Source organism: Mangifera indica, chromosome 20, assembly GCF_011075055.1.
Source record: "Mangifera indica cultivar Alphonso chromosome 20, CATAS_Mindica_2.1, whole genome shotgun sequence".
In the NCBI taxonomy this organism is placed as follows: domain Eukaryota; kingdom Viridiplantae; phylum Streptophyta; class Magnoliopsida; order Sapindales; family Anacardiaceae; genus Mangifera; species Mangifera indica.
The window spans coordinates 7,331,644-7,402,558 of NC_058156.1; the positions used below are offsets into that span (position 1 = coordinate 7,331,644).

The 70,915-nt window shown below is 31.1% G+C and overlaps 8 protein-coding genes and 1 long non-coding RNA gene across 13 annotated transcripts in view; 4 read left to right on the forward strand and 5 right to left on the reverse strand.

Annotated features, from left to right (window-relative positions):
• The window catches only part of LOC123204705 (histone deacetylase complex subunit SAP18-like), a 2,161-nt gene extending 1,025 nt beyond the window's left edge, over window positions 1-1,136 (reverse strand). Inside the window, exons 1-4 of one of the 2 annotated variants that reach the window (XM_044621497.1) lie at window positions 894-1,128; window positions 685-717; window positions 263-373; window positions 83-178 (exon numbers count right to left, since the gene is read on the reverse strand). In XM_044621497.1, the coding sequence (XP_044477432.1) occupies window positions 83-178; window positions 263-373; window positions 685-717; window positions 894-1,013 (360 nt within the window). In that variant the 5' untranslated portion in view covers window positions 1,014-1,128. Of the gene's footprint in view, window positions 1-82; window positions 179-262; window positions 374-684; window positions 718-893 lie in introns of both variants that reach the window. The other variant, XM_044621498.1, reaches the window with a different exon arrangement.
• Window positions 1,137-11,477: 10,341 nt separating this feature from the next.
• On the forward strand, window positions 11,478-12,449 carry LOC123204282 (expansin-A7). The gene is made up of 2 exons (XM_044620893.1): window positions 11,478-11,631; window positions 11,821-12,449. The coding sequence occupies exons 1-2, from the start codon at window positions 11,478-11,480 to the stop codon at window positions 12,447-12,449; spliced, it is 783 nt and encodes a 260-aa protein (XP_044476828.1).
• Window positions 12,450-18,135: 5,686 nt separating this feature from the next.
• Window positions 18,136-22,879, forward strand: LOC123204562 (protein FIZZY-RELATED 2-like). Its single transcript, XM_044621291.1, has 10 exons — window positions 18,136-18,925; window positions 19,013-19,135; window positions 19,227-19,331; window positions 19,862-20,041; window positions 20,284-20,346; window positions 20,446-20,640; window positions 21,336-21,437; window positions 21,523-21,585; window positions 21,913-21,981; window positions 22,393-22,879. The coding sequence occupies exons 1-10, from the start codon at window positions 18,461-18,463 to the stop codon at window positions 22,444-22,446; spliced, it is 1,419 nt and encodes a 472-aa protein (XP_044477226.1). The 5' UTR covers window positions 18,136-18,460; the 3' UTR covers window positions 22,447-22,879.
• A 15-nt stretch (window positions 22,880-22,894) lies between these two features.
• On the reverse strand, window positions 22,895-24,557 carry LOC123204564 (protein STAY-GREEN 1, chloroplastic-like). The gene is made up of 4 exons (XM_044621292.1): window positions 24,210-24,557; window positions 23,939-24,112; window positions 23,556-23,723; window positions 22,895-23,467 (listed from the first exon to the last, which is right to left on the reverse strand). The coding sequence occupies exons 1-4, from the start codon at window positions 24,309-24,311 to the stop codon at window positions 23,138-23,140; spliced, it is 774 nt and encodes a 257-aa protein (XP_044477227.1). The 5' UTR covers window positions 24,312-24,557; the 3' UTR covers window positions 22,895-23,137.
• A 7,730-nt stretch (window positions 24,558-32,287) lies between these two features.
• On the reverse strand, window positions 32,288-33,109 carry LOC123204283 (protein INAPERTURATE POLLEN1). The gene has a single exon (XM_044620894.1). The coding sequence runs from the start codon at window positions 33,107-33,109 to the stop codon at window positions 32,288-32,290; it is 822 nt and encodes a 273-aa protein (XP_044476829.1).
• Window positions 33,110-39,532: 6,423 nt separating this feature from the next.
• Window positions 39,533-46,285, reverse strand: LOC123204677 (3-oxoacyl-[acyl-carrier-protein] synthase 3 A, chloroplastic-like). The gene is made up of 8 exons (XM_044621461.1): window positions 45,610-46,285; window positions 43,636-43,784; window positions 43,087-43,223; window positions 41,507-41,612; window positions 41,300-41,418; window positions 40,690-40,754; window positions 40,385-40,607; window positions 39,533-40,069 (listed from the first exon to the last, which is right to left on the reverse strand). Exons 1-8 carry the CDS (start codon window positions 45,780-45,782, stop codon window positions 39,848-39,850), a joined length of 1,194 nt encoding a protein of 397 aa, XP_044477396.1. The 5' UTR covers window positions 45,783-46,285; the 3' UTR covers window positions 39,533-39,847.
• On the reverse strand, window positions 43,873-45,599 carry LOC123204678. The gene is made up of 2 exons (XR_006499600.1): window positions 44,816-45,599; window positions 43,873-44,781 (listed from the first exon to the last, which is right to left on the reverse strand). It is a non-coding gene; the product is annotated as an uncharacterized LOC123204678 (long non-coding RNA).
• A 6,748-nt stretch (window positions 46,286-53,033) lies between the features above and the next one.
• Window positions 53,034-57,432, forward strand: LOC123203979 (probable trehalose-phosphate phosphatase F). 4 transcript variants are annotated; one of them, XM_044620483.1, is made up of 12 exons: window positions 53,034-53,230; window positions 53,935-54,049; window positions 54,136-54,616; window positions 54,711-54,851; window positions 54,954-55,025; window positions 55,111-55,236; window positions 55,373-55,531; window positions 55,606-55,683; window positions 55,801-55,870; window positions 55,954-56,024; window positions 56,113-56,205; window positions 57,214-57,432. In XM_044620483.1, exons 3-12 carry the CDS (start codon window positions 54,326-54,328, stop codon window positions 57,280-57,282), a joined length of 1,170 nt encoding a protein of 389 aa, XP_044476418.1. In that variant the 5' UTR covers window positions 53,034-53,230; window positions 53,935-54,049; window positions 54,136-54,325; the 3' UTR covers window positions 57,283-57,432. The 4 variants fall into 4 exon arrangements, with proteins under 4 accessions (XP_044476418.1, XP_044476420.1, XP_044476419.1 ...); XM_044620485.1 differs by having other exon boundaries at window positions 54,143-54,616; XM_044620484.1 differs by having other exon boundaries at window positions 54,010-54,049.
• A 9,573-nt stretch (window positions 57,433-67,005) lies between these two features.
• Window positions 67,006-70,520, forward strand: LOC123204115 (acid beta-fructofuranosidase-like). Its single transcript, XM_044620674.1, has 7 exons — window positions 67,006-67,652; window positions 68,019-68,027; window positions 68,254-69,110; window positions 69,393-69,554; window positions 69,632-69,867; window positions 69,963-70,050; window positions 70,130-70,520. The coding sequence occupies exons 1-7, from the start codon at window positions 67,271-67,273 to the stop codon at window positions 70,328-70,330; spliced, it is 1,935 nt and encodes a 644-aa protein (XP_044476609.1). The 5' UTR covers window positions 67,006-67,270; the 3' UTR covers window positions 70,331-70,520.
• Window positions 70,521-70,915: the final 395 nt, after the last annotated feature.

Below are 70,915 nucleotides of genomic sequence, written 5' to 3' on the forward strand. Positions count from 1 at the left end.
TTGGACTGTCAATACTATATTCTAGCATTGTTCCAATTGCCTGAACAAATATATAATTCTGAAGAGAAATTTTCATGGGCACCTGTCTCAGCACAAATCGACCACGTTTATCAGGATATACAAAAGCAAATGACAACTTTGCATTTCTTCTCCTTGCCTCTGGAGCAACCTCTTTAACCTAACCAGGAGCCAGGGATGTGTAATTAAACACAAAACATGGAGAATAATTTATTTGATACCATGCAGAAAAAGCATGACTTACTAGATCAGTTAATTCCCGAAGAGTCGCATCTTTCCATGTATAAATTTGAACCTCATCTTTGGGTTCCTTGCCTCTAACTGCAAAGTCTTCCACGCTATGATGACTTCCTATCTGCAAGAAGATCAAAACATAAAATTACCAGCAAACTAAGTTCATTGTATCAAAAATATTCTGACGTTCTACACATTACACATGTAGACCACATGTCTTTTCCAATGTAACCGGCCACCTCAAAATGTAGATGAGGTCAATTAATTTAAACCAAATAAAAATTTTAGCAAGATCCCTAATTCCTTTCACTTCAGTCTTTAAGTTACATCGTTCCTTGCTCACTGCAAATCCAATTATATACCCTCGAACGAATGATACTAAACATAAAGCAGAGAAATTATAGAAAATTTACTTAAAAAACATGTGCATACCTTAGTGAAAACTCGAAGCAACAAAGGGCAAGTCTGCAAATCAGTAGCAGGAAAAGTAATCACCGTAAAAGTTTTTGCAACAAATATAAGCGGGATCTATTCATCACTTTAAAAGGAACTGATTATAATTTTCCAACACATTTTTATGAATCCCAAATTAGGCCTAGTCAAAGTGGGAGTGGTTTAAACATATAAAAAATGAAAAATACCTTTTCGCGGTCGACGGGTTCGAAGCGGGGGCGAGGAGGTTGGTTTTGTGGGCGAGACTGAGAAGGGTGGGGTCTGCCAGAGCCTGAACCCGCTCTATTATGGGTTGAAGGTGCAGCCATGGTTTCTTCTCCGCTATTTTTCTCTGTTTTACTTGATTGTGTGAGAGATGGGAGAGCTTTTCGCTTAGAGAAGTAAAACCAGGATGATAGGCCTTTAAGCCCTACGGCTTCACTGCAAAGAAAGCCCAATATCTTGATTTTTAAACACCATCATCCTCCATTGATGAATAATAAATCTTTGTCTCCTTAAACCCTATTTAATTACTTTGAATTAATTCTTTTTTTTTGGTTAATACCTCTTTTATATAATTTTAACTTAATTAATAGTTTTTGTTTACATAATTTTTGCCTAATTTTAATTTAATTAAGAATGAATTTAATAAGTTTTGTGGATAAGAATGTTTTACAATTGACTGTTGATTGCATATTCTTGAAATAGAAGTTACGATAGATATCTCAAAGTTAATTTTTCGTATTTGTAATACCCTCAAGTATGTTTCAGGGGTATTTATATCTTTTGACCATGTTTTGAGATATTTTTAATTTTAAATATATATATATATATATATATTCATATGTGTGTGTGTGTTTATATATATATATATATATATATATATATATATATATATATATATATATATCATATGTATGTGTGTGTTTATATATATATATAAAGAAATACAAAAAAAAAGAAGATAAAGATAAAGAGATAAATACGTATATATAAAGAGAGAAAAGTTAAAAAAAGGTAATTCTACCTTTTTCTATTATCTTTTCCGCCTCTTCTAGAAAAGCAGTCTCCTTCATGCTTGTTTTCTTTGTTTTTAGAAGGAAAGTGGATGAGTTGAAAGGTTTGAAAGAAAAGTAAGGAAAGAAAAGAAGAAAAAACACTTTTGGAGCTTTGGTAATCAAAAAATCTCTTTCTTTTTCCCTTTTCCTATATTTATATATATTGGATGCATGTTATATAAAGATGTTAGTGTGTTTTGGTGTTGATTTAAGATGGGTTTGGTGATCAAAGAAGGAAGGCAAAAAGGAGAGAGCCAATTTAGCAAAGATTGACTTGAAATAAGGTAAGGGGTATTATCTTTGATATGTTTCATGTTTTATGCTTTTGGTTTCTTGTATCTATGTTATAAATGACTATTTTGAAGTTGAAAAATATTGTTTTACCATTTGGGGTATCTATGTGTATGATTTTGTTGATAGCAGAGAGTTGGATAATATTTACAGTTTTGCCATTGCTTTCGTCTCACGTTTTGACTATCTTATCTGATGAATCATGAATGCTATTATAGCTTGTTAGAAATATCTTTGAATCCTCTTTTCAATTATATATAGCTTGTATGAATTAGAGGCCATTTGAAGAATTAAATAGCATGAACAAAAAAACTATCTTACCAAATAAACAGTGAAGACAATTTTTTGCTACTGATTTCATCCTACGTTTTGGTTGCCTTATCTGATGAATCATGAGTGCTATTATAACTTTTTGGCAAGATCTTTGAATCTTATTTTCAATGATATATAACTTGTATGAATTGAAGACTGTTTGGACTGTTAAATATTGTATGAACCAAAAAGACTGTTTTACCCAAATAAACAGGAAATACAAGTTTTTGCCACTAAATTCATCCCACGTTTTAACTACCTTATTGGATGAATCATGAGGTCTATTATAGCTTTCTGAAAAGCTCTTTGAATCCTTGTTTCAACGATATATATCTTGTATGAATTAGAGACTATTTGGATTATTAAATTGTATAAACAAAAAGACTGCCCTATTAAATGAACAATCATATGAACAATATTTCATAGTTTTTGGAAAGAAAGAAAGAAAGAAGAGGAGAAAAAGGAAAGGAAGAAAGAAAGAAAGGAAAGGAAAGAAAGGAGAGAAAAAGAAAAGAAAGAAAAACAAGCAAAGGAATTTAGGACTCAAGATTTTAGGGTTGTCCCAAGATTATAGTCTGGTGAGTTATGGATAGTTTTAGATGGAAGCAAAATTAGTAAGATATAATGCACACATGCATGCTATAAACTATAAGGGGACACTTTACACTATACTGTCTGTAGTAGGACATAGACTTACAGTAGAGTCTACTCACAGTAGAACATACTCGTAGTAGAGCACAATTTGGATTAAAAAATGGTGTAGTGAGAGAAAGGAAGAGAGCTCGAGCTTAGAAAAGTGTCAAATCCCTATAGTCAACTTCCAGAAAGTATCAAATAGATACCAGATGGGACAAAGTATGACCCAAATAGTAAAAAATGAACTAGATTATCCCCTCGATTTCTTATGGAGATTATGATGTAGGGTTGAGTCCCGAGAACGAGTTAGAACGGGAAAAAAGATAGTTTATTTAATTTTTTCCCCTTACTGAGTGTTCTTATCTCTCACTTCCTTTTCTTTCATGATTGTAGGTACGGGTAATCGAGGTAGCTGTGAGGTAGGGTTAGGTCAACGAAGATAGACCCAAATTGGGGCTAGTCACCTATGGTTTCTGTTTCATGCATATGATACTATTGATTTTTGACTCTATTCAGATAGTTGTATAATTGTATCTAGGGGCATATATATGATTACTCCATGATCTTAAATGTTTCATTTGAGTTTTCATATAAGATATATACATCTTTTGTTCGCTTCCAAATTTTCAGTTTTCTTAGAATAATTTCTAAGTACTTTTATTGGTGCGTTTATTTTAAAGTATTTAAAAAAAAAATAGACGCTTCGGATATAAATTCGTAATATTTCTCCTTCGCTAGGTAGTACTTCTGGGGAGGGATGTTACAATATTGCTCTAAGAAAAAATTACTCAATATCATTGTCCCTACAAGGGTTTGATTTTTTTTTTATGCAATGTTATATGAATATAGTTTTGAGTATTAAAATTGGGTATTAAAATAATATGTCATCATATAATTAGGTGCACCCAAATTTCAAGCATATATACTCTTGTGTATACAAGACATTTAAGTTTTTTGATCTTTCATTTAATCAATATACGAAACAATGGGTACCCATTATATATGCATGATGGTACACTCGATTAATATGAGTGAAAAATCGACCGTTGGGGGTGATGATTGAAGTTGACTTACTCTAAAAAGCAGATTTTATTGTCAAGCAAGACAGTGCACACAAGATGCACGTTCATACATGTGTATTATAAAAGAAAAATGTCATTTTCAAATGTCAACAACTACTTAATTTGATCCAATGGCTATTTCACCATTTCTAATCATGAAGCATAGAAAAACTAAGTCAATTTGAGTTAAAAACTTTTAGAGAGCATACTCATTCTGCATACTTTGCTCATATATATAAAGCCTTCAATATCCTCTCTCTAAGTTGTCATTCAATCATTTGAGAGAATTTCTTGTGCTTAAACTTAATTTGAAGAGGCATTTTTTCTAACATACTTTTTGTATTCAATCTTAGTTGAGTGAAATCTCCTATAACTATTGTTGAACACGATTCAAAATCAATTAGTATAATTGGGTGAAATCTCATAGAAGTATTGTAAAAGAGAGTTATTTTTACGAGTGGAATTTCAAATGGTTTGCTTGAAAAAGTAAATATTGGAAATTTGAGTCAAAAAACTTCAAACCACTATAAATTCTAAGCATCTCTAACTTATTCTCTTTACTTTGTGTTTATACTTGCATTCTTTGAATTCTATAACTTGATTTTCATTAAATTTTCGCCAAAAGACTTATTCCCACCCAAGGTTTAGTCTATTTTCGAAGCCCTACCCGCAAAGTTTTAAAAACCCAAATATCGACCCGTAAACTATTAATGTTAACAAAATTTAGTTTTATGGGTACAATTGTCATTTAACTGGTGAAACTAAAAAAAATAAACTTTTATCTAATTTTTCTTCCTAAATCTTAAAAAACTGAAAAGTTGCATTCCCCCCTAGGGTTTCAATTTTTCAAGGACAATTTTTTTATGAATGGTTAGCTTCTCTGACGCTTCCTATCCCTTTCAACTATGTCCATCCCTTTCTAGCAAATTGAAAGTCATTATTTCCTAGCATGATTCATCTAGACGAAGATGATTTGTCTTCATTCAGTCAAAAACAAGTTTGAAAGAAGGGAAAGAAAGGGCTAAAGGGTGTTGGTTGTGGAAAAGGAAGAGGTTTTGCTGAAAAATTGAAATCCTAGAAGAAAAATACAACTTTTCAAACCATATTATATGGATGAGGATGTTTTAAAGTTGACTGTTGATTGTTTATCCTTGAAATAAAAGTCAAGACAGATCTCTCAAAGTTAATTTTTCACATTGCTCTAAGAAAAAATTACTCAATACCATTGTCCCTTCGAGGGTTTCACACACACACACACACACACACACACACACATATATATATATATATATTATGCAATGTTATATGTATATAGTTTTGAACATCAAAATTAGGTATTAAAATAATAGGGCAAAAGACTATTTCTCACTCATTTTTTAGGCCATTCTCAAACCTATACCCACGGGAGATCAAAAACCCTTTTTCTTACTCGACCAAACTATCGTCTAATTTTTCAATTAGGGACAAAGATAAAATCGTTATTTTACTGTTTATACTAAAAAGTTATCAAGTTTATTACTTTTCAATTAACATTCACCTTTACCTAAAGTTTTTAAACTTTGAAAACTAACATTTTTACCCCTAAACCTAGGGCCATATTTTTCAAAATGTAGCCGCCCCCCATAACTTTCAAAACTAGCAGTTTCACCCTCATTCTTCAACTTTAGTTTTTGACGTTGTCTCTGACATCGTCACTGACCTCCTCCTTCTCTTAGTGCGACGAAGAGATCTCTGTCTCTTTGTTGCACGGTATGACGAAGAGACGAAGATCTTTTCGTCGCATGATGCGATGAAAAGACAAAGTCTCTTCGTCGCACCATCGTGCGATGAAGAGGTCTCTCTTTGTCGCTCCACCTAGACAATGAAGGATAATGTGCTTCATCGTCCTTCGTCGCTCGTCACGTTGTCCAGACGTGACAACGAAGCGTCATCCTTCATTTGTTCTTCTAGATTTGGACGACGTTTTATCGTCTAGATCTGGGTGACGAAGGGTCGTCCTTATTGTCCTTTGTAGTCAAAGATAAGAGATCGATCGAATGCGTTGATCGTCGGTGGTGGCCGAAGAAGGAAGCAAACCCTATGGGTGAAATCTAAACTTTTCAAACTTTGAGAATGGGTTAGTTGTTAGTTTTTAAAACCTGGAGGGGGGAAATGGTGAAATTTTAAAGTTTTAAGGTTTTAAACAGTAAAATAACAATTTTGCCCCTATCCCTAATTGAAAAATTGGACGACAGTTTGGTCATGAGTGGGAAAAAGGGTTTTTGATCTCCTGTGGGCATAGGTTTGAGATTGGCCTAAAAAATGGGTGGAAATAGTCCTTTGCCCTAAAATAATATGTTATCATGTAATTGGATGCACCCAAATTTCAAGCGTATATTCTCTCGCATATATAAGGCATTTAAGCTCTTAAATCTTTCACTCAATCAATATATGAGACAATGGGTACCCATAATATATGCATGATGGTACACTCGATTAACAAGAGTGAAAAGTTGACTGTTGGGGGTGATGACTGAAGTTGACTTACTCTAAAAAGTAGATTTTATGGTCAAACAAGACGGTGCACACAAGATGCATGTTCATATATATGTGTATTACAAGAGAGAAAAATGTCATTTTCAAATTCAACAACTACTTAATTTGATCCAATGGCTATTTCACCATTTCCAATCATGAAGCCTAAAAAAACTAAGTCAATTTGAGTTGGAAAATTTTAGAGAACTTACTCATTTAAGCCTTCATACTTTGCTCTTATATAAAGCCTTCAATATCCTCTTTCTAAGTTTTCATTCAATCATTTAAGAAAATTTTTTGTGCTTAAACTTAATTTAATTAGCCTTTGTAGAGGCATGTTTTTTAACATACTCTCGTATTCAATCTTAATTGAGTGAAATCTTTTATAACTATTGTTAGGCACAATCTAAAATCAATTAATGTAATTGAGTGAAATCTCATAGAAGTATTGTAAAGAGAGTTATCTTTAAGAGTGGAACTTCAAATGGTTTGCTTGAAAAAGTAGATATAAGAGGTTTGGGTCAAAAAACTCTAAACCACTATAAATCCTAAACATCTCTAACTCATTCTCTTTACTTTGTGTTTATACTTGCATTGTTTGAATTTTGTAACTTAGTTTTCATTAAATTTTGCCCAAATGACTTATTTCCACCCAAAATTTTGTTTATTCCTAAACTTCTACCTGCGAAATTTAAAAAACCCAAATACTAACCTACGAGCTGTTAAAGTTAACAAAATTCATTAATTCTTGGAAAATAATTGTCATTTAATCAGTAATACTAAAAAAAATAAAACTTTATCTCATTTCTCTCATAAACCTACAATTTTCTCCCATGATTAAACTTTCAAAAGTTCCCCCCTTATGGTTTCAATTTTTTGAGGAACAATCAATTTTTTCTATCCCTCTTGGTGATGTCTCTCTTTCTCTAACAACTTGAAAGTCACTCCCTCCTAGCATGACTCGTCTGAACGAAGATGATTTGTCTCCATTCAGACGAACACTTATCTTTTTTGACAAAGATGAGTTCAAAAGAAGGGAGAGAGGGGGCTAAAAGGTGTTGGTTACTAGAGAGGGAGAGGTTTTGCTGAAAAATTAAAACCCTAAGAGAAAAATACAACATCTCAAAACTTAATCATGGGGGAAATTGTTAATTTTCTAAATCAAAGGGGACACTTATATAAATTTTTATATTTTTAAATGTTACTAGTTAAATGATGATTTTACCTTTAAAACTAATGAATTTTATTAACTTTAACAACCTATAAGTTGGCATTTAGGTTTTTGAAACTTTACAGGCGGAAGTTTGAGAACAAACTAAACCTTGGGGGGAATAAGTATTTTGGCCTTAAATCTTTTATATTGTTATAATTTTTATAAATTCTATTCACCCCCTATAGGAATTGTTTGGCCATTAGAGTGTTTTAATAATCAGTTGGAAATCTCTAAACTAAGTACTATGGCAGATTCTATGACTAAAGTTGAGTACACTATATTATCATATATAACTAAAGAGGTAGTTTGGATTAAGAGATTCAGTTCAAAACTTGGACTAGTTTAAAGCATTGTTGCTCCAATTAAGTTGCAATGCTTACAACAATGGTACCATTACTCAAGTTAAGAAGTCTAAATAAATTTTCAAACAATCCATTATTATTTAGCATGATGATGTTACGTGTCTATCTATTAACTATCAAATGATGTTACGTGTTTATCTTACTAAAAATCCAGATACATTTTAAATAGTTTCACCTTATCAAAGAAATTATTTAGCATGGATATGTGTAGATATACAAACTTAATATTCATGACAATATAGTTGACTTAGTGACAAAACCTCTATTGTAGTAAAAGCATGATAGACACATAACATCATCTGATAGTTAATAGATGATTGATTGGCTTTAGTGCAAGTAGAAGAATGTTAGAGTAGGTGTTTTAGAGTCAAACATTAATATTAATATTGTAATTTTATTCAAACATTGTATCAGTCTTAATTAAGAAATGGAAAATCTTCATCTATTTCTAAATGTGTAGAATATATGTATGCGAGGAATTCCCCTAGATTTGTAGAATTGTGACAAGTATATCAACGCATGGCTTGATTATGAAGATCTTATGTACACATGTGATGGTCAATATAGAAATGTATGTAGCCATAATATTATATTGACCAAGGACAAAAAAAAAAAAAGTGATAAGACTATCATCATGTTGAACTACCCTACTAGAAGGTAGCAAAAGATCACATGTATAGAGGTTGTTTGTGATAACCTAGTATAACATATGAGTGCATGTTGATTGTATGTTCACTAGATTGGCCTATTGGATGATTCCACAAAGATTGTAACCCTAGTGTCCATGAAATTCCTTTAATGAAAGGTGGTACATGTGATCTTTAGTTTTGAGATGATCGAAGCATTTTGTGCACTAATAGGTCTAGTTTGACACTAGTCTAACATATCTTTCTTGTTAGTGCTACTAATACGTCAATCATTGACTATGTTGACAAGCGTATTTAGATAATGATAGATTAACATGAGATTCATCACTCATAGGTATAGGAGAAAATATCTCGTGGTGATATTTGATGGATAATTATGACCAATTATTTGTTGTCATAATGAGATTAGGTCGATGCCCAAGTCAAACAATAATCAATCATTGTTTTAAATATCAAAATATGAAGTAAAACAGATTTGAGGTAGACATTATTTTTTTTGCCTTAGTCTTAATGAGATATTAGTATGATGAAATAATTTGATTATATGGTAATTGTACCATTGAAAGGTAAAATTATTTTAAAATTGAATCTATATTATTTAGGTGGTAATAATTTCTTGTTAAAGGTAACTCTCGGGTTTGTGAATAAAGGGATGATTAATTGTAAATTAATCATAATTGTATTCATTGTCAACATAATAGAGAACTTATGTGTTATACATAATAAAAGGTCATTTGTTGAAATTAAGAAATATTGAATTCATTACATATAGAATGAATCACTTTAGGTTTACTCGAATATTATGAATTTATATCTCTATTAATGTGACTTGTCTTTAAGGATGGATACAAGACACATTATTGAACCTAAGTGAGAGAAATCAAAAGTTAAGGAGTCAATTTGTAAGGAGCCAAAAGTCAAGAGAGTGAAATGATATTTATTTCCATAATTAGGGTTATGTGTCCGGAATAAATTGAGACATTTTATCTCATAAAAAAAGCCCTAGTTGAGTCTATCAATTTGTGTGATGAAAATTTTCTATCAATTTCTTCACATACAAAAACACATAATCATTTACCAAATCATAAGCTAGCACTTGTGCATACCTCCTTGTCGATTCTCCATTGTTGTGGTGTCTTAGCCTCTCCATGTGGACGAGTGAGAGTTTTGCTATATTGAGAGGAAAGTGTAAACGAATTTGGGGTGAATCTCAAATTAGTGAAATGTCCAAATGCAAGTATTGACTCTAACATTGTATGTTATGCATGTATAGTATCCATTCTTGATCATAGGGTTTCATTAATCTGGAATTTGATGTTTTATACCTATAATTTTGCTACAAATTTTAATTCACGGTCGATAAAGATCTTTTAAAAACTATATTTTAATCCTTCATTTTCTTTGGGACTTATTTATGATTTTGAATTTAAATAAATAGAGATGTGTCTATATTGATGATATTTCATTTATATGAAAATTAACATTTTTATTATATGACCATTATAAAAAAGTTGTATTGTAAAATCCAGTATAAGACATTGTTTGATAATCACAAAAGAATCTTCTTAGATGTGAAATTGTCGGGTCGATGATTGTTGGTCTTGGTATCCAAAAGCTTCGAACCATATAAAGAATCAATTAGCTATTGTTTGTTGTTAACTCTATATCTAATTGTAATTTTTTACCGCATAACACTAAGACTAAGAAAATTATGAGCATTACAAACCCAAATTAATTTATTTTAGTGGATTTGTTCCATAGTTAAGAACGATTAAATATTGTGATGTTTTCAACTCAATTATAAAAGTTGTCGGTTGGAGACAATAATTTATCAAAACCCTTTGTAAGATTGACATGCTAATTCTTACTCTAGAAGATGTCAAAATTCAAAGAACAAGCCGTCCAAAAACTCTTCTTGTTAAATTATTAATAAAAACGGATTTGCTGGGGGTGTTCAAAACTGATTAATCAAATCCGTTTGACAATTTTTGGTTTTGAGAAAATTATAAATTGAAATCGAATATATTTAAAAATTAATTGATTTTGATTTAAATTGAAAATACTAATTAACTAAATTAAATTTTTAGTAAACCAATTTTGATCTAGATTTCAAAAGATTATCCTATTTAATTTTTTAAAATTATGTTTAGAAGTTTATTAATTTCTTTTTTAATTTTTTAAAAATTAGTTTAGTTCGATTTAAAAAAAAAACAAATTGATAACTAAATTGAAAATTAATTTTTCTATATTTTTAAGCCAATATTCATTTTTTAAATATCTTATTTTTTGATTGGGTTTCAATTTGAAAATCGGTTTGATTCGGGTACCCAAGAATTTTGACGACCCCTGGGAGGAAATGCAATTAAATCATCAAATTAAAATAATAATGAAGGGATGTTGGTTGTTCAATGTATTAGAGAAATACTGCAGAGTGCATCTAAACCTGCACGCACGTCTACTGTCAAGAAAAGCACAAACCGATTCAATAAAAATATACAAGTTTGAGTTGAGAAATGATCACCTTCGTGAGGGCCACGAAGGCGTTTTCTGTTGGAGAGATATAGCATGCATGCTTGCACATTTTATATATATATATATATATATATATATATATATATATATATATAGGAGAATCCAAGTCAATAGGCATCATCGATCCTTCATCCTTCCATCGCAGACTTAACTTGTAACTGCAAACAATGGCTTCTAAGACATTAAGCTTTAGCTGGTGCTTGGTGATATGTTTATTAGCGTTACTGGGCAGATCGAGCGGTGGTGGTCGTTTCAAACCAAGTGCATGGTCTCTTGCTCATGCCACCTTCTATGGTGATGATTCTGCATCTGAGACGATGGGTATGTCTTTCACATTCATTCACATTTATTTCAAATTTTTCAAATTAATTTTTCTTACAATCTTCAAGTTTACTAATTTCATTTTCAGTATAATCAATTAGAATTCATTTCAAAGTCTCGTGGATATTATCCAAAATGCTTCCACGTTTTTTCTTTTTTTTTGATATTACTTGTTATATTATTATACAGGGGGAGCTTGTGGGTACGGAAACTTGTTCAACAATGGCTACGGAACAGACACCGCTGCTTTGAGCACGACATTGTTCAATGATGGATATGCTTGTGGGACTTGTTACCAGATAAAATGTTACCAATCGACTGCATGTTATAAAGACGTGTCTTTCACAACAGTTACAGCCACAAACCTTTGCCCACCAAACTGGGCGGAGGACTCTAACAACGGTGGGTGGTGCAACCCTCCTCGTGCTCATTTCGACATGTCGAAGCCTGCTTTTGAGAAGATTGCGGAGTGGAAGGTCGGCATCATCCCCGTCCTCTACCGCCGCGTGCCGTGCATTCGGAGCGGTGGGCTTCGGTTCCAGTTCCAGGGAAATGCCTACTGGCTGTTGGTGTATGTGATGAATGTTGGAGGTGGTGGAGACATTGCCAGTATGTGGGTTAAGGGAAGCGGAACCGGATGGATTAGTATGAGCCACAACTGGGGGGCTTCGTATCAAGCTTTTGCAACTCTTGGAGGTCAATCGCTTTCTTTTAAGGTCACTTCGTATACAACCAAGCAGACTATTGTTGCTTATAATGTAGCTCCTTCTAACTGGAATGCAGGGTTGACATACCAGTCAAATGTCAACTTCCATTGATGGATCAAGAATTGCTTCACCAGGACTAGTTTTTTTTTTTCCTGTGTTTTCCAAGCCCAGATATTAGGCATGTGTCCATCCTTCAATCGCTTTCTTTTCGGAGATTTGGTTGAAAATAATCGTTTTGTACGTTCACATATGTTTATTAGAGCAGATTCACAATGCTCTGCGATGTATGTAAAATTAGATTTAAACCAAACCGAGCTAGCTCATGCTCAGTTTGACTTGAATAGAGCCAAGCTCGAGTTTGTTTCAAAATTATTCAAGTTTCGCTCATTTGAGGTAAATCAAGTTGAATTCGATTTAAGTTTAAGTTTGACTCGATATTGTAACTGAGTAAATAATATTAAAACAATAATGTTTTGATACATATTAATAAAAATAATATCATTTTAGTCGATTCGTATAAAAATTTTTCGGGTTCACAAATTTGATAGGTTGAACACTCTTAAATCTCAAGTTAAGAAATACTAAATTCTCATATTCGAGCTTGCACTCATGCACACTTGAGTTGAGCTTGAGCAATTACTTCAACTAAGCGTATTTTGGATTTGTTTGAGTTCAGTTCGAGTTTGAACAAATTTGATTTGAATCCAAACTCTAAATGTTAAGTTAGATAATTGCCTAAAATTCATATTTAGTTATTAAAAACAACACTGTTATGTACACAAAGTTAGAATCTCAAATTTGTGCTGAATTATGTGAATATATATTTATATGCCAACACCATATTGATTATGAAAGAATTAAATAAATAACTTGTTATAATCGATGCGATGTTGGCAGGTAAATTTAGACATAATTTTTATATTTATTTAAGTTGAAATCACAATTTTTTTTTATAATTAATATGATCCTAGTATATAAATTTTTTAATAATTTAAGCACAAGTTTGAAATCATAATTTTAAACATAGATGTTTTTTATTTATTTTTTTTTTCCTTGATGCATAGGAAGTAGATATGTCCATGGGTTGTGCTGGTTTTGGCTTGGCCCATTGGGCTCATGGGCTGGGCTTTAGGCCCTCATAGTGATAAGCCTTTAGGTTGGATCGATCCATGTAATTTTTAAAGCTTAAAGCTCGGCACTAAGCGAACTTATTTAAACAATTTTTTTAATTTTTAATTACAAATTTAAATACAAATTATTTTTTAATTATTAAAACAAAGAACAATGTCTTGAATATTTTATTTATAATTTTTTGCTTGTGACGAAAGAATATCGTAGTTACATGATGAAAAATATTATAAGTTTATAACATAATATAAATAAATTAATTTATATATAATATAATTACAAACATAAATAAAATATATATACCATGTCATTTATCTACTCGTCTTCAACATCCAAATTTCTGAATTTATTTGATATTGGATTTATTTGTAATACTTTGTAATGATAAAATTGAAATGAAAATAAAATTATAAACACAAATAATTATAATTTACAAATTCAAACAGTTTTTGAAAAAAGTTAATGAGAGAAAATAAGATTGAGGATATAATGAAAGAATATAAATTGAGAGATTTATAAATAAAATTAAAAATAGAAAATATTTGAATTTGTTTTTATAAAAAAATTAAAAAAAGAAAGAAAAACAATGGTAGTAGCCATTGAAGGCCACTATCACAAGTAAAAGTCATTGGCTTCTATTTGTGGCAGAAGCAACTAAAGCTTATGTCATTTTATTTAATTATTTTATTTTTTTAATTGTTAAACAATGTCAGGCAAGTTAAGGGTCTAATATTAAAGCTCACAGCTCGATTCAGAAGGCTTATGGGCTAAGCCTAACATGTTACAATGTCGAGTTAGGCCTGAATTCTAGGCTTCGAGTTAGGCCTCTATTTGGCTTGACCCAATTGATGTGTCTAATAAAAAGGGCAGAAATGAAACGCAAGAATAGTGTCTTGGTTTTTTTGTCATTGAAGTTACACTCAAGAGTTGTTTGGTTTGCGATAAAAAATATTACCATAGTAATTTATTTTTTATTTTTTTATATACTCTTATTTAATTTATCAGTGATAAAATGTTATGTTAATATTTATTATTAATAATGATATAAAAGATAATATAAATAGTAATTTGATTATTACATCTACCTAAAGTATTATTAAAGTAATTTTAATTTTATTATAATTTTATTTTTACTTATTAATTTTTTATGAAACTTTTAATTAATATAATAAATAATATAAAATATATTTTAAAATAATTATAATCAATTAAGTAATATAATATTTTAATATATTTTATTATTATTTTTAATATAACAATTATTTTTATTTATTAATTTTTATTTAATATTATAATAATAATTTATATTTATTAATCTTTAAAGAATTAATTTTTATAATAATTTTTTATATTTAATAATTAAATATAATCTCAGTCATTCGCACCGTGAAAAGATTATATCAAAAATTAATTAATGGGACTAGATTCTTCAAGTAATACCAAGAGCTATTATTTTAATTAATTATTGGCAACAGACATGGCGTGCACTTCATCATAAGAATCATAGGCGCTAAGGAACTTCGAAGAGGACAAAACTTTGTGGTTTGGCTGTTTTGGTCAACTGTTCTTCTTAACCAATGATTTAAAAGTTGGCTCGGACATATTGGTTGGACCGCTCAGATTCAGATTGAGAGCAAATCTTGTTTGACTCTACCCTAAGACAATTTCCCCTTCGCTTCATGCGAAATTACTCAGGTGAGGGTAGGGTTAGATTCGAGTTAAGTTAAGTTAAACTCTTAAATTTGAGTTAAACTTAATTTTTATATATAATAGAGTTTGAGTTTGAGCTCGAGCTTATGAAAATCAAGCTCAAATTTAGTTTAAATTTGATTTGATTCATTTCGAGTTCGAATTTTTAATTATTTTGTTATTAAAACGATATCGTTTTAATACATATTAATCAAAATGACGTCGTTTTGTATTAAAATTTTCAATTGAAAAATTTGGCCAGTAGAGCTTGAGCTCAAGCTCGCTCTAGCTTTTATAAGACTAGCTCGTTTTGGACTCTTTTGAATTGAACATGAACGGGCTCGATTCGAATTTAACCCTAAGTGAGGGGGTGGTGGAGAAATCCGGCGGGAGAATGTCGATAGATGAGAAATACATGTGTGCCAGAGAGGGGAAGAAAAAATTTTATGAAAAATTGATTATTTTTTAAATTTTAAATAAGAAAAATTATTAAATTTAAAAAAATATATATAATAAATTTTTAATTTTTGAAATATTTTTAGTTAAATAACATTTTTATCTTTAGTTTTATTAATAAAATTTAATAGATAGATGAGTATTTAAATTTTTGAAAAAAAAAGAGTAAAAACTTAGAAAAAGAGTAATATTTGAGGGGGAAATAAACAATGATTTTAAACCCATATCAAATCAATCAGTTTAATCGGTTGAACTGAAAACTGACTCCAAGTCCATTCAATTAACATGAAAAGACGGTTTAGTTATTAACTCAATCGAACCTAAGTTAGAATTTAAAAAATTTTTAATTATTTTTTAGTAATTTGATTATTTTTTAGTATATTGAATAAATTTTTAAAGGTTTGTAAAGAAAAATATGTTTGAAAATAAAAGAAAAAAGAAAAAAAAAACATTTTATTTCTATTAAAATGTCTTTTATAGGTAATAATTTGTAAAATTATGTTTTTTTTCGTATCATGAGATTGAAACTATTTTTATTTTAATTGTTTTATTAAAATCAAATGAATAATTGTTACTTCTTAAAAAATATATATTATAATCTTTTTAGGTATGAATATCTTAATTGATTTTATTTTTTTACAAAATTTTAAATAAAATTTATTCATTATAATTTGATAATAAATTAAACTGATCGATTTCTAATTGAATCAATCAAACTATAAAAAAGTGAGATAATTAATTTGATTGTTAATCTGATTTTAGAAACATTGGAAATAAATCCTTTTGACCAATGAAAAGATAATTAATGTATGCCTAAATAAGTATTTTATCCCTAGAGTAATATTAATTTTATTTTTATTTATTTCAACCACCCTAAGAAAACTACAAAATTTAAAAGTAATATTCCGGTCTACAATCTACTCAATACGAGTATTAATAATGAAACAAAACACTCTATATGTCACAAATCAACACAAAACATCTAGGATTACAATTATTTATAGTCATATCACATAAATCACTAATATAAAAAATATTATAGAGTTAACATTCAAAAGCAATCACTAAAAATATAATATTATTTGTTGATCATCTTTATGATTTCTTTTTAATCTTTATATTTTAAAAAAAGCTAAAAAAAATGCACAGTTTCTAATAAAGTTAGTGTTTCCATCGATATTTATATGTTTCAAGCTTATTCAAGATATTACAAAATGTACATATACAATTATCAAACTCAAGAGAAACATCAGTCTTGAAACACATGTTATATTATAAGCGTATGTATGCACATATTTTCATACAAATAAATATATAAATATAATCATAATAAAAAAAATATAAACTTAACCGTAAAAAAATTCTTATTATGTTAACAAAATACAATACTCCCATTAACCCTAAGTATCAAAAGATCTTATAACATTCTCATGTTTTTACATGACTTTAAGGTTAGATGTCTTAATCATTCGGTTAGGGACTTGACATATATCAATTGTGTATTTATATATTCAATCATAATACTTTCCTTCTTATTAGGTTTATGATCGTAAGATAATTTATTCTAAGTGTCTTGATATGCTTGTGGTATTGTTGTTTTTAGAGAAGAACACAGTTGCATGACTATTATAATAGATAATGTTATCTGTACATACTTTTGAGTATATAAATAAATATATACATAATATTTTATTATATAATTAAGTATTATTTTATCATTAATTTAAAATTAAATAACATTTAATCACATGATAACATATTATATGTATATCCGTTTATGTATTTAAAGTATATATACATAGTTTTATTATTATCACAATAAATTATAAATTGCCAAGAAACAAAATTGACAACTAGTAGTAAAAAAGTGATATTAATTAAAATAGTTGACTTTTTTAAGTTATTTATTTATGTATTCAAAGTATATATTCATTTTTTTTAAGTTGACTTTGCTTTGAAAGAAGAAGAGTATGAGATTTGGGGTCGGTCTAGTGGTTGGTTGGATGGGTCGGTCGGCCAACCAACCTATTTTTGAAAATAAATTGGTTGATCAATTGATTTTTTAAAAATAAATTGGTTGGTTGGGTGTTTGGTCGGTCGGCTAACCATGAGACCAACTTTTTCACTGTCAAAGTCATAAAAAATTTTCACATTTTTATTTCATTTTATCTCATAAACTCTAAAAATATTTTAAATATTTTATATTTTAGGTTATATATGTATAATTAAAATAAAAAGGCTATTTACATATAAAAAATAAATAAATTATTTTAATCAATATCTAAGTTTCCACGTAATAAACTACAAATTCAACATACATGACTAATAATTAAACCTAGATTTGAAAGATATCAACCAAGAACTTGTTCCTCCCCGTTGTCAGCTCTAATCAAAACTACTAAACTAACCTAAATGAAACGGCCGTTAAATTAGTCGAAACTGCCCGTTGAGCAACCTTTGACTAAAAATAAAAAGTGAAAAACACGAGATAGATGGATCCATCGTCATATATTTTATTAACTTCTTCTTTAAATCTAATCAAATTTGCATTGATTAATTGGATCAAATCGTTGTTAATTCAATAATTACTTTCTGAAAAACAAAATTCAAACTCCTTATAATTTTAATTGAGAAACAAAAGGGTTATAAGAAGTCATTAACCAAATGTCTAAGAGGGAACCGCTTTTTCTAATTTTCGCGCAAATTATCCCTTTCGCCTGAAGATTTCAGTTATGATTTCCCGGGAAAATGTAAAAGGGAAAATGGAAAACTAAGAAATAAGTGCAGCTCTCGATTATTTAATCTAACCACCAACTCGATCTAGGTATCCTTCTGAATAATCATCCTCCATGGACGATCACCATCTCAATCTCAATGTGCCACCAACAATGTCAGTCCAATCACTCACGCCGCCGTCGCATCACGTCAGCCAAATGATCAACTCCAATCACAAATGTTCGCCGTCGCGGACTATTTACTCTGATAGGTTTATCCCCAGCAGATCCACCTCGAATTTCGACCTGTTTAACATTTCTCAGCCGTATCCTAACTCCCCGGTGCCTGTGGATACCCACAAGGATGATAATTCTGGGACCTACACGGCCCTTCTCCGGGCCGCCCTCTTTGGGCCGGACACGCCAGCTAAGAAAGATGTCACTGGACCGCCTCTGGGTCGGAACATATTTAGGTTTAAATCGGAGACAAGGCGGTCTATGCAGTCGCTATCCCCGTTTGGGTTGGACGACGACGTGGCATCTGGGGTCAGTCAGAGCCCCGTGAAGGCCCCCAGGAAGGTCCCAAGGTCGCCGTATAAAGTGGGTTTTTTGAATCGATTTTATAGAATATTAGCTGGGTTTTCTTTTATTATTTTTTAAATTTAAACGTGTTTGTGTATTGGTTAGATTTTGGATGCGCCAGCTTTGCAAGATGATTTTTATTTGAACTTAGTGGACTGGTCGTCGCATAATATGTTGGCTGTGGGGTTGGGAAATTGTGTGTATTTGTGGAATGCTTGTAGTAGCAAGGTGAGCTTGTTTCTTCTGTTTTTCTTTTTAAATAATGTGGGTTAGATTTTTATTGGCTTCTGAGTGAAAACTGGGATGTTAATTACTGTAGGTGACAAAGTTATGTGATTTGGGGATGGATGATAGTGTGTGTTCAGTTGGGTGGGCTCAGCGTGGTACACACCTTGCTGTTGGAACTAGCCGTGGGAAACTTCAGGTTAGAGATGAATATTTTGTTAAATTTTATTGAACAGTACTAAACTAGACATGTTATTGTAAAGTCATGTTCCTTTGCTTGTTAATGCCTGGATAAAAGAAACTTGGTAACTAAAACGAAGCTTGTATTCTTCAACTAGAGTAATGCTTGAAAGTACTGACGAATGAGAGTGTATATAGTATAAAATAGCTTGAAAAAGGCTAGCTAAAAGTTAAACTTGTTAAAGGATGGAAAAACTAGGGTGCACCTTTGGAATTGATTCACAATTAATAACCATAGTTGCCATTGACATGCAGCCTTTTTAAGGGGTTTTCCGGTTATGCTTTATCTATACCTCATTTTCTTCGGAGGAAAGGATTGCTCTAGAACTGAAAGGTTACAATTTTAGTTGAACTGTTATAATTTTCGATTACTCTTCATCATTTATTTATCTTTTTGGAGGTTGTCGGGTGGGAGGTGGATAGCATAGAAGTTATTACCTGTATATATTTGGGATAGACTGATCCTTTAAGTGATTTGTTTAATGCTAGATATGGGATGCATCTCGTTGTAAGAGGGTGAGAACAATGGAGGGACATCGATTACGTGTGGGGGCTTTAGCATGGAGTTCATGTCTGCTGTCTTCTGGTAGTCGAGATAAGAGTATTCTGCAACGAGATATACGTGCTTCGGAGGATTTTGTCAGTAAATTATCTGGGCACAACTCAGAGGTTGGACTGTGATACACTTTTTTTTTCAGCTTGATTGAACCTTATGGTCAATTGAACTACTTGAAATTGTGAACTTCACTAAGCATTTATTTATTCTTTTAAGCATATTTTCTTCAATGCCTTGGATCTTGCTCTTCTCTCTTGTCTTAATAATGTGTTTTACTGCTGGTCATTTGTTTTTGACAGTATATGCGACTACTGTTTTCATATTTTCTTCAATGACTTGTATCTTTTTGATCTAGGTGTGTGGTCTGAAGTGGTCTTATGATAATCGTGAGCTAGCGTCAGGTGGAAATGATAACAGAGTATGTAATCTTATTTCATTTTTAATCTCTGACCCACCATGATGTATATTTTCCCGTAATTACTTTTCTAATCTCTGACTTACCATACATATTTTGCAGCTTTTTGTTTGGAATCAACATTCAACTCAGCCCGTGTTGAAATACTGTGAGCATACAGCTGCTGTAAAAGCAATTGCATGGTCTCCCCATCTTCATGGACTTCTTGCCTCTGGGGGTGGAACGGCTGACCGCTGTATTCGTTTCTGGAATACAACCACTAATACACATCTAAGCTGCATGGACACCGGCAGTCAGGTATTCTAACTGTTTTTCTTTGTCTATAATGATCTAGCGGATTAATTAAGGTTCTGTATGCGTTATACAATGGGAAACTAAAAACCTTTTAACCCATGTTAGTTTTCTTTTAATTTTAATTGTTGTCATTCAATCTTGAAGAAGATAGAAAAAGAGAACTGGGAGGTGGATTACTGTTGTTGAATCAATGCTACAGTGCAAGTATTAGAAAATAAGTTTATTTTTCTAAATATAATTCTATATGATGATTTCTCTGCTTCAACTCTTAGGGTATATTATGATAAATTTATCACTTTTTTTTGTATCAAATGGAACATCCCTGGTGATTGTGAGTTATGCAATATAATGAAAGGAGCAACTAATGTTAGCACAAAACATGGTCAAGTGGAAAGCATACAAGAAGCATGTTAAGTGTAACTTTTTAAGTGGGGTACAGTATTCGAGGATTGTTTGTCAAGCATTAAGAGGAAAAAGGAAAAGGATAACTTCTCTACTTCCTTGAGCTGAACATAGAAATGCTAGACATTTTGTGGGTTTTTGGTTTCTTAGGATGAGAAGATGTTATATTATTGTCTTCTATCCACAGATATGGCTCTACGACATTACCCAGTGGAATCTCTTATCTTTCTCTCCCTAATGTGCAAATGCACATTATGGATGCTAAGATGTAGTACTTTCTGTTTTATGCATGGCAGGTGTGCAATCTTGTGTGGTCTAAGAATGTCAATGAGCTTGTCAGCAGTCATGGATACTCCCAGAACCAGATAATCGTTTGGAGATACCCAACCATGTCAAAGGTACTGTAGTTAAAAGGTGTTTATTACAATTGTACCACTATTCTCTCTTACTAGTTCTTTAATCAGTTTGCTTCTGCCAATGCAGTTAGCAACTCTCATTGGCCATACATGCAGAGTTCTATACCTTTCTACTTCACCTGATGGACAGGTAGTTCCATTCTTATGAATTTTCCTTGTCCTTTGCTTACGGAAAACTAGGCAATCTGGTCCATGCAGTTTATGGATGGTTTAAAATATATATTGCATGTAATGGGAAATAGTTTGTGGAGAAACTATTGCAAGAATAACATTATGGCTTGCATTTGAAATTAGGTTGGAGAGGTCTCTAAAGTTTCTTTTTTCTATTAAACTTTGACATTTACCTCTATGGATACTGACTCATGATTTGACTTCATATATTAGTATAAATAAGCAACTGTGTTGATCAGTTTCTGTACAAATTCTTTATTTGATTAATCTTTAACTTTTGTTTCAGACTATAGTCACAGGAGCAGGAGATGAAACACTCAGATTTTGGAATGTATTCTCGTCCCCTAACTCACAGGTAATTATTCATTCTGAAGAATGTGATTGGAAAGTCTGAGCTCTTTTTCCCTTTTTATGACATCCGTTGGTAATATAGTACCATCAGAGCCTTTTCTTTATCCATGGTAATTTACTCTGATGTATCTCCATGGAAACTGATTCCTTGTTCATGGAAAGTTTTAATAAAAAAAATATTATTTAAAATGTCCTGTCAACATCTATAGGCCAGGTCACCAATGATGTCAGTAGGGGAAGGCAAGCTTAGCTTTGTAGCATTTGATATTTTTATTTTCAAGGAAAATTGTTTGATATGCCCATCTGGATATGTGTTTGCCAGATTTTCAACATTCATGATTTCTATGCATTTTTAGTTGAACCATTGTATTACAGAAGACCACTTATGTGTTTAACTTTGGATATCAAAATGCAGAATAGTGATAGTGAGATTGGGGCATCATTCTTTGGAAGGACCACAATAAGGTGACCTCTGCTGACCTTGGGCTTAGCACTCTTCAAATTCCTTTGCAATCTTTAGCTATTTATCCCACGAGATCAAAGAAACATTATGCTAAAATGTCCAGAAGGACGTTTTGTTTGAACCAAACCCTTGAACGGTAAATACTTGCACCGGGCTAAAGTTGCGAAGTTGTGAATACAATCATAGCTGCTTTCAAGATGATGGTTTTGATTTTCTTTTTACCCACTTAAATGATTTATCTGTTGATGTACAGAGGGAACTTAAGCAATTCTCCTTGACCCTTGAATTCTCCTTACGTTGTATATTTTAAGAGTAAAGTGAATCATGCTCTCTGATTTGGTATGAGAGTAGTATGACACTGAATCTTTTCTTTCTTACACCTATTTACGTACTATGTCACCCATTTGTTTCTTCTTTCTATGATAATTCTTGTTACACATATTTCTAGGAAGAATTTGTCAACAACATTTAACATATATATTTGATAATAGCGCTAGGTTGTTACTGTACATTCCACCGTAATCATAAGTATTCGAGTCCCCCTGAGAGTCAGTCGCATAGATCAAGCTTGGTAAAGAATTAAATTAGGCCACATTTTAGTTTCGGGAGTTTCGAGACTTTGGGCTTGTATATACTTTTTAGATTACAAATAACACATCACAAACACATGACAATAACCTAAACCATTTCATGTTGATCAGATTTGTTGTTGGAAGCTTTCTTGAGTCCCATGGTTTTCATTTTCATGGGGAAGCTTTTGTGACCATGGGATTGAGCTCATCGGTGGAAAGCAACAATTGCAGGTCCCTTGACACGGCTCTGGTAATTCCCAGTTGCTTATAGAACTTTCCCGGTTAGTCCCACCATCCGCACTAGATCGTCCGACAGCTTTCTGGAGAGGCCCCCAGCTTTCAACTCTATTGAATTCTGGAATGTTTGAATGAAAATAAACCCAAACCAAAGCCTCCTGCAACTCCGGATAGTTATTCAACAAATTACCATCCCCATGAACAAAAGCCTTCAGCACCTATTCATGTCATCAATAACCCCCATCAAGATTTGAACAGACATAACTACGAAAAATTAATCAGATGCTGCAATATAATAAAATTTACCACTGGGAGTTCTTTGTAGAAGATGAAGAATCTAAGTCTAGCACATAAGCCTAATAAAAAATGTCCTCCGCTTATGTGACAGTGAACCTGAAGAGTCATCTTCCCCTTCACTTTCCTCCACTCTGCCACTACTTCATCTCTTTGTAATCTGTTATACCAACCCTCCAGCTGCAACCGAATCCCAAATACTCTTTATTCAAATACTCTTTTCTTTCTGACTCAGGGACATAATAATATAATATAATATAAATCTAGAAGATGCCCTGTTTCCTCTGTTTTCTTTCAACATAAATAACAATATCAAGACACCCAACTCAAAAGCAATCAAAATCAATAGTATTTGACTTCAATAAAAGAGGCTATTCTTCTAGATCTGTAGTTACCTGAGAATTGTTTATGGTTTGTGAGATGGCCAAAGTAAGCTTTGAGGTTATATCACTGTGAGTAAGCGTGTAAGTTCTTGGCCAGGAACCAGGATGCCTCCTTTCATCCACACCCAGAGACAAAACCTTGAGCTTTGAAGCCTCAAAAACAGCTGGTCCAATTAATCTTGCCACCTAAACACAACCAACCCACAAATCAACACAAATAAAATAACATAAACCCAAACCAAAACACTTCTCTTTAAAAAAGATAAAAGGAAAGAAAAATTACAGGAGCAACAGATTTGTTTCTTTTCTTGGATGATGCTTTAGAAACAAAGACAGAAGGTTTAAGCTTTGATGGAAGAGCACAAGCAACAGGCAAACTAGCCATCTCTCCTATACCCTGACGAAAACTCTTCTCCAAGTTCCAGCGTTAACTGAACATAGAAACATTAAATACAACACAACAAAGTAAACAAACCTAACCCAACTGATCAAAAGTTCGTAACTTTAGCTTAGAAGTTAAAGATTGGCTGTCGGTTCGGCATTGCGCCTAAGGTTGCGGTTGCTTTATCGACAAGCTTCCACTTAGCAATATTGACACGTAGCAAAGTTGGGAGCTGGAAAAGTGCCAGCCGAAAATTTTGGAAGAAACTAGGCGGGTGGTCTTTCTCATGTTTGAGCCAGTGAAAACCTTGTTTTTAACTTTTTAAAAATTATTTATAGATAAATTAAAGTAAATAGAAACGTTAGACTACCCAAAAAACCATATTTTAATGATGTAAAAATTCGTAACAACAAAATATACATAGAATTCATGAAAAAATCTATGCAAGAAGATGAAGAAACAAAAAAAAAAAATATTACTTTTACCGTAATTCAACCAAAATTATTAAGAGTTTACATTCACAATAATGTTATCATCTGAGTATATACAAAGAGTATAAGGTCATAATGCTAAAACAATAATTGGATGTTCTCAATTGCCTTTCTTTCTCAGTGTGTTTGTATTTATGCGTCTTTATTTGTGTTTTTTTTTTTTTTTTTTTTTTCTATTTTTAACTTTTAAAAATTTATAGTAATGGAAGAAAGTTTTATAGATATAACTAGAAGTATTTAAAATTAGTTAACTGAATCAATTTGATAATTTTTTGAATCAAATCAAATTTTTGATTTGAAAAAAATCATAAACTGAAACTGAATCAATTTAATAACTAACTGATTTTGAATCGAATAAAAAATACTAATTAATTAAACTAAATTTTAAATGATTATTCTATTTTATTATTTTTTTTCAATTTTTTGAAAATAAGTTCAATATTTAATTAATTTCTTATTCAATTTTTTAAAAACCTGTTTTGTTCAATTAGTTGGTTTTAAAAATTAGATAAAACGATAATCAAATTGAAAAATCAATTTTTTAATATTTTTGAACCGGTATTTCAAATAACCTATTTTTTATTTGGTTTTTGATTTCAAAATCGGTTCGGTTACTGGATATTTTTTAACACCCCTATATGCAAAAGTTGTGACTTGATAAATGTAACACCTACGAGTATGTTTGAAGGTAAAATAGTCTTTCCCAATGCATAAATTGGATTAGATTTTGTTTGTGGCTTCAGATAGAGTTTAAATTAAATTAGTATTTAATTTTAGCCCAAAAGACTTGTTCCCACCCAAGATTTGATGTAATCCCAAGTCCCTACCTCCAACTTTTGAAAACTTAAACACCCACTTTTAAGTTAATTTTTGTTAAAAATATCAGTTAAAGTTAGGGGTAAAACTATTATTTAATAAAAAAAATTAAAAATTAAAGTTTCATCCTATTTCCCCTCTTAAGTTTAAAAATCTATCATCCCAACCCCTCCCCACCCAAAAACAAATGTTTGAAAAATAAACATTTCCTCCTAAGGGTTTGTAGTTTTGCCTTGATATTGCTCCTCCAATAATTGGAGCTAGCCAACCTCCATACCGACACTTTTTCCTCTTATAGATGATGACAAATCATTGGCGGGATGTTTAGTCTTCCCGCCGATGAATCATAGATTGACGATTTGTCATCATTCAGGAGAGGAGAAGCGTCGGTATGAAGGTTGGTTGGGTTCAATCACCAGAGGAGCAACAATAAGGTAAAACTACAAAGCTTAGGGGTGAAATGTTTATTTTTTAAATCATAGGTGGGGGAATGATAAATTTTTAAACCTAGAGAAGAAATATGATAAAATTTTAATTTTATAAATTTTTTTTATTAAATGATGATTTTATCGTTAACTCTAATTGAAATTTTTAATAAAATTTAATTCATAAATAGGTGTTTGAATTTTGAAAAATTTGAGGATGAGATTTTTAATTACATCAAACCTTGGGTGGGGATAAGTCTTTTGGCCTTAATTTTAAGCCATTGTATAGTCGTATATAGAAGTTTGCACACTTGCACATGGTCTTCTACATCAGTTTATTGGATAAGAGTCACATAAATAATTTTAAATGAAATATACGACCGTATAAGAAAGATATACGCCGCACAATGCTGTCACGAAAATTGCCTATTTATTAGGAGGCATATGAAATTGCTTATTTCACGTGCCGTCATAGTTGGTCAGACGTTTAGATTTTCCAAAGGCCAAAGGACTATTTCCCACCCAAGGTATGTTTTTTTTTGCAAATTCCCCCAACTTAACTTTAAAAAGCCCATTTATCTACCCATAGACGGTTTAAAAAAACGTCAGATTAACGGATTTAAGGGTAAAATCATCATTTTATCTATAATATTAAAAATAAACTTAAATTTAATTTTTTTTTACCCCCAAACCCTAACAACTAATAATTTTCCCTCAACCCAAGTTTTCAAAAATAATATTTTCCCCTCTAAGGTTTCCAAACTTTAGGTTTGAATTTTTCGGCAATGACCGACGATCTCCAGGCAACATCTCTTCCTCCTTGACTTCTCCTCTTTCCGATCATGCGATGTTTTCCCCTCCTAGGTGTTGTCATCGATGAAGACGATGCGTCTTCGTTAGAGATGAAGACGATTCTTCTTTGTCTCGACGAAGATGCGTCGTCTTCATTGACGATGACATCATAAGCGTCAGAAGTGTACGACCAGAAGGAGGGGCTATTGGAGAAGGAGAGCAGGTGTTTGGAGATCGTTGATCGTCATCAAAAAAATTGGATTGAAGGTTTGGAAACCTTAGGGGGGAAAATGCAGTTTTTGAAAACTGGGGTTGGGGGGAAAATGTTAGTTTTTAAGGTTTGGAAGGAAAAATAATATGACTAACGGACTCAGTTAAGTTTAACGGCTCATAGGTGGTTAAATAGGATTTTCAAAGTTAACAGAGGGAATTTGCAAAAAACGTATACCTTGGGTGGGACATAGTGCTTTGGCCCTTTTCCAAATCCAATTTTGACCCATAATTACATAATCCTTGGCTGCCAATTTCTTCTCTCTGTGTTGGCTCTTTGCAACTCATTTGACAATGGGTGATTTTGATTTTTGACCAAAAAGGAAACTGCTAACATGTTGACGGTGGCTTACACGGTGTCGCCTCCTCATATTCGCACTGAAAAGACGTAGAAGAAGAAGGAAACGCCCATGCCAACGATGGCCCATTTTCTACTTTTTTAGACTGTAATGCAAGATTTAATTCGTCACGAAATTTTTTAGAGCCCTAAGTTAAAATTGAATTCAAACCCTAATTTTGGATTCCTAATTCAGAATTAATAAATCTTAATTTCAATTTTAAAATTCTACTTTCATAACCTAATGCTTCTAGCTATAAAACAGCATGCAAGATAAATTTACATACACAAAACAAAGTAAATTAAGTTACTTTAACATTACAAGAATACCTAATGTGCCGTGCCTTTTGAATCCACAGATATCTTGAAATTCATCTGAATGCGGTGATTGGTCTACCTCTTTTTAAAGCTTATTGAACAACAATTTTTAATTAGTATAACTATTGTACTTTTAAAATAGGTCAAAAGATGTGTTCCCACCCAAGGTTTGATGTACTTTTAGTCCATCCATCAACTTTCAAAAATTCAAACACCCACTGATGAATCAATCTTTGTTAAAAATTTCAGTTAAAATTATTGATAAAATCATTATTTAATAAAAAAAATTAAAAATTAAAATTTTATCTTATTCTCCCCCCCCCCCCCCCCCAAAGATTTAAAAATCTATCACCCCCCTAACATAAGGTTTGAAAAACAAACATTTCCCCCTTAAATTCGTAGTTTTGCCTTGTTACTGCTCCTTTTATGACCTAAGTCGGCCAACCTCCATACTGGTGCTCCTCCCTCTCTTGGATGACGACGAATCGTCAATCAACCAGAGATGGGTCGACAATTCGTTGATGTGAAGCATCCATCAACGCATAAATTAGCTAGAATAGGACTTTATTTCTTCTTTCAATCATCTATGTATCGGTTAACGCACAAATTGGTCCACCTTTGATTAACCGATGATTAGTCATTGTTCAGGAGAGAGAAGAGCGTTGGTATGGAGGTTGGTTGGCTACGATCACGGAAAGAGCAACAGTAAGGCAAAACTACAAACCCTAAGGGGAAAATGTTTATTTTTTTAACCTTAGGTGAGAGGGAAATGATAGATTTTTAAAAATAAGGGGGAAATATGATAAAACTTTAATTTTTTATTAAATAACATTTTTATCCTTAATTCTAACTAAGATTTTTAACAGAAATTAACTTATGAATAAGTGTTTGAGTTTTTAAAATTGGAGGGTGAGACTTTGGAATTACATCAAACCTTCGGTGGGAACTAGGGATGGCAACGGGGAGGGGCGAGGTGGGGATCTCAATCCCCGTCCCCGTAGGGGATATCAATCCCCGTCCTTGACTCGTCCCCGCTACGGGGATGAAAAAGATTCCCCTTCCCCTCCCCGCAAAGAAAAATCTCCTCCCTATACCCGAAAAAGAAATATATTCTTTTTACCTTATAAATACAATATAAATATATTAAATAACAAAATTAAGCAAAATTAAAATTAATCAACTATTTCAAATATCATAAATATAATTTATTAACTCCTTTAATATGCACAACAAAAACCTAAATAAATTTGAAAAACATAAATAATTTAAAACTATAAAAATATATTAGTATTTTAAATAAATATATTAATATAAAGGGACGGGGATAGGGGCAGGGAGGGGACATATGTATCCTCATCCCCGGCCCGTCCCCGATTGCGGGGATTTTTTTCATTCTTGTCCCCTTCCCCGTTAGGGTCGGAGAGGGTCGGGACCCCTAAAGTTGGGCCCAAATTGTCATCCCTAGTGGGAACAAGTTTTTTGGCCGTTCAAATATTACATTAGGTTTTGGAGAGTAGACTTAATATATAGTATGTTATTGAACAAAGTTCAATAAACATTACACCCATGCCAATGTGGTCTACTGAGATAATAACTTATAAATTATTCATCACATTAAATTCATCCATAAATTTTTATTGGACAATTCAACTATCTAGTATTATTAAACAAAATTATAGTTAATATCAACCCAAATTAAAAAATTCTCTAAGAGAAGAAACTTCCTTACATATGTTTTTCCTTCAACTCTTTTGTTCCATTATGAACATAAATGCCCTGATAATCTTACTTACACATGCTTTCTCCTTGTATAAAACATTAATGTTTCGATTTAGCATAACAGATGGAATCACCACAATATACTTCAAGTATAGGCCATTTCCATTTGCTTAGGTTTACAATTTGTGGTGATAGCAGTTAAGGATGAAATTCCGAAATCCAGAGGTAAAAACTAGGACTTGATATGATTTGAACCAACTCGATTTAGTTCAATTTAAATTCGAACAGAATCTAAGCCGGAAGATTTTGCTCTTTTTCTAAACCGAACCAAACTCAAACTAGAAAGTATTTGACTTGAATTTATAATTTGAATTAGTAGTTCAAATTCGTGGTTTAATTCGATTTGAATTCATAGTAAATTTGTGGCCTGATTCAGTTCGAATTCATGGCTCGACTCAGTAATTTTGAATATAATTTGGTAAAATGACATTATTTTATCAATGAATCATGAATTTAAACTATGAATTTGAATCATAAATTTGAGTTATCAATTTGAACTATAAATTCGAACTAAACCAAACTACGAATTTAAACTATTGATTTGAATTATAAAATCAAATCAAACTCAAATTGAATTGAACTAAGCCATTTTTCATTTGAGTTGAAATTAATTTTAGTTTGACAAACTTGAGTCGGACTTAATTTTAACTCGATAAATATGAATTGGACCATTTTCATTCAAATTAAACTCAAATAAAAGGATATTCAGACTCAAACCGATTCATATCCACCATCGGTGAAAATGACAAGGCCAATATTATTTGCAGTTGTTTAGAAATCCATATGTTAATGTAACTTTTTAAGCTAGGATAAATGAACGCAAAAATGCAAAAAAGTGAAAACGAACGAAAAAAAAAAGATATTTATAAAAATATAGGAAATGAAATCACGAGGAAATATGTAAATGTTAAAAACATAAACGTTTATTTTTAAATATTGAGATACTTAATATTAACCAAATGTCTCATTTGTAGGCCTCTCCACGTTTGTTTCTTTTGTAATGTATGTTTTTATATAAGCCAAAAGACTATTTCTCACACAAAGTTTGATGCAAATGAAACTTCTCACTTGTTAACTACAAAAAATCTAAATATTTACTTGTCTATGAAATTTCACTGTTACTGTCAAAAGGTAAAATCGTCATTTACCTAAAATATTAAAAAAATTAAAACTTTATCACATTTCTCTCTTAGCTTTAAAAATTAACATTTTCCACATCCAAAATTTGAAAAATAACCATTTCCCCTCTAGGGTTTCATTTAAACTTATCTTTCTTTGAGAAGCTTTCTTTGACCGACAACTGACCTCCTTTCTATGTTGTAGACGACTATTGATATCAACTGTAACTTCCTCTACCGCCAACATACACTAAGACTAGTGATAGAAGAAGTTGTAGTTGGTATCAATGGTCATCCGTGATAGAGGAAGGAGGTCGATTGTTGGCCAAAGAAAACTCGCTGAAGAAGGATAAGTTTAAATGAAACTCTAGGGGGGAAATGATCAATTTTCTAACTTTGGAGTAGGGGGAAATATTAGCTTTTAAATCTAAGGGAGAAATGTGATAAAGTTTTAATTGTTTTAATATTTTAGTTAAATGACTATTGTACCCCTGACAGTAACAATAAAATTTAACAAACAGATGCGTATTTAGATTTTTTATAGTTAATGGTGAGAAGTACAGTTTGCATCAAACCTTGAATAAGAAATAATTTTTTGGGCTTTTATATACAATAAAATTATGTATATATATTTTTTATAAATAATTTATATGTATAAATGATGTGTAATTATATGAACAAATGATTTTGAATTAAAAATAAAACAACATTCATTCATATAATAATATATTATCTGTATACCTAAAATGTATTAAAAAAAATATGTGTATATATATATATATATATATATATATATATATATATATATATATATATATATATATATAATATTACTCTTTTATTTATTAAAGCCTGAAGACATGCAGCCACCAAATGGATAAAAGAACTCACATAATAAGAAATATAATTTGTTTGTCTTTGAGAATTGCAAGTGACATTAATCTTATAATAAATACATATCTTTCTATTGATAAAATTAAAATATGATTTTTTATTTATGGTAAATATATTTATATCTTTATCTTTTTGAAGTGAAAAAATGTCCATGAATAAAATTTTGAATAAGAGAATGTAATGTCTTATTTTAATTTTTGATGTTGACAATTGTGCTATGGCCTATGCACAATTTGTCATGTTGACAGTTGCCCTATACAATTTAAAATGGAAAAATACTGATAATTATTTACTAAGCATTCTAGTCCTTAGGTGTTACAAATTAGACATAAACTAGTGGTAAAAAAATGAATTTTTAACTTTTATCTTCAGTAATTATTAAATCGATTATTAAATTTTGAGTTTTATTTGTTTTATTTCTGATTAAAAAAAAGAATTAGAGGTAAAAAGAAAATGTTGGAAGTAGCATTCTCATAATGAAGCCACTAAAACACGTCCGTTAATTGATTCAGCACAAACAATCATGAGAATCTGCATTACTTGCAACAGATTTAAGTTGATACAAGTGTTGTCACTCCCAAGTAACCAGTTGCACCGAATTTATCCAAATTATACCTAAACCCTAACAGCTGATAATCAACAATTTCAAATCAACCCCAAAAAATGAGAAGACTTAACTTGTAGCCAAGATGTTCCTTGAGAATTGCAGACCAAGAAATATGAATAAATAAAAACCCTTTCATTTATCTCTGATGGGAATGTTGCAGCGTTTGAATTCACCAAGCACTTCCTGCTCCCTCAACCCAACAAGGAATTGGGCTAAACTTTCTAGAAATAAAGCTGCTTGATACACACTCAACCCACTGATTATCTCTGTAATCACACTCTTTCTCAGTCTATTCGCATCCATGAACACACTCACCATTTCTTCCATCTCTTCTTCCATTGCCTTTTTAATCCTTTCTCTTTTCCCATCACTATCATCCACCCAATCCTCTGCTATCCTCCCCAAAAAACCACCTTGTATCTTCTTGATTCTCCCAGTCAATGCAGGAACCATTAGTCTTAACCCACATTCTATTTGATCGATGTGGTTCATCAAGTGTTTGGATACATTCTTCCACGCCATCACCACTTGCCAGGGTCTATCAAGACCAACGACAACAACCCGGCAAGTGTTCTTTTCTTCTTCTTCTTCAGTTTCTTGACGGTTTTCTTGATCAAGAAAGGATCTTAAAAGGTTGATGAAGAGATAGGGGTGGAGATCACCGAGAAAGAGAAATGGGATTTCAAGAGAGTTGCGCCAAGAAGGGAAGAGAAGGTGCGGGAGGTTTTCTTTGGAAGTAGCTAGGTCCAAGGTGTCATAATAGGCGAGGAAGTGTTGGAGGACGAGGTCAATGTGTGAGTAGAGAAGAGTGTGTGAAGAAGATGAAGAAAGGGCGCGTTGAATGAGGGGAAGGTGGGTTTTCTTGAGAGTTTTAAACCATTTTCTGTAGTATTCTTCGAAGGAAAGTGTCTGCGGTTTTTCCCGAGAGAAGAGAGAAGACAAAGGCTTTGGCATTTTTTTTGGTGAAGAATATTTGATCTGAATTTGATGTGAGTGGTGTTTATAGCTAGAACGGAGCAAAATGCCCTGGAAGACAATTGCAGAGAACAACGGAGTAGGGTAATATTTTTAATTTCATTTCATTACGAATTCGTTAAAACGATTTTTACAATCTATACTGGCACATACAAATGTAATTCTCACGCCTGGCCTAAAGATATTAATTAACTAACATAATCTAACATATCAGTTAATTATTCTAATCACCCGGGGGAGTTGTCCAAGGCCTAATTAGGAAATATGAGAATGAGAAAAAAAGACATAAAAATTATATCGGTATAATATAATAAATAGTAAAAAAATATGTTTGTTAAAAAAGTCATAAATTTCAGATACTAAAAATATATGAAATGTGTATATATGAGTTTAATACAATACATTGTCAAAAAAAAAGTTTTTAAATATACAATAATACTAATAACAATTTTAGCATTTTCATAGATCTTCTGGGTAAAATAAATAAATAGTTTAAATATAAAATATTTAATTGAGTATTAAATCTAATATAACATAATATATAATCAAGATTTAATCATCACAACAAATATTATTTCATAAATTTTTTTGCCAACTATAAGGTATATAATTGACTATTAAACATATTTTCGATTATCATTTTATGAATTTTCTATCAAATCATCACCAAAATATTGTGATTTATTGATATTTGAGTTAAGAAAATTAAATGTATATGGGAGATTTATAGAATACCTTCATAATGTCATTGAAAATGTAAAATACACTTTAGAGATTTGGATGACAAAAAATTAAGTTTTTTGTTTTATATAATTATGTTATTATGATAATTAATCGAACATGTAAGAGGCATTTTCGTACTTTACAAAAAATGAAAAATGTATAAAACAACAAAAATATGTGTTTAATATAGGAAACGTATAAAATACATATTTAATATATTTTAAGTTCAAAAATTTAAAACAATATGTTTAATGCATGAATTATATGAGAACATGAAATAAATGCAAATAATATGTGTTTTTACTAACTAGGGTCCAAATTAATAAAACGTTGCAATTCATTCGCAATTTAATACTCCCTTCATGGCTTCACATCAGCTTCGTATGACCACGTACTATCAAGTTATAATTTTAGGGCAGATGATTTAACTATTGTGTTCAAGAGTAAATATAACGTCTCTCTCTATAAATCTATCATTTGAAGAGAAGTGTTACTTTTCCTTTATCAAAAAAAAAAAAAAAGCCCTTTTCATTTAATCAATTGCAACGAATATCCCCATATGTCATATATACTAACAAATAATCAAGTTTGTGTAATTAATATCTAACGAAATCATATATAAAATCATAACATTTATTCATGTCTTAATACATAAACTAAAAAACATAACCATCAAATAGAATGTCCACTCATGCCTACTCCATCATTCACCAGCTGCCAGACAACTGTCAAATCATCTCTCACCTACGAAACATAAACGAAAAGGAGTGGGTAATAAACACACAGTAAGTAGGAGCATCTACTCCAATTAATCCTTTCTTTCCTTCCTTTAATTCTAGTCTCAGCATTCATATTTGTATTCTCTCTTGTCGTCTAAGATACTTCTCTAGACCTAGACTTGGATGACAAGAAATGTAATGCATGAATAATAATTTTATCAAAATCTGTGGTGAAAGAATCTTTAAAAAATATTTCTTTTTCAAAATCAATCTCTATATCAATCAGATTAGGTCAAGGTAGAGATTTGATACCCTAGCCACGTGACTTAATCTTTCAGACTATCATAATTCAAAGTATGTGTGAACTTGTCTTGACACTTTTCTATGTGTGCCAATTGATGGAGACTTTCATAACACATCTATATGGGTGTACACCTCTCTATGGGTACATACAGTAAATTGTGCGTCCTCTCTATAGGTACAAAACCTCTATATGAGTGCATAGCCTGTGTCACATATGCCTTCTTGCAATGCCTTCAAGAAAACACATCTCAAAATCATGTGTTCATGGGTGGCAGTAACTCTCTCTATCTACAAAAGCTTTGTGCCTCAAACATGTAATCAGGGTAATTTGGGTTCCACATGTGTTCTATGAGATCTGTATGTCCCAATCAATCCCCTTACTCTTAAAAAACATGCATAAATCAATTTCTTGGAAAATTGTTTCTAAAAAAAATCATCAATCAAATGCGATTCTCATCTTGGGCTCTGTCAAGCTTTTACCTATTATATACATGCTCATGATTCTCAGACACACCTTGGTACTTCAACGTACCTCTGTTGTCCTTTAAATTTTCACAAGATAACTTTACGAACAGTTGTTCATTTACTATGAACATTCATCCATTTTCTTTTTTATGCATGACCTTGCATTGCTCATGATGGGTGTGTGCTCTGACTTAACATGAATATTCATGATCTTCCTTTCTTGATCGTTCATGCCTTAACTGCTTGTACGAACATTTGTCTACTTGAACAATCATACATTCATACGTCATGAATGAGTCTCCAACTTCATGTTCATGACTGTACATAAGTCGTAAGGGCTAAATCATCGTTTAACTATATGAACGCTCATGTACACTTCTACATACATTCATTTTGTCCAATCCTATGTGTCACAGATGATCATATAGGATTTTTGTACGACTATCTGCCATGTATGGCATCTCTACTCTTATTAGTGAATAATCTTACATGTCCTATGCATGGTCATTCATTTTTATACAAAACTCAAATTATATGTCGATGCATGACTATTCCTTTCCTTTGAACAATTATGCATAGATTGTTTCTCGAATAAAAATTTTAGACCTTTTGGCTAGTTTTTCCTTCCTTGTTAAACTTAAATTAGGAATTTTAAATTGTTATTTAATTTACCATTATTCAAGCATAGATTTGTGCAATTGTTATAGTTTTACTAACGAAATGACATACCTAGTTACAGGGGCTGGAAAAGTGGTTTTTTTCACCCTCTTTTACTCTATCAAGTACTTCATCGGTCATGTCTCTTCCAAACAAGTTATTTGAAGGATTGAATGGATTAAAAGGGAGGATGAATTAGACAATCTAAAACAATCTTTACCAAATTAAAAAATTAAACTAATTTATTTAATTTAAATAATGTTGACTATTTTAATGTAATTTATGAGAATGAGAAGAGATATTTTGAATAATCAACACAATCAAAATAACATAACATAAAATATAAGTTTGAGAGATGAGAAAATCAAACACGTGATATATAATGGATTGACATAACTCAGCCTATGTCCACTCTTCCAAGCTATCTCTCTTGGAGTATTTCACTAATCCCCCAATCTCCTTCTAGAATTAATTTGCCATTAGGGGTTTTTCATTTATCACAAACTAAAGTTGTATGCAAATTACAAAAGACACTTTATGGATTAAAACAATCACCTAGAACATGGTTTGGAGGGTTTAGCTTGGCAATGAAGAAACATGGCTTTAAATAAAGCAATTCAGATCATAATCTTTTTTTGAAGCATTATTGAGGGATGGTAATGACTTTAATAATTTATGTTGATGATATGAGAATTACAAGATATGATAAGGAGGTGATTTTTAGTTTGTAGGAACATTTGACAGCTCAATTTAAAATGAAGAACCTTGGGGGATTAAAATATATCTTGCGACTTGAAGTAGCTTGATCAAACCAAGTTATATTTCTATCATAAAGGAAATATATACTTGATTTGTTGGTCAAAATAGGAATGCTTAATTGTAAGCTTGTAGACACACCAATAGTTCAAAATCATGGATTGGGAGAACACTTGAACCAAATACCCATGAATAAAGAAAGGTACCAACAGTTTATGGGAAAATTAATTTACTTTTCTCGTACACATCTAGATATTACTCATGTGGTGAGTTTGGTGAGTCAATTCATGCATAATCCTAGTAAAGATCACATGAATGATGTGCTTCAAATTTTAAGGTACCTAAAGTCTTCCCAAAAAAAGAACTCATGTTCAAGAAATATAAACATTTAAATATTGATGGTTATATGGATTCAAATTAGGTTGGAAGTATTACTTATAGAAAGTCTACATCAGGTTATTTCACTTTTGTAAGTGGAAATCTAGTCACTTGGAGAAGTAAGAAACAAGGGTGGTTGTACTTCAGAATCATGGCTATAGGACTTTGTGAACTTTTTTGGCCCAAGAGGTTACTAGCAGAAATTGGCTATTCCTTTGGTTTTGTAATGAATCTATTTTGTGATAATAAATTGGCCATAGAGATTGCACAAAACCCAGTTCAACATAATCGAACAAAACATGTTGAAGTAGACTGACATTTTATCAAGGAAAAGTTTAAGGCAAAAATAGTTCAATTTCCATTTGTAAAATCAAAAGATCAATTGGCGAATATCCTTACGAAGGTTGTCTTAAGCAAGACATTTCATAACTCACTAGTCAAGTTAGGCATTGCAAACATCTTTGCACCAAATTGAGGGGGGTGTTAGCTTGAGTTGTTAACAACATATTTGAAAGAGAAATTATAGGGAAGTTTAAATTAGAAAATTTGAATTGTTATTTGATTTACCATTATTCTAGGATAGATTTGTGCAGCATTTTAGTTTTCCTAAAACAGTCTTTCTATAAATTGTATATAAGGCTGCTCTTGTATCTAAAAAAATATATAAAAAGTGATAGCTTTTCATCATGTGTTTTATCCCTTCAAATGGATCTATTAGAGTCTATATTTGGTTTTAGCACGTAAAGTCTATCTCATACTTTATATATTCAAGCCATTTGGTAGAGTTTGGATTTGTATAGCAGCATCCTATATAATTTACAAGCTTCTCATATTACATTGGACAAAGTGATTGGTGCATAGTGTACAAGAATGATAGTGTGATTTTACGAGGAAAGAGGATCAATGATCACTTGAATATGCTTGATAAAGGCTCAATTATTGGAAGGACTGAAGATGGAAGCCTTCTAGTTCTTGCACCAAAAGTGAAGAAATTGACAAACGAGTTACGTTTGCAAATGCTATTGTAGTAATTTTAAGACTCAAATTCATCAAGGATTTGTTGAGATCATGCCTTGAATCTTTATTTCACACTTATTATTTATTTAAGTTGTGAGATTTTTTTTTTTATATTTTGGAGTGAATTATATTTTCTTATCCAAAGGTTGATTTAAAAACACTTTTCCACCTCTTGATGACATAAATCATACTTTCTTATCCAAAATAAAACTCTGTTAATGGAAAAACAATCTGACACAACGTCAAAAAGTTAAATTAACATATTGTCCCTAATCATTTTGCTTTTTCAAATTATTATTTTACCCTAGACTTACATAAATTAAAAAACATGCTTCAAATATCAAATTTCCATAAGGACTCATTTCTTTCCAAACTGTTTTACCTTTACCCTCTTCTTCATGGTCAAACCCACCCCTTCACCGTCCCAACTATGTGATTGCCACCACTACCTTCTTCTTCATCCCCCAACATCTCTCACAATTACGACAAGCCTAGTCGGCCCCCACCATTACCTTCCAAATCATGTTTTCCTTTTTTCGTTTTTCAACCATTTGTCACCTCTCTATTGTCTTCTTCCCATTGATTTTGATAAGTTTCGGTGGATATTCAATCAATTTGTGCTAGTTCCAATCAACATGCCATTGGTTTTGGCAAGTTTTGATGGTCGTTCAGTCGGCTTTGACGAGTTTTAGCTACTATGACAATTTAGGGTGGTGGCTAAGAATAACAAAATGATAGTGATTGAATTGTAATTTTTCAAACTTATATAAGGGTCAAACTGTCTTGTTTAAAAAATATTAAGGTGAGATTTGAAGCTATTATTTTTTAAAATTTTTGAATGATTTTTAAACGAGGTTTGATTTTGGATGATAAAATGTGATTTATCCTATCAAGAGGTGAAACCTTGGGTGGGAAATTGTTATTCACTTATAGTTGTTATGTTTTAGGTTGGAGTATCTAAAAAAATAGAGAGACAACAACAGAATAGTTAGTGCTCTTATTACTTATAAGGGTGTAATTGAGTTTTTTGGGTTTGTGGTTTTTTGTTTGAACACGTTTTGGGTATAAATGTTAGTAAGAGTTTTTGTGATTTTTCTCTTCGAAAAGTCACGTAGTTATAAAAATTATTTTATTAATTGATTGGGTTTAAGAGTAAGCCATTTTGGGTTATACCAAATCATACATTTGTGTTTTTTTTTCTTTCTAATCAAGTTTGTTTTCTAATATTTGCAGGTTTGGGTGCTCTGTCCCAAGTCTCAACACTAAAACATACCATTTTGTGGTCATGGTTGAAGCCATAACGGTTTAATGTTGTTTGCCCGGGAAGGGGCCTTGCCGCGACTCAACATAGTAGAAGTATAAGAAATCAATGTGAAGGCAATGGTACTTCAAATGGGATTTGTTTATAGTATATTAAGCCAATGCTACAAGCCAATTTCTGTTTGCAATCTCCTGGGGATAAGCCCACAAGGAGGTCAACAAGGAGGTCAACCTTGAAGATGAAGAATGTAACTTATTACAAAGTGCCACAACTGTTGGCCAAAAATCCCCACAAACAACAAAGAGCTACTGAAGGGTATACAATTGCAACCTCCTCGGTGAACCTGCAGGACTTTTGTGATGAGAAACAAGAATTCAAGAACCTGCCTGCTGACTGATTCTCCCTTGTCATCTGTAATTTTCACATTCAAGTAACTTTTCATCCCCATCTAAGAATAACAGAGCCCCAAGTTAGACCGGCGCCAAAACCTGCAACGGCAATAGTATGGCCTGACTTCACCTTCCCTCCTCGAACAGCTTCATCCAATGCCAATGGTATTGACGCGGCACTTGTGTTACCATAATTTGCCAAATTTGATATAACCCGTTCTGATGGGACTTCTAAACGTGTTGCAACTGCATCTATGATCCTCTGGTTTGCCTGCATTTTATCACCCTTATCATTACTTGAATACTCTTTCATCCACAAAACCTCTTCTCATTCATATGAAGGAGAATGTTCAGTCAACATTTTGTCAATCTCACTTTATCAAATTTTGTGTTGAAAGCTAGAGCTCTCCATGATCTGACCCTTTTTCAAAGGATTTTTCTCCAATATGCCAAGATAATGCATTAAAAATAATAGAGACAGCAAAAGGATCTCATCTGATTCGCCAAATGCATACACTCCAGGGTGGAAGGTGAATATAAATAAAACCAAACAAAATACATAGTTTGAAGACTCCATTTCTCATACCTGATGAAGCAATAACCAATTGATGCTGGACATGTTCAGACCAGCCTTTTGAAGGGAAGACTCGATTGTCTGTGGCACAACTCGCACAGCAAAGCGGAAGACTTCTTTGCCATTCATATGAATGCAAGAATAAGATGACTGCTTTGGGGGGAAGCCTAAGACGGATCCATTAGATCCCAATGTATCATCAGTGTCATTTCTTTTGATGCTAGCATTTAGATGTCTGCAATAATGAACATTAAAGATCAGTTCCCCTCCTCAGCAAGAAACAAAAATTTGTTCACTGAAAACTGGTCAGCACATACCTTTGGCCGTCACCATCACTATGCAAGTCATAACTAAATAAACCATCCTCTTCAACATCACAGGCCTGCAGAATAATTGAATTGCAACTGGACTGAAGTTCCATCACGAAAGAAAGCAGTTTCCAATTGTAATTTCTTAGCCAATACTCATATAAGGTGACAAAATCAAGACAGCACTTGATAGCTTGATTAATTTCTGGCAGTTAAATAAATTAAAAAATAAAGCATTGAAGATAATATTAGAAACTTTCTGCTTGGTTTCCATCAGAATTTGGTTCAGAGTACAAATATAGCAGAGCGAAAACTGTCTAAGCAGATTTAGGCACACAGCCAACTGTCCTCTTAGCTTTCCAGCAGAATACAATTCCAAGTTTTATGGACTTTGGTAAAGAGTGTTGCTGTAAGCCTCTAGACATGGCAAGTCCAAATGACTGGTTTTTATATAATATGACAAAACGTAGTTACTCCTCCTTTTACAACACCCAAAAATCATCTTTGAATAATTTTCAATTTCTTTATCCAATCATATTCAGTTTTCCAATAGCATCACAATCAAAAAACCTAAGCATTACTGTGTCACCTTGAAATAGAGAGAAGCAAAGATTATTACCTGCAACAATACAGCACCAGCAGCATCCCCAAAAAGAATGCAGCTTCCTCTATCCGTCCAATCAGTAAATCGAGAAAGAGAATCAGCCCCAACCACCAAAACATTATGAAACTCACCTCCTGTAATTTGTAAAGCAGAGATTTGAATGTATTAGTTTTCAATCTATAGTTGGGACCTTTTCTGCAGCAAAATAAACAAGTTTGTTACCCCTAATGTGACAAGAAGCTGATACAAGACCCAACACAAATCCACTACATGCAGCTGTAATATCATAAGCCAAAGGATTGTTTTTGCAGCCAAGTGCCTCTGGTATCTGACGAGTACAATGAAACACAGAAAAGAACATATTAAAATTAGAGTGTTTCCAATTCCAAGTCAAAACAGAGGAAATTAAAGGAGAAACTTGAGCTGGACAGTTTTGTGTATTTGGTTGTCCTGATATTGGTGTCACCAAGCTGTGAAGTTCAGTCAAAAGTTTTCTGATTTCTTATTTTCAACAGATCACAATCCAGAGACACATAGATTATGCACAAAATCAACGAAAATTAAGTATATAGCCCACCAAGAATTATGCAACCTACAGAACTATGCCAAAAACAACAGTAACAAATCCCCATTGTTACTTTGTTAGTCAACTATCAAGTTCCACAGAATTCTATATTGATTTAAGCTCCAAGGAAATAGAGCACATCTGAAGAAAATTCTGAACCTAATGGTAAGTTACACTGATTTGCTTACTCACAATTTTCCAGATTAATTAGACAACATTCCATTCTACACCAACACAACCGCGATAACAACCGGAAGAATCACTTTTCTTGCCTTATGTTATCAGTCTAACATGTTCATAAAACTTTAGCCAATTTTTAAGACAACAGTGGCTGTGATTTCTGTATGCTGCCACAAAATTCTCCTTAAGAGTTTTCAGTGACAAATTTCTGATCACGTTGGTTAACTTTTTTAGTTGCAGAACTGAATTCCAGAATAGGCTAATGTTTCAAGTATGTTTGTGACAGGGTGATATCTGATAGAACCTTGACAAACAAAGGTGAACAGAATTGTTTGAACCAAATTAAGCTCAAATACTACCCCAAAAGTCAACCAAACAGGCTATAGAACCAAACAGTTAGCCCTAGTATTCCAACCCCAGCTCCAAGAGTACATTGGAGAAACAATAGTAAGAGAACATCCTTGTCAACTCATTTGTGTATATATGTCAATTTGACACTCATTGGATCATCCTTTTCTCCATATCTCAAAGAAAAATGTTTTTGGATGCAGTGCACAGATTTTAGACAAATAACTTTCATGAACTCTAAACATTGAGACACAGCATCTTTCCTTTATGATGCCCCATACAGATAAGTTGAAAAATATCCCAAATTTTTTTCAAAAATCTCAGGAAAAGAAGTGACATATGATCCTAAAATCTGTAAAGCATGCATGTAAATGAAATTAAAATTTCATTGTTAAGACTTCCAAAATTCAAAAAAAAAAAAAAAGATGGCATTTGGATGACTTAAACAATATTAAACAAAATTAAGAAAATCAAGGGACCGCACTTGCTCAATGTTCCTAGTAAAAGTATCACATGTAATATAAATCAGAATGTTTACAAATCAGAAGATGATACTGATGCCATGAACAAGCAACAATCCCAGAATGCAAAGAAAAATGCAGCCTTTCATAATTAGAAACATAAATATGGTTCAGTTAAAGAATGAAGTCCATTGTATATAACAGTCATTCATTTATGTTTGGGTATACACCAGCCCATAGACCTATACCTGGGGAGCACCGCCAAAAAGATCCTCTGGAGTGGATGTGCACAGCAAGACAAGGTCGACATCATCAGGATTTACTTCTGCCATCTGAAGAGCTCTGCTTGCTGCTTCAGCAGCAAGATTGGTTAAGTTTTCTTTGCCTGTAAAAGCCATGGTCAAATTAAGCTCTTCAACCATTCAAGAAATATGAAGCTCATGAGTAAAAATATTATTATTATTTTTTGCCATCATTCAATTAATAAAATGAAAAAAAACTAGTAGATGCATAAACTATCAGTTATACATAGGCAAAGAAGCTAAAAGTATTAGACCTCTAGCACAACAATAGGATGGATTACACTTAAAAGTCATCAGGGATCACATTCAACCATCTCTGAGTGCCTAAAAAAAGGCATCCAGACAGTTGGAAACATTTTAAATAGACCAAATTCTGACTAGCTTGGCTCAGATTTGTGAAGCAAAAACAGCCTTCCTCATTGCTTAAGCTCAGCCAACCATATGTTTCAAAGCTAATATACATGACCCTAGCATGCGTTCCAAGTATCAACCAACCTGATAGAACCCGTCGATTGCGGATCCCGGTTCGAACAGATATCCATTCATCAGATGTTTCAACCATCTTGGCAAGATCATCATTGGAAACCTGAAGACTGGGCACTGCTGAGCCACAACCAACTAACTTGCAGCCTTTACTGACAAGCCTGTTTTTTGGCATGGAAATAGGCAAGGAGATTTAGAGCACTTTGATTTTCATTTCTTTTGTTTGTATTGTGTGTGTGTGTGTGTGTGTGTGTGTGTGTGTGTGTGCAAGTGTGTGCACACACGTGCACGAGTGTGCTTTTTACAAGAAACTATATACTTTGTATTACACTAGTTAAAAATGAGAAGATACACTTGTGGACCAGGTGTTCACAAAGAGTTGGATTTTCAATTTCTAAGCAAGTTTCATTTCCTTGAATATACACAGACATCAATAGATACGTGAAGGCCAGAGCAGGATTTATCATACAGAACACACTTCCTTCAAGCAGGGGGAAATTAATTGTACTTAGCTAGGTAAAACATTAAAAGGACAAGCGAAAGTTTCCTACCCAATAAGTTTATTGCTTCAAGAAGAAGATGCAAATGTACTCCGGTACCAAAGAAAAAGGATACCAAGCTCATGACATTAATTCATTCACTACAAAATTATAGAGATCACAAGGAGAACTTATTCAATTGTTCCAAAATTTTTCTAAGCAGTGTATCACATATAAAACCCTGTTTTTAAACTGGCATTTACATAATAATATTTAGAACAACAATATAACAAGTTCTGAAAATATGAATCAACCAGATAGTTGCACATAATCCACCTCCAAACTGCCAAATAGATGGCCCAAAGCTTAAACTCTTACATTTTGCCAATCAAATGAGCAACTATTAGGGCTATCAGATACAGGAATAGATACTTAAAAACTACATCAGAAGAACCCCTACCTATGACAACCCTGATTTTCTTCACTAGCGCAATTCTTTTTAACAGATCACAACAAAAAGCAACATCGCTTCAATGTTAAGATAGAATTAGGGTATCTTTTAGGATTACTTTAAACAAGAAATGGTTATATCAAGGACGTCCGCATCTTTTATTTAGGAAAATGAATTGAAAGCTTAACTTTTTACCATTTCGTCATGAGTTCAGAACTTCACCATAACCTTCAATTATTTAAAATTTGCCACTTCAAGTAACAAAAATGATGTAAAAACCAGAAATTGCATCTCAAGGAACTCAAAATTGTTATGGGACCCTGGCAACATTCAGCAAGGAAATTTGTGAGTCCAAATATTTGGGGTAACCTTGACTTAGTTCACTCAAAGACCAACAATAGAAAACACCAAAGAATGAACTCTAAGGCATTCAACTACACCGAATTTATCTTTGTTCAACACAACCCAGTAAAACTCGAAACTGTGTACCTCAGGTTTTTCTTTTTTCCTCAAGTAAACAAGATTCAGTGCAATAATTTTCAACCAACTGGCATGGATTGTGAAGACTAAGAAGTTCAACTTTAAACTCATCCTTTATTTTTTTCAAATTCAATTGTCTATTTAAGATGTCCGCTGTCTAAAGATCAAATCATTGTGATAACTCTTCTGAAGAAATATTCTGATTTGGTATTTGTAGTCAATCAATTAAAACCGAAATCTTGTTATACCAAAAAATCAACTACGTTATAAAACCTCTAAATTCTTGTCCATGAATCACTTTTACGAGTTCTTTATCGGGGCACAAGCGCTCTCACATAGAGCAATTGACCAATGAACTCAAATCCGTATATAATTACATAAATTGCAAGAAATTAACTAAACTTTCCATTTCATTTAAAACGTACACGGCGTTATAAACAATGAAATCGAAAGATTGAAGAAAGAATTTAAGTTTGTGAGGGCAGCGAATACCATTTTCACCAACTAATTAACAGACGCAGCTGCATTAAAAACTGCTTTTGACTAAGAAACAATGAATAACTCCAAAAAAATCACCTGGGTAATGTCGATTCAGAAGGGGAGACAGAATTCTTAGAACCTTGGATGGTACTGGAGCACAGTATCCTTCCAGAGAAAGAAAACCCAGATCGATATAACCTTATTGAAGGCTGAAGGCCGCTTCTGAAACTGGGAACAGAAGGTGTGAACAACCCAGATGCATTTGCCATTTTGGACTCACAAAACCACTCAGAAAGACAACAAATTAAAGGGTGTCTTTTTAAAGGAACTAGAGTGAGAAAAACAAGATCTTTTCAGCTAAAAGTGGAGAGAAGAAGGTTAAAAAAAAACAGCTATGATTTAATTAAAGATTAAAGAAATAGAGCATCCAGAACACAAAGAAATAAAATAAAGAATTAGAGCAAGGAGGTAGAAGCATTGTATTGCGCTAAAAAAAAAAAAAAAAAAAAAAAAAAAAAGACAATTAGGGCGATTATGCCAACTCAAATTGAGGAAACTCCAATGTCCATCTGCATTCAAAACTCTGAATTTTCTGGCCGACTGCCTAAGCAGCGTCACTGTCATGCATTTCATCACTGAAACAGTTTCTCTATTTCCAAGATTCTATTCTTTGCATCAACCGAAATTTTCAGGTCTCTGCTTTACCCTTGTGGGAAACGTGGCTAATGGTGGTTGGCTGTTATTTCCAGTTTCATTTTTCAATTTTGTATTGGATTAGAATATAATACATGCACATGCACTCCTTCCCTTGAGTTTCTTACTATTCTCTTGTTTAGCTGCCTTGGCTGGCCAGCCACCCCATTTGTAAATCATTATAGTGATGTTCAACTTCCACCTGATAACCTCATTTATTTTATATATCACTTTCCAAACAGCACCTTTCACTAATCTTATCAATTGATTTATGGGCCCTGGGATTTTGTTACGATTCAACTTTATGAAAACAAGCCCCAACAATCAGTGACAGATCCAAAAATTTTATTGGGGTGGGCCTTTTGACTTGTTTGTCAACCAATTAATAAATTTTTTTTTAAAATTATCAAAAAATAATATAATATTAAGAAATTGGAAAAAAAAAAGGTGTAATAGCATAAATAATTTTTTATATGAAAAAATATTTACTTAAATTCAGTATAATTAAAAGTATTTACAACAGTCACTATTCAAAAATAAAAAATTCAGAGCTGTATCATTTAAGAAGCAATCAGACTTCATGTTGTATAACTTCAAATCCAACTGTTAAAATCAAAACTCAATTATTTGAAGTAAAGATCTACACGTTATTTGTTTAACAATTAAAAAAAATTAAAATGTTATATTTGAAAATTCAAATAGTTGAATATCAATTATTTAAGGATGAAAGCAATTTATAATGGTATAGTTAAAGTTCTTCAATTTAACATAATTTTTATACTTTCATATATTTTGAAAACACTCAATGATATCTTTATTGGTAATTTGGTATATCAAAAATCTTAGTAAATATAGAAATGGGAAAAAAACAGTACGAGAATTATATGGGTATAATTATTATAAGAAAATGAGCATTCAACACAAAATTTGAAATTTCTTACCCATTATAATTAATATCTATTAATTAGTCGTATAATAATTACAAAATCACTGTTATGAAAAAGATTCTATAACTAATTTCAAATAATTGTTGAAATTGGTTTTTAGTAACTAATATTAAAGTTACTAATTATAATTAAATAGTTGGAAAATTATCTAAATAACCATTCATTTTAATTGTAAAAAAATGTCATTAGCAACTAAAAATATTGACGTAAATGAATATATTTAGCAATTGAAAAATTTAGACGTAATTGAATGTCGTTAGTAACTTAAAAAAATTAGTCACAAATGAATATCATCAACAATTAAAAAAATTGATGTAAATAAATATCATTAACAATTAAAAAAATTAGTCGCAGATGAATATCATTAGCAACTAAAAAAATTAGAGGTAAATGAATGTCATTCACGACTAAAAAATTTAAATGCAAATAAATATCATTAATAATTAAAAAATTTAGCTAGAAATGAATGTGATTAACAACTTTTAATAATGTTATTATATTATATTCAATTTATTAATTTTCTCAATAATAATTTATCCATTAATATTATATTTAATATCAAATCGAATTTAAACTAGCGAGAGATGTCATCATAAAGTTATTAGTAGAAATAATGTTATCAGGATAAATAATATTATCAATTGGATGAATCAATAAAATAAATAATATTATCAAAAAGATGAATAATGTCACCAACAAAAATAAATAATATATATAATTTTTGCTGCATATAATTAAGTTTCGAATGAATTACGATTTAAAATCATTCACTTTTAAATATATATTATTTAATAAAATTAATTAAATCATAATTTTCTAGAGCATAATATAATTATGTAAAATAAATATAAAAAGAAAATGATAAAATAAATATAAAAAATAAGTTTTATATTAAATTACTTATTGAAAAATTTTGTTAAATATGATTATATAAATGCATTTTTAAAAAGTACGATTTAATGTTTGGTTCAGTTTAAAAATTGACTAAACTGTAATTCAAAATGAAAAATTGTTTTTTAAAAATTTATTAATTCAAACAAAACAATTTTACAAACTAAACCCACTCAAATTGTAATTTTAAAACAATTCAATCTAATTTTATAGTTTGAACCAAATTATAAATATCTCTTGTAAAACATAATTACAGCTTAAAAGGCCTTGAAAAAATTCCCCCCATTAAAACGTAATGAACCTCTATAAAGAAAATTAACAAAACAAAAGCTCAAACACGATCAAGTCGAAGAGTATTTAAGTTTCCATCAAATTCATGCACTAAGAACGCAAATAGGATATGATAGACCCAAAAAAAGTGGCAAAATTTGAATACTTAATTCAGCCATTGATCTGAAGCATTTAAGCAACAATAATTTTTCTCTATAAATGGCAGATCTAACAATTTATGTCATCGGATCATAGTTATATCATATTAATTCAAGTTTCAGATTAAAGACTTTAAACTCTAACTCCAATCCAAAATAAAATTGTGATAAAATTTTTTAACCCTAAACTAAATCGAAATATTTTCGTATCGACCTAACCCCACCTGAAAAACTCAAATTATGTAATAAGTAAAGTTGTCTCAAAACACGTAACGCATGATTTATAGCAAAACAATACATTTTGTCAAATGTCCAAAAATAGCACAATTTGTTATAAAATAATACGCAAAAACACATACTTACCAAATTAAAATACACAAAAAATATTTTGACACAAAACGACGTGTTGTCAAAACAAAATTGCTCTATTTCAAGTTAACAGTAATAACTTGCTTATTTTATTATTACTTTATATGATCAATTATAAAATTAGGAGTGTGCACGGTTCAATTTGGTGAGGTCTAAGAGCTTTTTCAAACCGAATTGAAAAAATTGTTTAAAAAATTTTTAAACCATATTAGGTTTCAAACTAAATTGAAAAAATACGGTTTAGTCCGATTTATATTACGGTTTAAACCTATTAAAATCATTTATTTATAAATACATATTATTTTTAAAAAATTAATTGAATTATATTTTTTTACATAATAGTAACGTGTAAAATAAATATAAAAAATATGATAAAATAAATAAATATGAAAAAAACAAGTTGTTTACTTAATTGCTTATTAAAAAATTTTATCAAATATAATTATATATATGTATTTTAAAAAATATAATTTACAGTTTGATTGAGTTTGAAAATCACTTATACTATAATACAAACTAAAAACTATTTTTCAAAAATTTATCAACCAAAACCAAATCATTTTCCAAACCAAACCATAATTTTTAAGTAGTTTAGTCCAATTTTACTGTTTGAACCAAATTATATACATCTCTAGTAGGAATAAAACAATAGAATATCATAATTAAAAACCCAAATAAGTCTATAAATTGAACTTTAAAATAATGCAATTGATAACCAACAAGACTAACAACCAACAATGCAATATGATAAATGTAATTGTCACAAATATTAAAACTATTAACAAATATATGACACATCAAACATAATAAGTTCAAATCAATAATTCTTATAACATACCAACAAAAAAAAAAAAACTACAAATAGTTTTTTACAATTTTGTCAAAAAGAGTTATTAAATTAAAATGAATGTCTTCGGATAATGCAAATTTGGTATTTGATGATATAATATCGATTTCTTTGTTTATTCAAATTAAGGATATGGATTTTATATGTTGAAACTCTTTCTATCAAATGAAGATAAAAGATATTAGAGTATTTTACTGTTATGATGTTATATAATATTTTGTTTAAAATGTTCGAGTTAGTTTCAGTTAATTCAAATTGGTTTCGTATCAACCCTAACCCGATCTAATTTTTTAAAGGTCAATCTGAACCTAATCTAAACTACTTTTAGTATTGAAAATCATAATCCTAACCTTTTTTTATTGTGTTATATCGAGTTAATAAATCATATTAAATTTTGTCATATTTAATATGTGGGTCTTCCAAACTCCATCTATAAACGAAACAATATTTTTGGTCCATTTCAGAATTTACCAATGATAAAAAGTAGGCCAAAGGACTTATTCCCACCCAAAGTTTATTAAATTTTCAAATTAGTACTTGTTAACTATTGAAAACCCAAAAATTAAGATAATTAGGTAGGTATAAGGGTAAAATTGGTATTTAACTAGTAATATATTAAAAATAATAAACTTTATCTCATTTTCCCCTAAAACCGTTAAAACAAACAATTTCCCCTTAAACCTAAGTTTTGAAAAATTTCATTTTCCCTACAGGGTTTTAATTTTTTTCTTTGCTTATCTTCAGTGATCAGAATTGGTTTTGTTTTGTTGGTGCTCTTTCTTTATTCCATTAGAGCTCTCTCACCCCTGATTCAACTTCGTCCAGCAACTGATTCTTCATTTAAACACATCTTCATTCATCTTCTTTTGTCTTCTTGATTCAGTGTCAAAACTGATTTAGATGATTTGGTCTTTGTTCAGACATGTATGGACTCTTTGTCTTCAATTCCAATTCGAACGACACCGAATGATTAAGAAGAAAGGTTGATGTTGGGATAGCTTGAGATTTTGAACCGAACGAAACCACAAAGAGAGCTTGAGATTTTGAAACCAAGACCCTCGATCAATCTAATCAATTGGTGTTGGGGAGAGAAAGAGAGGTTGATGTCGGCTTGGTCTCAAGCAAAGGACGTTGGAGATGGAGGAAAAGGGTCATCAAAAAACATTAGGAAACTGAACAGATTGGAAGGAATTGAAAATTCTAGAAGGCTAGAAGGGGCAACATAAGAAGAAAAAAGATGAGGGGGTCAACTATAAAATTGAAAAACTATAAATAGGAAACCCAAAACACTTGGGCGGAAACTACAGGCTTTCAAACTTAAAAAAAAAAAAATTAGATTTTGGGGGAAAATTTTGGTAGTTTTTATGGTTTAGAAAGAAAAAGAAATAAAATTTTTAAATTAATAGATTTTGTTAACTTTAAAAGCTAATGTATGAGTATTTGAGTTTTGGAAAGTTAATGATTATAAATTTGAGAAAAAAATTAAACCTTGGCTGGGAATAAGTGCTTTAGCTTAAAAAGTACTATCTATGCCAGAGATGCACCCTATGCTCAACCACCCTACTTGGCAATTGCATTTGAAAATCGAGCAACCTCCTCATATACTTGGTAAAATTAAAATGTTAAAACAGAAATTTACCATAGCATGGTGATAGTGGGTGGTATCGACATTGATGTGGCTTACCATGCCTATAAGATGTGTCGGACCTAACTTGTATGGTAGCAATTTTATAGGTCGATTAAAATACTAAAACACGTGACATAACCTATGTTACTATGTCACATGTCATGTCTTAACCATTTGGCCTGTTAATTTTATATATATATATATATATATATATATATATATATATATATATATATATATAATTTTTTATTGTTTTTTTGGTTAAGCTTTTGAATTGCTCACACTAATATTTTAGTTTTTTTATAATAATAATGACAAATAATTATAAATTTAGATTTTCTATATTATCTTTTGGTTTTTTCATAACTTTAATAATAATTTATTATTACTTTCTAGTTTTTAATTTTTTATAATATTAATGGATACTTTTAAATTCTTTAAATAAATTTTTTAGATTCTTTATATAATAATAAATAATTAATAAATTTATTTAGACAATTATACATATAGTGTCGTGTGAAATTAGGTTAACCTGTGAATCAAACTTCACCATCCAAAAATTGCCTACGAATCTGACACAATCTACTACAATCCACAGACAGTACCTCTTTGGGCCCGGCAATAAAGGGGGCGTGGTCAAACCCAACCACTCGTAAAATTAACAAAGCCGAGTTGACAATTTTTACCTTTTACTGCCAAACAGAACCTTCCATTGGATCCAATTTTTTTCCTTGTGCTCAGATTGCGGGCCACGTGACGTCCCTCACGAGATTGGTGCAACTTCAGCCGTTAAAAGCGAAATCATTTTCGTTTCATATACGTTGTGAAATTTTCCACGTGACACCTAACCTCTCTTATCACTTAACACGTGAATTTAATTAATTAATATGGTAATTTTCTAAATGGTAAATATTTCCAGATAAAAAAGCGTCGGCCTCTCAGCTGTTAAATATGTATTTTATATTATTTTTGTATTAAATATACATTTTTTTATATATATACTGTTTATAATTTTTCTTCAGGGCTACATACAATTTTTGAAAAAGGAGTTGTATTGCCCCTTGTTATTTAGTTTTTTTTTTTTTTTTCTATTTGCATATTTTGATAATAAACCTTTTAAAGTGCATAGCAATATGCTCTTTAGGCTCATATAGGCCTGTTTGACATAAATTTGTAATTTATTCATGTTAGTTTTGTAATGATTTTAATATTGCGGGAATGTATCTTATGTTTGAGTCTCAACGAAATCTTCTTGACACAATAATTTAAATTTTGATTATGTATTAAGTTATTAGGTTTGATAGTTAAGTAAATATTTTACATTTAAATTATTATATTAATTTTCATTAAGAGATTCGTAAAAAGTGCTAAAATTATTATTAATATTATTATATTTAAAAAAATATATTATTAACGATATGCTATATTAAACCCATAGATATATGTTTTGTATTTTTTCTATATACCAATTTATGAATTTTTTTTATAAATATATTTTTTATTATTTATTATATTATACACATATAATTTTCATAGCATTTTTTCTAGTTTCGTATTTACTAAATAGGATGTATTGTAAAGAATTTTAATTTAATAATAAAAAAGAAAATAGAGATTTCATAACAATTTGCAGAGGTTTTTGGAATTCAACAACCAAGTTAGATTGTTAAGCACGTCTTTCACAGACGAGCATCAAACTCTATAAATACCAGGAGTTTTCACATTCCTTTCCTTCCTTCTTTTCCTCTTTATTTTTTTCCGCTTTTAGGGTTTCTCAGATTTATTTGAGGTCACCCTTTTTCTTTCATATACATCTCTACGCTTTTTTTATTCATTGGTCTCTTTGGTTTCAACAGTTTCGTTTTTGGTTGGTGAAAAAGGAGCTTTTGTATTTCGCTCATTTCTGAATCTGCCGGTACGTTTTCATATTCCCTATATTTTAATCTGAATTCTCTTATCTTTAAAAACCTAAATTGTTTTTTTTTTTTAATCCTTATTCTTTGATTTGGTTTTGGAAGAATCATTTGTTCATTTTTTACGTTTTAACGGTGAGGCATGCAACAAAGTCGCTATGTTTTGGGAAGGATTGAAGACAAAGAAATCTTGGTTTTCACGATATGAAATGAAAAAAAATGATATTTTTTTGGTATAAAGATGGATTTCACATCAAGTTTTCTTGTTTCATTTGTTATTGATTTTGGACGTGGGTCCGATTTAGCAATAGTTACATATGTCTCCTGTGGGAAATTGATTTTTGGATTTGTTTTTTTAACCACGAAGGGTCCAATATGAATATTTAAAAAGACATGATTTGACGGCGCATTTGTTTTTCGTTTTCATTATATGTTAAAATCTTCTGCTTTGTTAACATATCGAGACGGTTTTCTAATCTTTTTTCTTTAGAAAAAGAAATGCTTAGGAACTTTCCCATCTTAGTCACACTGTTGATTCGATTTTTATTTTCAATGCTTCTTAGTTGCCAACTTAGATTCTAAGGCTTAAAAGACTTGCATTGTGAACTTAATGCCCCGTTTGTTTGAGTTGTAATGGTGTCAGTCTGACGCTAAGAATTGTACGTACAAAAAATAATTGGAATCTTACAGTAATATTGTAATTCAGGGTGAAGTTAGGTGAATTTTGGTGGGTTGGAAGCTTTAACTTCACTTTCTAAAGGATTTTCACAAATATGTGCAGTAATTTGCTATAAATGCGGTGTATCTGTGGAGATGAAGAGGTATGGAGCTATAAATGAAAATGGGTTCTGTTTTGTTTGAAAGTTTGAAGATTAAAATTAAAATTTTATGCACCGTTTATCTTTAGTTTCCAGGAAACCAGCACTTTATGGACTGCTCAATTACTAGCAGTGACAAGAAAACGTTGAAGAAGTGGTTTTTCATAGACAAAAGAGTTGGGTGAAAACAAAAAGAAAAGAAAAATTAATTTTCCCAAGTTGCTGTTGATATCAAACATTTAGTTTATAGATTATTAAGCTGCAAGTAATCTGGATAAAATGGAGTTGAAGTCAAATCATTCATCTCCTGTTCTCACCGATGCTGCACCGTTAAACAAGTCAAAACTAGGCGTACGTTCTGGTTTGTTGCCTGACTCCTCCGCTGGACCATCATTTTCCGGCAAGTATGTCAGAGTTTCAAGAAAAAAGCCTGGAAAGCTTGATGATGTTAGCGCCAATGGCTGGCTTGACGCCATGAAATCATCTTCTCCTCCTCGCAAGAAGCTAAACAAGGATTTCAATTCTTTGGTTGCATCAGAAGATTCTGAGAATGCTTATCGTTCCTGGATGGTAAACGAGCTTCACTTTCATTGATAATATTAATCCATAGACTATATTTTAACTTCAACACTTTTGTAATTCTCTCTGCTTTATGGTTTTGCAGCTCAAGTACCCATCAGCGCTTAGCTATTTCGAGCAGATAACAAATTTTGCGAAGAACAAAAAGATTGCTATGTTCTTAGATTATGATGGGACTCTTTCACCAATAGTTGTTGACCCAGATCGTGCGATGATGTCCGATGGTGTAAGAATATATGCAGTTAATTTGCTGTATGTACAGCATCTTTCTTAACGAGAAACCTTTTTCTGGCATGGGTTTCTGTTGATTTTTTACACTGTTTTGTAGATGCGTTCTGCAGTGAGAAATATTTCAAAGTATTTCCCAACGGCAATTATCAGCGGAAGAAGCAGGGATAAGGTAGAAATTTGCTTCACAACGTTTAATCTATATTAGTATATAAGAATTACTATTAACATCTGATTGAATGGCATTGTTTTATCAGGTTTTTGAATTGGTAGGACTAACAGAACTCTATTATGCTGGTAGCCACGGGATGGACATTCTTGGCCCAGTCAACAGCACTGTGTCTGATGGCCACCCTAATTGTATTAAATCAACTGACCAACTGGTAAAAAAATTCAGATTTTTTTCTCTAGATTTCATTCTCTTGAAAATTTATTTCACAATAATTTTGCTTCACCATTGAAAAGTCCATGCAACAGTAAGTTTTCTGTCGATCCTTAATTCCTTTGGATGTTTGATAGGGTAAGGAAGTAAATTTGTTCCAACCAGCTAGAGAATTCATACCTATGATCAATGAGGTTTTTAGAACCCTTGTTGAGAAGACTAAAAAAATTCAAGGCGCAAAAGTTGAGAATCATAAGTTTTGTGCTTCTGTACATTACCGTAATGTAGAAGAGAAGGTAAGATTTTGTAATGTTTTCTGAAGCAAAATTAGCATTACTTTACAATGTTTTTTTTTTTTCTCCTACTTTAGGATTGGTCTGCAATCGCACAATGTGTCCACGATATACTCAAAGAGTACCCTCGTTTGCGATTAACTCATGGGCGGAAGGTATTTCATTTGGAATTCTCAAAATCTAATATTTCATATGTTTAACTGTGCACTTAAAAGTATGCACATATAATTTTATTGAATTATTTATTCCTGAATGTTTTTATTGTATTTCAGGTTTTAGAGGTCCGTCCTGTGATTGACTGGAATAAGGGAAAAGCAGTGGAATTTCTGCTTGAATCTCTTGGTAAATACATTTCCTCCTTGGAGTTTGCAGAATTCTGGTTATCAAATCTTGTTGCCTCAATTTTCTGCGTTGTGCTTGTGCAGAACTTAGTAATAGTGACGATGTGCTGCCCATCTATATTGGAGATGATAGGACTGATGAAGATGCATTTAAGGTATTAACACTGGAATTTCAATAATTGGGTACTGGATTTGTGTTTAAAAAGATTTGTTAACATTAAATTTTGATGTTATGATTATTAGGTGTTGAAAGAGAGAAATCAAGGCTATGGAATCCTAGTATCTTCTGTCCCTAAGGAGAGCAATGCATTTTACTCTCTTAGGGACCCCTCAGAGGTGCAAATTCTGCCTCTCAATGTTTCATAGTATTTAATTTGCCGAATGACTAACCAAACTTTTAAATTTGAAAAGTTTATTTTTTTCATCTAAATTTATTAATTTTTTTGTAAAATTAATGAAAAAGGCAAAACTATTCTTTGTCTATAAAACTAAATAATAGCTTACTAAAAAAAAAAATTATGAAAGATAATCATAAATTTATATATTTATAAAAATTAAATGTTAAAAATGGTTGGGGGAGATTGGAATATTGTTTGAGCCTAGAAGTGATTGTTTCTCTCCGGATGTTCCATATCTTTCAAATAAACCATATTAGTAAATGAGTTGTGTTTGGGTTTTTTGTCAACTTGTTGAGATTATTGTAGGCGACCAAAGTAGATGATTTAATGAGGCTTAAGGTTGTAATTTTAAGAGTAGAATAAAGAAGGGAAGGTGGAGGACATAAATAATAGTGTCGACAATGACAATAAAAAAGATAAAGAAGATGAGAAAGATGGTGAGAGTGAGCCAAAGACAACAAGAATAATAGTAGGAGTAGTGATAACAATGACTAGTAAGAGGTCGTTTTCTATTTTGTCTCACCTCACCTAACCTCGCCTCTCATCTTTTATTTTGTTGTTGCATCAACTCTTCCTCTCATCTCTTTGATTTCGTTGAAAAAAAATAAGAAAAATATAAAATAGTTATTATAAAAAAGTAATATGTTTGTCCTATTAAGAATTGTAAGTGATATTACATACACTTTGTGTATGTATGATGTGATAAAAATATTAAAATTAACTTTGAACTTTCATGAATAGGCAAGAAAATAAACTTTTTAATTTTAAAGTTGGGGAAGTAGTCATTCATCCTTCATTTTATTGTTATAATTATCCCAAAATTTTAGCACTTGTAAGACCAAAACACCCTTCTATGAGGCTTTTGCAAGTGGGTTATTTCTAACTTATACCCTGAAAGAAAGGTTTATTTAATATATTTTCCCTTATTAAGTTGTTATGTCTGCAGGTACAGGAATTTCTTTCGTGTTTGGTGAGATGGAAGAAGTTGGATGAAGCTGTTTCCTCGAATTTATAAGAGGCAATTCTGACAATTAGTCATAATTTCTTTTTTCTAAATAATTCAATCAACCAACGTTTGAGCAGCTAATTTATTTTAATCTTAGCCAAAGCTCTTTCAAATTATTCGACGTTTTTAATTAATCGTTGTTGAGTAATTTTTTCAGAATTGTTACTTGTAAAGCTTTTTTTTTATTATTTAATTTGTTATTTAAATATAATTCTTTGCTGTATTATTTTTTTTTAAATAAAAAAAATTTAAGTTAAAATTTGTATTTCTGATTATGAAGATTATCTATTTATTATAGTGTTTATTGAGTTATGTGAATAGGCCAAAGCCCCTTGATTAGTGATTTAAAGATTATCTATTTATTATAACACTAGGAGATAAAAACATGTCTTGACAATAGCTCTTCAGTGTTAGATAATTTAATAAGATATCAGTTAGACATTTTTTACACAACACAAGAAGATAAATAGGCCAAGACAAATAAACCATAATTTCAAAAAATGAATTGTAAATTTTTGCCAAATCTTGTTGAAACACCTTATTTGGCTGGAATTCGTATAATAAATGTATTAAATAGAAGTTGACCAAATTTGGATCGGCCAAAACTCTCTATTTGACCAAATAGACTGACCTTTATTGGCCTAATTCAATTGACACTCTTTTTGACCAACTTTTTGCATCATACATTATCTCTCTTTTTCTGGGTATCATGACTTTCTAGTTCAAACCCATGAATTTGACTAGAAAATACCTAAACACTTTTTAAACCATTAATATAAAGGTTTTGACCAATTTAGACGACTCAATCAACAATAATTCATCTTCAGAATAAGAGTTGGATAATGCTCACTTAACTTAGAAAACATGATGAGGATGAAGAGACTTGATTAAGGACTTGAGATCCAATGAAGACAAAGAAAAGTGAAAATGGAGAGATGTGATGATGGAGTAAATATATAGAGATGAGTAAAGATGATCAATATATTTTTGGTGGTAAAAATAAGAGTGGATATATGTAATCTTGCTTCAAAATAGTGGGGGCTAATAAACTTTTCTATGGCAAATAATATAAATTAAAAAAAGAAAAGGGTAATTAACTAAAATAACATTTTTCATGGGTGAATACAAAAAACATTTCAAAAAACTTGTTAAACAATTGTAACCATTAGAATAGTGTTGGACAAATTTCACTCAATATATAAAATAAATTTTTACCTAAGTGTTACCCGTAAGCAAACTGAGAACTCGTTTGAAGGTTCTAACTCCCTTCTCTAAATGGATACCCTTAAAAAAATATATGCGTATGATGAGAAAATGTTAACTACTTAAATCATATTTACCACAAATCTTTGGCGTAATCTCAAATATCATTATTAGAAACTTCAACTTAAAAATTTAACAAGCATGCAAAAGGTAAATAAATATATTAAAATTATCCTTAAGTAAATCTACAAATGTAATACATAAAATATATTAACTCAAAACATAATCATCAAAAAAAAGAAATATCCCTCTCATGCTACTCCTCAGTTGACTAAACTCCTCTCACGACCATCGTACTGAACTCTAACTTGCAAAACATAGAAAGACAAGAATGAATGAGTGATAAACACTTAGCAAGTACATGAATGACTTTACTTGTCTTATAAGTTTTAGTTTCCTCTACTATATTGCTCTCGTTGTTTAATGTACTAACTCATAAGCCTAACTTAAATGACATAATATGCAATGTATATTAAATATCATTTTTAAAACTTATGAAAGCATTCATAAATCCATAATTGAAAATTGTAACTACTATGATGAATGAACTAGGTTGAAGCATGGATTCGAAGCCAGTCATGTTGAGTATAATAATTTAACTTGGGTTCTGCCTTACATGCACACAACTACACAAAGTTTGCCTACAAAAGATCATTTTTAAAGATCTTACACCTCGCAGGTCTAACACCTCTCTCAAAAAACTTACACGCTAAAGAGTGTTACATACTTTCACTTATCTAATTATGCATGATTAGAAGCTTTAATTTCTATACATACAAATCAACATACTTAATTTCCCAAATATCCTTATTTAATAAAATAGCTCAACCGACAAATCAAAATATGTCATAAACAAAAATAAACCAAGTGTATAATATAGAACATAATCTACATAAAATAATCATGTGATACATCAATCAAAAGACAAGTCCTTCTCATCATAGTTATTAGCATTGTATGATATGTGATACATATCGTATGATACTATATGATATAGATAAAAAATAATACGTATCATAACATATATAAAAATTTGATATGATATGGTGTGTGTATCATATGATATTATACTTATTGGTTTGTATTGGTAAAATTAACGATACAGATTAATATATTTTTTTAACTAGATTAGACATATAATTAGGGGTGGATACAAACTAGACTAAGCTCGAACAACCCTTTGCTCGAGTTTGACTCAAATATAACATGGTTTGATTTGAATCAAATTGATGATTCTGATTTGATTCTATTGGATTTGAATTGATGGTTCAGACTCAAATTAATGATTCAATTAAACTCGAATTGATATTTTGTGGTTTGGTTTGATTCGGATTTATGGTTTGAATTTGTGATTCAGACTTGTGGTTTGAGTTCATAATTCATTGATAAAATGATGTTATTTTATCCAAATAATATGAAAAATGAATAGAATTTTTCGATTCAAAATTAACTTGAATTTAAATTAAACAAATTCAAACCGATCCAAACTGAGTCGAGCTCACTTCTGATAGTCAACTTAATTTAGATGTAGCTCAAAACTAGTTCACCCAACCAAATCTATTTTTATGTGTAAAGCAATAATGATTTTCTTATTGTAATTGAATATTTAATACATAATTACATATTATTTATTTTTTATTGCATTACTTATTTTGGATAATGAAATTTAGTAATAATTTTTAGTCTATTTTCTTTATTTACTAAGCTAGTAATAATTTGATAAGATGGTTTTACTCTTTTATTTATGTTTTAAAAATATTGGTGATATTAAATTGAATAAAAAACAAAATAAAAAATAAAACAAAAAAAAAGCTTTAATTTAATTTTTAAAATTTTTATTATTTTATTTTAAAAAAATGTATCATATGATAGGATACGATATATGATATATGATTCGAATACATAATATTTCTAATGCACATCACCAACTGACACGCCACTACACAGTTGTCATCATCACTTGCCACCTGTGAAACATAAAGGAAAATGAGTTGGTGAAAGTCACTCAATAAATAGGAGTCTCTAAGTTCTACATTCTTTTTTCAGGTTCCTTTTCACATCTCTAATCTTTGCATTCTGATTATTTTCTCTCTCATCATGTAGAACACATCTATTAGCCCAAACCTTGATGACATGAAATGCAAATGCATGTTAAAACTTTTTTTCAAAAATCATTTGGTGAAAACATTTTCACAATTATTCTTTATAAAATCAGCAAATATCTATATTGATTGAACTAGATTGAGGTAAAGATTTAATAACCTAGTCATGTGAATATCTAGGTTATCGCAATTCACAGTATGTATAAATTTGTCTTAACACCTTTTTGTGAGTGTATAACTAAAAATCTCTCTATAGATCTATATGGTGAATGACAAACCCTCTCAATAGGTACAACACGTCTTTGTAGGTTTATAGTGTATGTTATGAGTGCCCATCACAATAACTTCTAGAAAACATATCTTATCAAAAATTGACATTAGAAAACATGTTTTCATAAATGACACCAAATCTCTTTATCTAGGGTGAATTCGAATTGAACCGAGCTTGAAAATATATTGGCTCGAGTTCCACTCAAACGGTTTAAGAGTTAACTTGAGTTAGCTTGAGTTTGGTTTGAGTTCGTTGAGCTAGTCGAAAAGAAGGTTTAAGTTTAACTCAAAAGAAAATTGGTTTGTGGCTTGATTTGAGTTCAAAGCTCGAATTTATGGCTTGCGTTTGTAACTCTTGTTCGTGACTGAAGTTTGTAGCTTGAGTTATAATTTGTGTTTGTGTCTTGAATTCGTGACTCAAATTTGCAGTAACTAAAATTAATTTAAACCTGTGCATCATAATTGTATACATAACCTAATGCAATATCATCAAAGCTCACTTGGAAATACTTTTATTAAAATTTATTTACTCCATTGTGAAAGCAGTATGTATAAGCCCCAATTCACAATATATTTGTTATGATTTACTAAACAAACATTTGATTGAAAAATACATAAGTAAGAAGTGTTTATAGAGATTACACCTATCTTTGGAGACTTCTTCATCTCTTACATTCGTTGGATAGTGTTGGTATCGCTATTAATTCAAACGTCAGACTGCACCGCAGTATCCACATAAACAACGAATAGAGGAGGCTTAAGCTGCAAATGGTTGTCTGCTAGAACATCATGTACGGTTGTGATAGTGTTTTGCACGGACGTGCGTATGTGTACGTGAAGAGAGTAACAAGTGAAATTGTGAAATTCGGGCCTGTTTATATAATGCCATATACGGTCATACATTGATGATGTATGGGTGTTAAATCATCTTATCTAATCCCGTAGAGTTGGCGAGCATTGCAGTCTCTCAAAGAATCTGTCACTTCTCCGTATGGGTAATATTCTCCTTTGTTAGGAGCTGATCCCCAGGGTCTGCTGTAAGTACAATTATACAGAAGGGGTGGCATTCTTCTTGAATTTACTTTTCATGTTTTCCCTAAGTCTTGCAATTGAACTTACAAATAGAGTGGCATCACTTTCTTACATATATTGCTATATAAAGAACCTTAAACCAGTTTGAACAGCGGTTTTCATTAGCTTTACTCATGCACTCTAGTTGGAAGGAAATATGAACCAAGATATCCAAGTCTTCATTGATTTACCTCTTTTTGTTTTTCTATTGCTTAAATTGCAGGCTGACATATAAGAGTCCTCTCCTTCCAAGTTCCAATATACTATTTTTCCACTAAGGTTTCCAAAATCAATAAAACTACGTATACAAACAATATTATATTATCATATAATTGAGTACTAGTTTATCTTTAATTATATAATGATACATTGTTATTTATATATAAAATTGTGTACAAAATTTATACACGTAATATTACTCCTATAGCTAAAACATCGGAATTCACTTGTTAGTCATTTCCTTGGTAGAAGTTAATAAGTATGGGATGCTTTTAGAGCATGAGTGTCCCAGTAAGAAAGTATCGGTTCGAAACCAACTAATGATATCTCAATATCACACCTTTAACTTACCTAATATAGCTTAAAAAGAAAAAAAAAAGTTCATAACTTTCAAAAGTTGTTGAGAACTTTCGACCTGATCGCCTTCAATAATTCACTAGTGTTCATTCCAACATTTTGTGAGTGTACTGGTTTCTGTCTGCATTCCCTGGAAATGAAATCAATTGGGTTTTCAAATTTTAAAACCTTTTGATCTATTTGCAATACTAGAATCAGATAAATCGGTGTTTCTGTTTTCTCATTTTCTCTTTTTCAATTTCTTTGGCTTAAATGGATAAGTTAAATGCAAACTGATTTGATATAAAAATTATAATAAATGACTAATTAAATATTATTTTATAATTTAAAACTATTAAATCTTATAATAACATATTATTATTATTATTTAAATTAAAATTTATTATTTATCTAAATAATTTTATTATTAATTTAATAATAAAGAGAAAATAATACACTAGATGAGTTATTGTAAAATTAAATCGGTGATCTATTTAATCAAAACTTTTTGTCGTGTGAAAATCAATCTCAACCTCTGTCTCTTATCTGTTTGTAATTTCATGGGACCAAAATGCACGTGAAAGCTGCCAAACCATATGGGATCAGCACGTGGAAAACATGCACATTCACCTTATCTAATAGAGTAGTCAAAATGTGAATTATAAGAATAATCCTTTATTTATAAACAATAAATTATGTAAATTTACTTCTACAAAATTAAAATGAAAATTTATAGTTAAATAATATAATTATTTATTTTTTAATATTATTTATATAAGTATTATCTCATCAATTTATATAAATAAATTTACATTATTTAATAAAATTATATATACTTATTTTAAATAATATATACATATTTATATTTATTATTACATAATTTAATAATTTTAATTAAAAAATAAAATAATAATCAATTCTATAATAACATATATAAATATATATATATATATATATATATAATATATAAAATAAATATACATAAAATTATTTTATATTATTTATTTATACCTATTATGGTATTGGAATAGTAATTATTTTGTCTTGTTTGGCATATTTATACCTTGTTGTTTACGTAGTTACCAAAGACGAGTCTGGCAAGAAATCGGCTTCATGCGATAAATTCAGCCAATCCAGCGGTGGAATAATTGTACAGCCCTTCCCTTCCTGTAGCGCATAAATTAAGTGGCCAACAATTTTAACACCCATCACCTCCCTTTCAATCTGACTCAGCAATTACTCGTTTAGTTGAAATAATTATAGCCAGCCACGTGGTTTGAGCCCACGTAACGTACTCAATCTCTTTTTAGTAATCATTATTTAGATTTTCAAATAGTCTTATTATTATTTTAAAATAATTTTACCAAAAAAATTACATATACAAAAATTATATTTTTATTTTAATTATTTTATATTTTATTCCTCTTTTTTCTTTTATTTTCTTTCTTGTCAAAAAACCGAACAGAGTTAGACATGTACACATAATTGGATCTTGGGCAAATGAAAAGATAACTCAAAGCCATAAAATTACGTCAAAATAAAGCTCTTTTAGCAACAAATTTAGACATGAAGTGGTAGATTTAAACAATATTTAACGAATTCAAATCGAATTAGTGTAAACAAAGATAATAATATTAGAAAGTTTTACACATAATTGAAAATATAGTGACAATGAAAAGATCTAATCATACAATTATAAAAAGTTGAAAGGTTGGTTGACGATAACGTAAAAATGACAATAGTGAGAGAGGATCACTGTTATTGACAACTTTTATAGTTTATAGTTTTTATATTTGGCAAATTTTACATATAATTAAAAACGTAGTGACAATGAAAAGGTCTAATCATACAATTATAAAAAGTTAAAATGTTAGTTGATGATAATGCAAGAGTGACAATAGTGAGAGAGGACCACTGTTATTGGCAGCTTTTATAGTTTATAGTTTTTATATTTGACAAATTTTACACATAATTAAAAACGTAGTGACAATGAAAATGTCTAATCATACAATTATAAAAAGTTGAAATGTTAGTTGATGATAACGCAAGAGTAACAATAGTGAGAGAGAACCACTGTTATTGACAACTTTTATAATTTATAATTTTTATATTTGACAAATTTTACATATAATTAAAAACGTAGTGACAATAAAAAGTCTACTCATACAATTATAAAAAATTGAAAGGTTAGTTGATGACAATCCAAAAGTGACAATAGTGAGAGAGGACCACTATTATTGACAACTTTTATAGTTTATAATTTTTATAATTATTAATTTTTTTTTGTTGATAAATAATTTATAAATTTTTTAGGGCAAATTAATGGTGCGTATTTTTCCTTTTTACCAATTACATAAAAAATTTAACAGATTTTATTAATAAATTTTAGTAAAAAATAAAATTTTCAAACTTAAGTATTAAAATTTTTGTTTCATCAAAGTTGGAATGGAAAATAATCATGCAACTTGGTTCATAAAAATAAGATTAAAAATTTTACAAACTTACCATCTCACTTAATTTAATAAACTCTAGCAAGATTAATATAAATAAATAAAGGGCCAAAGCACTTATTCCCACCCAAAGTTTATTGCACTCTCAAATCAATACTAGTTAAGTATTTAAAACACAAATACCTATTTGTGAGTGATTAAAATTAACGAAACCAATTAACATTATCTATTTTCTTCTTAAATTTAGAAAACTAAAAATTTTCCCTTGATATTAAACTTTGAAATATTACATTTTTCCCTTAAATTTCTTTCTTTTTCTCCCATTTTTTAGCGTTGTCACTGACTGGCTTCCCTCTCCCTCCCCTTGCTGGTGCTATAACAAAGACATCATCTTCGTCTAGTGACAAACATCTATCTGTTATGTTATCTAATGTTAGCAAGGGAAGGAAGATGAATGCCAGTTGGTGACGATGTCGAAAAATGAGAGAGAGAAAAAGAAAGAAACCTTAAAGAAAAATATAATATTTCAAAGTTTAATTCAGAAGAAAATTATTAGTTATCTAAATTTAAAAGAGAAATAGATAATGTTTTATTATTTTTAATATATTTTCATCTAAAATAACGATTTTATCTCTATAACTTAACTAATTTTATTAGTTTTACTTATCTACAAGTAAGTGTTTAGATTTTTAATACCTAATGCAACAAATTTTTGGTGGGGATAAGTATTTAGGCCTAAATAAAATAAGTAAAATTGATTCTACTTCACTAGAGCCCATATCGAATACTATTTCGGCGTTATGACAAAATATTTTCTTCAACAACACTAATCTAATTTTCCGAGTACTAAACAAAAAACTCATTAATAACTACCATTGGATTTACTTTCTTTGGTTTTTAAACCATCTAACGGTCATTATAAAAAGTAAAATTAAAACAGATATCCTAATTAGATTATTAATGATACGTTTGATTAGAGTAATATTTTATTATTTAAAATAAAATATATCATAAAGACATAATATATAAAAAGTGATTATGTATAAATTGTTTTATAATAATTATTGTATTTGATTGAATTTAATAAAAAAATCAAAATATTATTTTACTTAGGTATAATTATTTTAATATATATATATATTTTATATTATTAGTTATTTTAGTTGAAAATTAACATATTTTCATCTTAAAAGTTTAATAAATAAGAATAAAATTAAGATTAATTTGATAATATTTTAATATCTAGGTTGAAGGTAATATCTGATTACTCTCTATATTACTTATTATATCACTACTGATAATAAAAAATTATCGAAATTTTAAATAACATTTATAACAAATAGTGTTTTTAAAACCAGATCGGACTAGTTGGTTCGATCTGTTAAAACATGAACTAATTTACAATCCGATTTGGTTTCATAATCTAATCTGATTTATATATAAATATTAATTTGCTTGAAATTTGGTCAAAATCGATAAACGTCTTAAAGTTGAAAAAATATTTAAAACCAACAAAACCAAGTATATATAATATTACATAATTTTTGTTTTATTAAAATTTAAAAAAGTTATAATTTGTAAGATTTTAATTGAATTATTGAAAAAATTTGTTATTAATTTTTTTTCTTAATTTATGTAATGAAGTGTCAATTGTTTAATTAACATATTTAAAATTATATTTTATATATTTTATATTCTAAAAATATAATAAAATATTTTATATCATTTAAAAAATATATAATAATTTAAAAATAAATTTAATTAAATTATAAACCTCTCAAATAACCAACTCAACCATAGATGGGTTTTAAAAACTTTGGTACCAAAGAATCCTTTTTGACTCCAACAAATGGTCCTTAAGTTTCATAAATAACGGCAGACACTGGAATCCTGATTGAAGTAGGACATACTTAATGAAGTAGAATTCTTTAGAAAGAATGCAATTATTACAGAGGGCAGAAAGATGAGCTTTGTAATCCGTGATTAGGGCAGCCAAGCACGAGAACAGTCGCAGAGGTTATATTTTTATTCTTAATTTTTTAAATTGGGATAAATAATCAGTGATTCATTCAACTTCCAGTTGTCAGTTCCAGTTTGCTTTTGTGGAATTATTTGAGAATTTCTAGATTTCCTCTCTCTCACTTTCGCTGTTTGATTAATGATTTAATTTTATAAATAGAGTGAGAAGAGAGCAAAGCTGCAACCTTTCCAGGATATACCTTCTTCTTCTTCTTCTGTCTGTCTCTTCCGTTAATTTCCCATTGTTGTTTGTACATTGTTTTCTTCATGGCGGATCTGAATCCATTGTTGGCAGCTTCAACTCTTGCAGACCCCACCCCTGGAGAACGTCCGTTGAACCGGCGCACGCCCACCAAAGTGCTCCTCGTGGCCTTTTGTGGGTTGTTGATGGTCGGTTTTTTTGTTGCATTAGTAAACGACCAGGGATCATTAAGTAATGCCAATTCAAAATATGAACGTAATGAAGATCATAAGCCATCATTCCAACCTGAGATGGTACGCCCATTGGATCGTGGGGTGTTGTCCGGCGTCTCCGACAAGTCCAACCGATGGCTCGGTGCCAATGTCCGGTCTTACCCATGGAACAACACCGTCCTGTCATGGCAAAGAACAGCATTCCATTTTCAGCCGAAAAAGAATTGGATGAATGGTACATTATTTCTTCCATTTTTTCAATTAAACAAACCAATGCTACTCATTTGTTTCTTTTTTATGACCTTCCACTTTATTTTTTTAAAATAAACCTTGACTTTATGGCCATTTTTTTTTCTCATTCTAATAAATTTTGAAGGAAAATTTGGAATTTATATTTACAGTGATGACATCCTGGTCAGGGTGGGTCAAAGTCAATTTTATATTAAATTTTTCGAAAGAAAACAATGTCCTTGGTTTTTGTTATAAAATAGTCCATTAATTGAATGTGTTAATTAAATGCTGATTTCTGTTTAATTGTTTTGGTGGAGTACTTGGGACATTGATTTGCTCTGACGTGGAATTGTGGTTGGTGATGCTTCAGACCCTAATGGTGAGCCCTCTTTTTCCTTTTTCCTTTTAATTCTACGAAGGCAAGACCTTCCACGATTGCCCAACTGGATCAACCAGGAATTTCCTTTTATAAAGGGACTGCAAAATTGAAGATATTGTTAAGATCCTTCAAACAACAATAAGCTACTCCAGAGTGCATGTTCATGTAATTGCGATTTTGTTGAAATGGCTTGTTGCATTATTTAATTAGCTGCAGCATATTGCAGGTCCAGTTTTCTACAAGGGATGGTATCACTTGTTTTACCAGTACAACCCAAATGCTGCAGTGTGGGGTGACATTATCTGGGGTCATGCTGTGTCAAGGGACATGGTGCATTGGCTTCATCTCCCTGAGGCCATCTTTGCTGATCAATGGTTTGACATTAACGGCGTTTGGACAGGCTCAGCCACAGTCCTTCCTGATGGTAAACTCATAATGCTCTACACTGGCTCCACCAATGAGTCCATCCAGGTTCAAAATCTTGCATATCCAGCTGACCCGTCTGACCCTCTCCTCATCAATTGGATCAAATATTCCGGCAACCCTGTTCTAGTCCCCCCACCAGGGATTGGTCCAAAGGATTTCCGAGATCCAACAACAGCTTGGTACACTTCTCAAGGGAAGTGGCGTATTACTATTGGCTCCAAGATTAATAAAACTGGCATATCTTTGGTTTATGAAACTGAAGATTTCATCAATTATAAGCTGTTGGATAAAAAATTGCATAGTGTCCCAGGCACAGGGATGTGGGAGTGTGTGGATTTTTATCCTGTCTCAACAACAATAGAAAATGGGTTGGATACATCAGTCAATGGCCCTGGAGTGAAGCATGTTATGAAGACAAGCCTGGATAATGATAGACATGACTACTATGCACTTGGTACTTATTATGAGAAGAATAGTACATGGATTCCGGATAATCCCAAGATTGATGTTGGAATTGGATTTAGATATGATTATGGGGTTTTCTATGCATCCAAGACCTTTTATGATCAGCATACTGGTAGGAGAATTTTGTGGGGTTGGGTTGGAGAATCTGATAGTGAAACTGCAGATGTCAAGAAGGGGTGGGCATCACTTCAAGTAATACATTTTTCCCTTCAATAAAATTATGTTTAGGCACTTTAAATATATAATTAGGTATATAGATAATTTGTCATCATATAATTAGGTGATTTTGAATTAAGGATAAAATAATATTCAATCACATAATGACACATCGCCTGTGAATCCAATTATGTACTCAAACATGAGTAAGCATAACATTGTTCTTTTCTTTTTAGATAAGTCTTTGACTCATTATACATGTATGTATTAGATGGTGTACTAATTGGTGTTCATGTAAAAACTCTGTTTAATGCACAGGGCGTTCCAAGGACAGTGGCATTAGACCAAAAAACTGGAAGCAGTCTTATACAATGGCCAGTGAAGGAGGTGAATAGTTTAAGATTGACCAGCAGGGAATTTGACAATGTGGAGCTCAAGCCAGGGTCAGTGGTACCACTTGAAGTTGGCCCAGCAGCTCAGGTAAATTATATGCTTTTCATGTTCTGAAGTGAAGTAAGAAAATTGGCATTACAAGGAACTGTATGGCAATGTAACAGTTGGATATAGTAGCCGAATTTGACTTAGACATGGAGGCTCCGAACAGAACGTCTGCATCCGATGTAGAGTTCAGCTGCAGTAGCAGTGGGGGTGCTGCAGAACGCGGCGCATTTGGACCCTTTGGCCTTTTGGTTCTGGCCGATGAACACCTCTCTGAACAGACCCCCGTATATTTCTATGTTGCAAAACAAAAAGACGGAAATCTCCAAACTTTCTACTGCACTGATCAATCGAGGTACAAAAATCTTGTTTTGCTTCGATAGTGAGTTACCTTAATCGGGAATTTGTAGCCATTTTATTTATTAAAAGAAATTGTTAATTTGTTTGTAGGTCTTCAGAGGCTAGTGATGTTAACAAAAGTATCTATGGAAGCTTTGTTCCAGTACTAAAAGGAGAAAAATTGTCATTGAGAGTATTGGTAAGTCTGATAGATAGTTATGCTGTTCAGATTAAGAGATTTGAGTAATGAATATTGGAAATGTATGTAAAATTTACAGGTGGATCATTCAATAGTAGAAGGGTTTGCTCAAGGTGGAAGAACCTGTATAACAGCAAGAGTGTATCCAACAAAGGCAATATATGGAGAAGCAAGAGTGTTTTTGTTCAACAATGCAACTGAGACAAGTGTTGCTTCTTCACTAAAGATTTGGCACTTGAACTCTGCATTCATCCGTCCATTTTCCAATGACGCCCATTAAACCTTTTTTCTCTTTTAATTTGATATTGTTTGTATCCAACCACATGTTGGCAAGGGAAAAGTATTATCAAAGCTAGCTAATAGAGGGTAAAGTGTGATTTGAAATAGATCTCAAAGTGAGGATGATGTGAACTAGCCGTTCTCGTTTTCAATTGTAGAAATTTAATTGGAAAGCGCATTTCTTTGTTTTATTTTTCTCTCTCTAAATATTTTATTCCAGTTGGACATGGCAGGGGTGGTCCGACCGGGGACCCTTTTTAGGCTCGACTCATAGGCAGCATGATCCCCAAAATTACAAGTCATGTCAGACCTATGAGCTGGGTGTGCTTGGACCTTAAAATAAGGAAAATTTTAATAAATAACCAAATTAACCTCTATTAAGTAAGAATGTCCAAATTCATTATTTTTAAGTAAAAATACCTAAATTTTTTATTCCTAAATAAAGATGCTCTAAACTTTTTTTAAAATACTAAAATTATCCTTCACCACATCTATATAAACCCCTTCATTCACTCTTATTATACACACTTCTCATATCACTTAAACATTTACTCCTACTCTCATTTTTACTCAATATCAATTAATC

What these genes read in the sequence shown, in the direction of transcription:
- LOC123204282 (XM_044620893.1), top strand. Translation starts at nt 11,478, where the DNA reads ATGGCTTCTAAGACATTAAGCTTTAGCTGGTGCTTGGTGATATGTTTA. An exon ending in TTCTGCATCTGAGACGATGG is followed by an intron (nt 11,632 to 11,820) that starts GTATGTCTTTCA and finishes ATTATTATACAG; the next exon opens with GGGGAGCTTGTGGGTACGGA.
- LOC123204562 (XM_044621291.1), top strand. Translation starts at nt 18,461, where the DNA reads ATGGACGATCACCATCTCAATCTCAATGTGCCACCAACAATGTCAGTC. An exon ending in CTAGCCGTGGGAAACTTCAG is followed by an intron (nt 19,332 to 19,861) that starts GTTAGAGATGAA and finishes GTTTAATGCTAG; the next exon opens with ATATGGGATGCATCTCGTTG. An exon ending in CTACTTCACCTGATGGACAG is followed by an intron (nt 21,586 to 21,912) that starts GTAGTTCCATTC and finishes CTTTTGTTTCAG; the next exon opens with ACTATAGTCACAGGAGCAGG.
- LOC123204564 (XM_044621292.1), bottom strand. Translation starts at nt 24,311, where the DNA reads ATGGCTAGTTTGCCTGTTGCTTGTGCTCTTCCATCAAAGCTTAAACCT. An exon ending in GAAACAAATCTGTTGCTCCT is followed by an intron (nt 24,113 to 24,209) that starts GTAATTTTTCTT and finishes GGTTGTGTTTAG; the next exon opens with GTGGCAAGATTAATTGGACC. An exon ending in AAACCATAAACAATTCTCAG is followed by an intron (nt 23,724 to 23,938) that starts GTAACTACAGAT and finishes ATTCGGTTGCAG; the next exon opens with CTGGAGGGTTGGTATAACAG.
- LOC123204283 (XM_044620894.1), bottom strand. Translation starts at nt 33,109, where the DNA reads ATGCCAAAGCCTTTGTCTTCTCTCTTCTCTCGGGAAAAACCGCAGACA.
- LOC123204677 (XM_044621461.1), bottom strand. Translation starts at nt 45,782, where the DNA reads ATGGCAAATGCATCTGGGTTGTTCACACCTTCTGTTCCCAGTTTCAGA. An exon ending in AGCTTCTTGTCACATTAGGG is followed by an intron (nt 41,419 to 41,506) that starts GTAACAAACTTG and finishes TACAAATTACAG; the next exon opens with GAGGTGAGTTTCATAATGTT. An exon ending in CTGGTGCTGTATTGTTGCAG is followed by an intron (nt 40,755 to 41,299) that starts GTAATAATCTTT and finishes ATTATTCTGCAG; the next exon opens with GCCTGTGATGTTGAAGAGGA.
- LOC123203979 (XM_044620483.1), top strand. Translation starts at nt 54,326, where the DNA reads ATGGAGTTGAAGTCAAATCATTCATCTCCTGTTCTCACCGATGCTGCA. An exon ending in ATGCTTATCGTTCCTGGATG is followed by an intron (nt 54,617 to 54,710) that starts GTAAACGAGCTT and finishes ATGGTTTTGCAG; the next exon opens with CTCAAGTACCCATCAGCGCT. An exon ending in GTGCGATGATGTCCGATGGT is followed by an intron (nt 54,852 to 54,953) that starts GTAAGAATATAT and finishes ACTGTTTTGTAG; the next exon opens with ATGCGTTCTGCAGTGAGAAA.
- LOC123204115 (XM_044620674.1), top strand. Translation starts at nt 67,271, where the DNA reads ATGGCGGATCTGAATCCATTGTTGGCAGCTTCAACTCTTGCAGACCCC. An exon ending in TACTGCACTGATCAATCGAG is followed by an intron (nt 69,868 to 69,962) that starts GTACAAAAATCT and finishes ATTTGTTTGTAG; the next exon opens with GTCTTCAGAGGCTAGTGATG. An exon ending in AATTGTCATTGAGAGTATTG is followed by an intron (nt 70,051 to 70,129) that starts GTAAGTCTGATA and finishes TAAAATTTACAG; the next exon opens with GTGGATCATTCAATAGTAGA.